Source organism: Dasypus novemcinctus, unplaced genomic scaffold, assembly GCF_030445035.2.
Source record: "Dasypus novemcinctus isolate mDasNov1 unplaced genomic scaffold, mDasNov1.1.hap2 scaffold_119, whole genome shotgun sequence".
NCBI classification, from domain to species: Eukaryota; Metazoa; Chordata; class Mammalia; order Cingulata; family Dasypodidae; genus Dasypus; species Dasypus novemcinctus.
In genome coordinates, this window is record NW_026688148.1 from 807,909 (window position 1) to 877,537 (window position 69,629).

Below are 69,629 nucleotides of genomic sequence, written 5' to 3' on the forward strand. Positions count from 1 at the left end.
AAGGAGGCGAGGATGGACAACCACCATACCAAGGAAACAAGAGTCTACAACTGCAAGCAAGAGAGTCCCATCCATCAGCCATATAGGACTGAAGCCTCCTCTCAATTAGAGGTGGAGTACGTATCCCCATCCCAGAATCCTTAGGATTGGGGAATAAAATATGGATGAGAGTGGACTTACTGCTATTCTACCATAGACTTATTGGTATTCCAGCAATGGAAGAAATTATATCATTGATGTGGAGACAGTGGCTGCTGGAGGTGCTGAAGGCAGAGAAAGGGAAAAAGAGGTATAATATGGGGGCATTTTTGGAACATGGAACTGTCTTTAATGACACTGCAAAAACAGATACAGGCCACTATATATCCTAAAGAATTGAGTGAAAGTGAGTATAAAGAATATAAACTATAATCCATGCTTCATGGCAATGCTCCAAATGTTCAATTGCAATGAATGTACCACATTAATGAAAGAAGTTGTTAATGTGGGGAAGGGTGGGAGGTGTTTGGAATGGGGCATTTAGAAATCCTTTCTATTTTTTGTGTAACATTTTCTGTAATCTAAGTACATTTGAAAAAATAAAAACTGTCTTACATAAAATTTCATTCACTATAGACTCTAAAAGAATAAAATAATAAAATACCTGATAATGAATTTAAATAAAGAGATGAATGGCTCATACACTGAAAACTCCAAAGCACTTAATTAAATCTGACCTAATTAATTTTAATTAATGATGACCTAAATAAATGACAAGATATATGTCCTTTTTTTCAGATTTAATATTGTTACAATATTAGTACTATCTGAAGTAATCTACAGATTAAATACAATACCTATCAAAATCTCCACAACCTTTTTTTAGGAATGGAAAAAGATCCTCAAATTCATATGGAATAGCAAGGCACCAACTAGTCAAAACAACCTTTCAGAAGTCTCTAAATATATAATAAGCACACACAACCAAGATATCATCCCAAATTATACAACATAATGTAGACCAACTAGTCAAAACAATCTTTCAGAAGTCTCTAACTATATAATAAGCACACACAACCAAGATATCATCCCAAATTATACAACATAATGTAGAAAGAACAAGAAAAATCTCATCTATTCTCCAGGGGAAAAAACAATCAGCCAATACAGTCCCAAATGAACCAGAGAAGGAATTATCTGACAAAGCAGTCTGCTCAATGAGAAAGGTAAATCCTCCTGGAATGAAAGAAAAGATAGTTCTCAACAAAGAAACATAAATAACAAAAATGTAAAAGGAAACTTTAGACCTATATATAAAATATCCAAAATTCAAGGAAAACTAACAAGATGGTGGCAGAGTAAGGAGTTCCTAGAGTCAGTTCCTGCTACAGGGCAGTTAGTAATCACACAACACTATCTAAAGCACCTGTTTGGGGACTCCAGGAAGCCAGAAGAGTATCCTGCAGCATCCTTGAAAGAATGGAAGGAAGGAGACTGCCCATCTGCAGAAAAGATTCAAAAGTAGAGCACACCATGCCCTGGAGGCCAGTGCCCATCCTCCACTGGAGGCACAAGCCACCTCAGGAGGTATTCCGCAGCTGGAATTGGAAGCTCCATTTCCCAAAAATGGGCAGGAAGATAAGACTGGACACCAGCTTCAGCTATTGATTAGTAATTTCAGCAGGTGAAAGTATAATCCTTAGAATGGCTAAAATTTGAACCTATCCAAGTCAGAAGATTTTGGTATCCACCATGTTAACTCCACCCCAGGCACAAGGGAGGCAGATGGACTGAACATCCCAGTGCTGGTAGGGACCAACTTCTTTCCATCCAGATCAGATTGCATCTCTAGCCCAAGCCCCAGCCCTGCCTCCAGCATGGAGAAAGTTGGAGGGAACTTTGCCAGCCTCTCTGGAAAAATACAGGCCACACAATTGATGCCAGTTATCTCCTACACTGGTGGTGCAAGCCATCTAAGGAGCTCTTCTGTGGCTGGAATTGGAAACTCTATTTCCCCAAAACAGGGAAGGAAGAGATGCTTGGTCACCAATTTCATCTACTAATTAGTAAATTCAGCAGGCTGAAGTACAACCCTAAAAACAGCTAAAGTTTTCACCTATCCAAGTCAGAAAGAGGACAGTAGATATCATTTGACTTTGCCCTGAGCATGAGATGAAGCTGGGCTACCTGAAAATCAAAGTGCTGTTAGAGACCAGCTTTTTTCACCCAGATTAGCCTGCAGGCCTAGCCCAGGCTTCAGCCCCACCTCTAGCAGAGAGCAAGCAGATGGAGCCTGCACCACCCTCTCCAGGTAACTGCAGGTACATTCAGTGAGGAGACTGAATAGTGGGAACTCTACTGGGGCAACTACAGTCATGTTGGACATGCATGGCATAGATTATTGCCTACACCTGCAGTTACATCTCCCCTAGGCAGGGGAGAAAAGGACTTGAAGCTTAATCAGTCACTCTGGGTGACCACAATTGAGGCCTGCAAAACTTGGATTATTACACACAGCTGTGGATCTGTCCCAACACCTGGCAAAGGAGAAAGTTGGGAGAAGCTTCATCAGTCCCTGGGGAAATGAGGGCAGCCTGAGCCTCCACAGCTCACAGCACCAACTATATCCTTGGCTCCTACTGCACAATCAACAAGGGAGAAATGGCAGGAAGCCCTAAACTAAAGAGAAAGAATGCATCCAGAATAAATACTTCTAACAAGTCAGATGTGGAAACACCAACAAAAAAACTACAATCCACACCAAGGAACAGAAAGACACAGCCCAGTTGAAGGAACAAAATAGGCCTCCAGATGACATAAAGGAGTTGAGACAACTAATCATAGATGTTCAAACAAATCTTAACAAATTCAATGAGATGGCTAAAAAGATTAAGGATATTAAGAAGACATTGGATGAGCACAAAGAAGAATTTGAAAGAACACATAGAAAAAGAGAAGATCTTATCAGAATGAAAGGAACAATAAATGAATTTAAAAACACACATGAATCATATAATAACAGATTTCAGGAGACAGAAGGATTGGTGAGCTTGAAGAAATGGCCTTTGAAATAAAACAGACAAAAGAACAGATGAAGAAAAGAATGGAAAAAATTGAACAAGGTCTCAAGGAACTAAATGATAGCAAGAGATATGCAAACAGTGACATGGGTGTCCCAGAAGAAGAAGAGAAGAGAAGAGAAAAAAGGCAGAAGGAATATTTGAAGAAATAATGGTAGAAAATTAACCAACCCTATTGAAGGACATGGATATCCACATTCAAGAAGCACAACATACTCCCATATGAATAAATCCAAATAGACCAACTCAGATACATATTAATCAGAATGTCAAATGCCAAAGATGAAGAAAGAATTCTGAGAGCAGCAAGAGAAGAGCAACACAAAATATATAAGGGATACCCAATAAGATTAAATGTCAATTTCTCATCAGAAACCATGGAGGCAAGAAGACAGTGGTATTATATATTTAAGATACTGCAGGAGAAAAACTGCCAGAGAAGAATCTTACACCTGGCAAGATTGTCTTTAAAAATTGAGGGTGAGTTTAAAATATTCACAGATAAAAAGAAAAGGAGAGAACTTATAACCAAGAGACCAGCTTTGCAGTAAAGGTTAGGGGGTGTTATAGCCTGTAAAGAAAAAACAGGAAAGAGAGGTTTGGAAGAGAGTCTAAAAATGAAGATTATATCAGTCAAAGTAACTGAAAATCTAAAAACAGTGGTAAAAATAAAATGACAGATAAAACCCCAACACTTACAAATAAACTTAACCAACATTCTAAAGCACTTGTATTCAGAAAACCACACCTCATTGCTAAAAGAAATTTTAAAAAGACCTATATATTTGGAAGAACATTCCATTCTCATTAATTGGAACACTACATGTCACTAAGATGTCAATTCTACTCAAATTGATATAAAGATTCAGTGCATTCCTGATAAAAATTCCACCAGCATTTTAAAAATAAATGGAAATTTATTTGGAAGGGTAAGGGATCCTGAAAAGCCAGAAACATCTTAAAATAGAAAAGCAAAGTTGGAGGACTCTCACTTCTGGACTTTAAACTATATTACCTAGCTACAGTGGTTAAAAACAGCATGGTATTGGCATAAAGACAGACTCAGAGACCGATAGAACTAAATTGATGGTTTCAGAAACAGATCCTCACATCTAAGGTCAAGAGATTTCTGACTAGCCTGTCAAACCCATTCAGGGCAGGCAGACAGTCCATTCAACAAATGGTGCTGGGAGAACTGGATATCCATAGTTAAATGAAGGAAAAAGTATCCCTACCTGACAACTTATACAAAAATTAACTCAAAATGGAACAAAAACTTAAATATAAATTCAAGAACCATAAGGCTTTTAAAAGAAGATGTAGGAAAATATCTTCAAAACCTGGTCGTTGGTGGTGGATTCTTTTTTTTTAATACTTTTTTAAAATTAAAGTTAATAGAGCACAAAGAACGTTACATTAAAAAACATCAGAGGTTCCCATATAATCCACTCCCCATGCCCCAACACCATCATTTTTGTAAATTGTATTTTTTGAAGATATATACATCACAAAAAATGTTACACTAAAAATTGTACTCCCCACACCCCCTACCCCACTCCTCCCACACCAACAACCTCCCCCATCATTGTGGCACACTCATCACACTGGGTGAACACATTTTGGAGCACGGCTGCAGGTGGTGGATTCTTTTTTTTTTTTTTTTTGTCCTTATAGGTCAATGAATATTTATTGAATAAATCTTAAGATGAAGTGTTTTTCATCCTCCCAAACCACCCTATTACTTTTTTTGTTCATAAACAATACCCATTTATCTAAAATGTACAATCAATGGCATTTGGTATAATCACAGAGTTATGCATTCATCACTTCAATCAATATTAGAGTATTCTCATTACACCAAAAAAAGAAAAACAAAAAACAAACCACTGTCTTACCTATATGTTAGCTCTACTAATTAATCCTGTGATGTACTTTCTTTTTTTTATTGACTTTGTAATAATATCACATTAAAAAAATATATATATATGAGGTCCCATTCAACCCCACCACCCCCACCCCACCTCCCACCCCCCAGCAACACTCATTCCCATCATCATGACACATCCATTGCATTTGGTAAGTACATCTTTGGGCACCTCTGCACCTCATGGTCAATGGTCCACATCATGGCCCATACTCGCCCCCATTCCATCCAGTGGGCCCTGTGAGGATTTACAATGTCCGGTGATTGCCCCTGAAGCACCATCCAGGGCAGCTCCATGTCCCAAAGACGCCTCCACCTCTCATCTCTTCCTGCCTTTCCCCATACCCATCAGCCACCATGTCCACTTTTCCCAATCCAATGCCACCTTTTCTATGTGGACATTGGATTGGTTGTGTCCATTGCACCTCTATGTCAAGAGAAGGCTCAGATTCCACATGGATGCTGGATGCAATCCTCCCACTTTCAGTTGTAATCACTCTAGGCTCCATGGTGTGGTGGTTGTCCTTCTTCAACTCCATCTTAGCTGAGTGTGGTGAGTCCAATAAATCAGATTGTAGGTGCTAGAGTCTGTTGAGGCTCAGGACCTGGCTATCACATTGTCAGTCCAGAGATTCAAATCCCCTAAATATATCTTAAACCCCAACACTAACTGCAACTCCAGGACATTAGCATGAAAGTCTTATGAAGAGAGATCCCATCTAAGTCCTGATTCATCACACATAAACACCAGTTCCAAAGAGGGGCCATCTGACCTGGTAGTTAACCCCATCTGCCATGACCATAACTCCCATGGGTCTCTTTAGCCCTCAAAGGAACCAATACCTGGGGGTTGTATCTGCTTTATCTGTCTCTCAGACTCTGCTCAGTTGTGCATAAGGGCAATCCTTCTGACAGCCTCCAGACTCTTTTTTAGAGACTCATAGCCACATAAACTCATTTCTCCTTTCTATTTCCCCCTTACATTAGGTCAAACAGCATTTTAAAGTCATGTTATTTTATGTAGACAGGGATATTCTGCTGATCCGCTTTGAACCTTCCGTATAAGGTCATTTTCCAGTTGCATCATCAGTTGGTAGTTGATAGTGGTCCCTCGGTGCCAGGGAGGCTCATCCCCGGGTGTCATGTCCCACGCTGGGGGGAAGGCATTGCATTTACATGCTGAGTTTGGCTTCAAGACTGGCCACATTTGAGTAACATGAAGGCTGACAGGAGGAAATTCCCAGGCACAATGCTGCTCCAGGCCTTGTTCTTATTTTGGGCTTATCAGCTCACAAGCATAGTCATTAGCGTCAGGGGCTCACTGTTGAACCCTCACTCCCTCCCGGTCCCCACCACTGCACCTGGGAGACTGTCGCTGCTCCCCCAGGGACCACGACAGAGCACCACTGGCCAGGAACCCAGTAACCCCCCCTGCTGTGGTTTTTAATTGTTGCCACTATGAGTATATCCAAACATTACCATGCACCCTGGACATATGTTCTGTACAGCTCCCCGTCAGCCATATATCACCTGTCAATGGTATCCTATACCAGTATTCCTCTGTTGCCATTGTTGAACCACTCTGTGATCCAGAACTCCCTGAAATTTGAAGCCCAATATAATTTCAGGGTCCCTTACTAGGAAATGGCATATAGTGATGGGTTTAAAGATTAGATATAGAATACGTGTTGACTTGGAAAAAATTCTACATCCTATCTTTTTCTTTTTTTTTTTTCCCCTAATTATTGAACTTCTCTTCACAGGAGCCCTAGACCACAGCAATGCAGATATATAATATACAGCACTCCCATACATCCACCACAAAACCTTTTCCCTTCCACAGCGATACTCTTACACCCTATTCACATCATATATACTTAACGTGATGTACAGAGTCTGAGACAATAGCTTTCAAACAAGGTGACATCTGTGCTTACATTGTGGTGCATACTTTAGGATACACAGTTTTAAAAATTCTTAGTTATTCTATGTTTTACATTATGGTTTACATTATCAGTCTGTCATCTCCTATATGTTATGGTGTAATATTACATGTTTTATATCCATCCTTGTGTACTCTTACGAAACTCCTCTCTTACCCCCCCTTTACCTTGGTTCCACACATTTAACGTCCATTTTCCCTTCCACCTTGGTGCCCACAGTGACAGCCAACCTCCGTTTCCCGAGGAGCCACTTCCAGAGATAGATGGAATAGTGTTCAAGGCCTAACTTGCTCAACTGCCCCAAAGCCCTGGGAGCCACCCTTTCTCTCGAGGGATACAGTGCCCTCTATTTGATGGCATTAGTCCTCCCCAGGATGTGGGTCCACCCCCACTCTCACTACTTGGGTTTCTACCCCATGGTGTCACCCACTCTGGCAGAATGAGCATTTAGACATTCCCCAGGAGCCCGTCCTGCATCAGACCCTCCCCTCCGAGCATTCTAAACAGGTAAGCCACTTTATTATATTTTGATGTGATTTTCTTGGCATTTTACTCTCTATCAACACCTGACACTCTCCTGTGTTCATATGCTACCCCTCCCTCCCCCCACTTTTGGGCAATATTACCCATCTGCCCATCCCGTCACCCTCAAACCCGCAAAGCCCCAACCAAAGGCAACCCCTTGCCCCCATTTTATCTCTTCTTTGTGTTCATACTTACCACCATCTCGTCTTAAATTCCACCCCTGCAGACATCGGCTCACATCCTTCCTCCACCCTCCGATTCTTAAAGGAGCTAAGAGCAGGGCTGAGATGGACTACTGATGTTTAATGTATGTAAAAGTTTTAATTAACCCTACTGTAAAAGGGTGGAAATATAGAGAGTTGATGGTAATATATTATAGTGAGTTACAGTTGGTGTATAAATGGGAATGTGGCTGAAAAGTGTAGTCTAGGGATGTATATGTCAATTCACAGGAAGCTAGAGAATATTCTAGGGAATGAATAACACAGTAAACCCGGAGGTGGATGAAAATTGTGGTTGATGGTACAGATGCAAGAGTGTCCTTTGTGAACTAGAGAAGATACACATCTGCAGATATACATAATGCAGGGTGGTGGGAATGTGGAGAAGCATAAAAAATATACAACTGGAATGACCTACGGACTGTGGTTAACAGTAATAATGTACCATTTATGCATCTATGCCTAGGATGTACTGTTTAGATAATGGGGAAGCATGGAAAAAGTGTGCCAAATGTAAGCTATGGACCTGGTAATAATCTGATGATATCATCACATAATTTGTAACAAATGTGCCACCATAGTGTGGTGTATTGTTATAAGGGAATTCTGCACATGTGTATGATTGTTTTGTAAGCTTACAACTTTGTCATAAAAAAAATGTAAAAAGTAATAATAGGGTATGTTGGAGGAATAACATACCAAATGAAAGATAAGGACTGTAGTTAGTGAGATTTTGACAATATTCTTTCATAATTTGAACAAATGTCTCATAACAATGCAAGGTGTTAGTGTTGGGTTAATGTATGGGACCCCTGTATGATGTTATGCATGTTTGTTTTGTAAGTTCACACTTTTACTATATACATTGTTTATGCCTGTAAATGTATAAATCATATAAAAAATAAAAGAGTGGGTTAGGGGGAAAATATACCAAATGTAAGATACTTTGGTTAGTAGTAATATTTTGATGATGCTCTTTATTCATTAGTTATACATGATTCACAACAATGCTAGGCACTGGTGACAGAGTGAAGTATGAGAGCCCCATATGATGTTATATATGTTTGTTTTGCAAGTTCACAACTATTACTATACACTTATTGTTTATATATTTTGTGTATAAGTGATATACTTCAATAAATTTTTTTAAAAAAAGAATTCCACAAGTCAACCAGCATATCTGTAGGCTTGGTTTCCTACCATCTTCCAACCTTGGGGTCACCATGATGAATACACATCCCTTCCCCCACTACTTCTCTGTGGGCCAACCGCTGGCTCCAGTGCCTTCTTCCCATCTGATCAAGCCCTTCAGAAAACACAAGTGGCAGCACTGCCTCAGCCCCAGGCACCCCCAGCCGACCCACATTTGGGTCCTGCAACCCCACCCCAAAGTGTAAAGACCCCTTTCACCCTAAGTTCCTGGTGGGCAGCCTCATGGAGTCATCAGCACTAACCATTCTTTCCAGTTTGTGAACCTGGCAGCTCCCACCTCAACCTCTCCTCAAGGCCAGACACCCGTGAGTAGCACCAGTTAGCTTTGGGGGGTTGATACCCACAAGTTCCACCTTGGGCACCCATGCCAGGCTCCAGTGGGCCTGTGGGTCCATCCCCCTATATTGTCCTGTGGCACAGCCAATGCCTCTGGCTTTGCAGCTGCCACCAACAGGCCCTGTGCTGTGACAAATTTCAATCCCAACATGAGACAGTGATGCTCAACATTTGGCAGCACCCCCCAGCCAGCTCCAGGTTGGGGGTTTCAGTAGGATGTAAGAGCTCTGGGAGCCAAGTGAAGGTCACAAATATGTGCTAAAGCATTCAAGCACTAAGTGTAAGAGCAGAAATGAGTGGGGCCCCACACCACAAACTGCTATGGGGTAAGCTTGGGCCTGAAGCCCTGGGGCCCTGGAGCCAGAGCACCCCTATAGCCATTGTGGCAGCTGGTGCCCCTGAGAGGAACCCTGTGTTTGGAGGCATTAATGCCCCTACTAGCTGCCAGACACCCAGGGGCCTGCCCCAGCATGGTCCCCTTATTTCTTCTGGTGGAGGCCCAGCACCTCTCGGAGCCATACTGGATTTACATGCACATCCATCCCAACCTTTATTCCTACCAACCCACCAGGAGCAGCCTTGTCTTCAGGGTTCTGTCATCACGAGGCAGGGCTTTGCATGAGACAGAAATGTAGGCCCTCAGCCCATTCACTTCTCTCCAGGTGGGGCTCCACCATCTCAGGGTCTAAAAGGAGAATACTGGTGTGAGGAGTGGAACCTCAAGCAGCCTTAGGAAGCAGATGGGGCTCAAGCAACTGGGCTCCCATCTACCACACAGGAGGTCCAGGGTTTGATGCCCAGGGCCCCCTGGTGAAGGCAAATTGGCTCATGTGGCAAGCTGGCACATGTGGAGTGCTGCCCCACACAGGGGAGCTGCACCATGCAGGAGTGCTGGCCCACATGGAGAGCTGGTGCAGCAAGATGATGTAACAAAAAGAGATATAGAGGAGATACAATAAGAGATAAAGCAAATCCGGGAGCTGAGGTGGCACAAGAAAATGATCAACCCTCTCACACTCTGGAAGGTCCCAGAATTGGTTCCCAGAGCTGCCTAATGAGAATACAAGCAGACACAGAAGGACACACAACAAATGGACACAGAGAGCAAAAATGGAGGGGGGGGGCAGAAATAAATAAAATTAAAAATAAAAAAAAGCCTTGTCCACAGGCTGGATCTGAGGTTGCCAAGTTTAAATGTGTCATACAAATCAACCCCTGCTCTCTTCACTTCTAGAGCCAGCTGGAGCCCCAAAGATAAAGGTTTCCATTTCCTCTGCATTCCCTGCAGGTTTGTTCCTGAAGTTGGGGGTTTGGGTTGTCATCTAGTAGGATCCCAGCAGCCAGATTACTCAGGCAGGAGAGGATGCCTTGGCCTGTCTGCTCCAGACATGGAGCTGGCTGAGCTCACTGCTGCCACAGGTGCCTCCTGCCCTGCCCATCTTCCTTGTCAGGCTTCCAGATGTTTTATAAATAAAACCTAATTCTTTTTCTTTTCCATAATATATCTCTGATCTGTAAATCAACTACAGAGAAGCCATTGACTTGCACAATTGGAGAGGGATGAAGCCAGGCTTAACTCTTTAAAGTTTCTGATGTCCCAGGTAACGGGGTGGGGAAAGCAGCAAAATAAATGAAACCTGAGTATGAAGCCTGACACATAAATATTAAAAATGTGTTTGGACTTTAAGGTCTGGGAGTCCAATATATAGTGGATCCAAGGAAAGGATAGATGGGGTGCCCAGGGTAAAAATGACCTGGGGAAGGGAATGGTAGATGGGGAGCAGAAGGTGAAGAGGCCCCTTCTCCTCCCCTGAAGAGGGGGAGACACAGGTGGAGGCCCAAGACAGTGGGCCCAGGGAAGGGGACTCTGACTATGGAACGGGCTGCATCATCACTTGTACATACAATAAAACACAAGTGATACACCCAGTGTTTTGAAGCTGGTGATTTTTTTGCTTTTAATTAAGGTTTAGACAAATCACAGCTCACCTAGAGAGTGTGGGCCTGGCATCAAGGCACTAGGACCAGAGTGAACAAGAGATGAAAATTCACCTCTGCTCTGTAAACAGTGAAATGCATATGACTAAGATATGAAATATTCTTGGACAATTTGCCTTAAAAAAAAAAAAAAAGCATAGGACCGGACAACCAGCAAGATGGTGGCAGAGTGAGGAGCTCCTAGAGTCAGCTCCTGCTACAGGACAGTTAGTAAACACCCTGAGCTATCTGGAGCTAGCTAAGTACCTGTTTAGGGGCCCCAGGGGACCAGAAAAGCATCCTGCAACATCCTGAAGGAATGGAAGGAGGAGTCTGCCCATGTACAGAGAAGACTTTTAAGTAGAGCACATCATGCCCTGGAGGCCGGTGCCCATCCTCCACTGGTGGCACAATGTACCTCAGGAGCTATTCCATGATTGGAATTGAAAGCTACACTTCCCAAAAATGGGGAGGGAAAAGGTAGTTGGGCATCAACTTCAACTACTGATGAGTAAATTCAGAGGGCTACAGTATATATTCCTAAGGACAGCTAAAGTTTGAACCTGACTAAGTCAGAAAGAGGCTGGGAGCTGCCATCAAGGGGAAGCAGGACAGAATAAAAATCCCAGGGCTAGTAGGGACCAGCACCTTTCCATCCAGATCAGACTGCAGCTCTAGCATAGGACCCAGCCTCATCTCCAGCAGGGAGGAAGTTGGGAGACCTGCATTAGCCTCTTCGGAAATTACCAGCCAAGTTGCAGACACCACTGAATAGCACAAGCCACCCCAAGAGCTATCCTGTGGCTGGAAATGGAAGCTCCATTTTCCCAAAAACAGGGGAGGAAGAGATGGTTGGCCACTGATTTCAGCTACTCATTAGTAAATTCAGCTTGTTAGAGTCTAACCCTAAGAACAGCTTAAGTATGAACCTGTCCAAGTCAGAAAGAGACTGGTGGCCACCATTTTAACTCTGCCCCCAGCAGGGGAAGCCAGCTGACCAAAAATCATGGTGACCATAGGGACCAGTTTCTTTCATCCAGATCAGGCAGCAGTCCTATCCTAGGCTTTAGCCCCACCTCTCGCAGGGAGGAACCTAGTGGGTCCTGCACCAGCCTATACAGGTAACTGGAGGAACTTTTAGCTGACACGGACTGAATAATCAGAAGTCTACCAGGACAACTGTGGTCATCTTGGACCTGCAATGCATAGATTGCTGCCCACGCCTGCAGCTCCATCCCTGACCCAGGCAGGATTGAAAGGGGTGTGAAGCTTCATCAATCTCTCTGGGCAACTATGGTCTAGGTCTGCATGTCTTGAATTATTCCACACAGCTGTGATTCTGTCCCTACCCCTGGCAAAGGAGAAAGTTGAAAGAAGCTTCATCAGTCCCTGAGTAATGAGAGCAGCTTAAGCCTCCACAGCTTAGAGAACCAATGACATCCTTGGCTCCTACTGCACAACCAGCAAAGGAGAAAGGGCAGAAAGCCATAAACTAAAGAGAAAAACTACACCCAGAATAAATACTTTACTACTCCGGATGCCAAGACACCAACAAAAATTATAATCCACACCAAGAAATAGGAAGATATGACCCAGTTAAAGGAACAAGATAACCCACCAGATCACAGAAAGGAGTTGAGACAACTAATTATAGAAGTTCAAACAAATCTCATTAATAAATCCACTGAGATGGCTAAAGAGATTAAGGATATTAAGAAGACATTGAAGGAGAACAAAGAAGAATTTGAAAGCATACATAGCAACTTAGCAGATCTCAGAATGAAAGGTGCAATAAATGAAATTTTAAAACACTGGAATCATATAATAGCAGATTTGAGAAGGCAGAAGAAAGGAAGGATTGGTGAGCTGGAAGAAATGGCCTCGGAAAGTGAACATACAAAAGAACAGATAAAGAATGGGAAAAAATGAACAAGGAATCAGGAAACTAAATGACAGGAAAAGATGTGCAAACATACATGTCATGGGTGACCCAGAAGAGAAGAGAAGGGAAAAGGAATATTTGAAGAAATAATGGTAGAAAATTTCCCAACCCTATTGAAGGACATAGATATCCATGTCCAAGAAGCACAATGTACTCCCATCCAAAAAAATTCTGAATAAATCAACTCTGAGACACATACTAACCAGAATATCAGATGCCAAAGACAAAGAGAATTCTGAAAACAACAAGAGAAAAGCAATGCATAATATCAGGGATACCCAATAAGATTAAGGGCTGATTTCTCTTCAGAAACCAGGAAGGCAATAAGACAGTGGCCTGATATATTTAAGATACTGCAAGAGAAAAACTTCCAGCCAAGGATCTTATATCCAGCAAGACTGTCTTTCAAAACTGAGGGTGAAATTAGAATATTCATAGGCAAAGAGAAACTGAGAGAATTTCTGACTAAGAGGCAAGATTTTCAGGAAATACTAAAGGGTGTGCTAGACCCTGACAAGAAAAGACAGGAGAGAGAGGCCTGGAAGAGAATCTAGAAATGAAGATTATATCAATAAAAGTAAAAGTGGAAAAGAATGGTGAAAATAAAATATGGCAGATAAAACTCAAACAGTCAAGAATAAACTTAACCAATGATGTAAGGTACTTGTATTCATAAAACTGCAACTCAATGTTAAAAAAAAATTTTTTTAAGTTCTAAATAACTGGAAGACTATTCCATGCTCATGCATTGGAAGACTAAATAACATTAAGATGTCAATTCTACTCAAATTGATATACAGATTCAATGCAAGTCTGATGAAAATTCTACCAGAATTTTTTTTAATTGAAAACACAATTATAAAATTTATTTGGAAGGGTAAGGGATCCTGAATAGCCAGAAACATCTTAAAAAGGAAAAGTGAACTCTCACCTCCAGACTTTAAATCATATTTTCTAGGTATAGTGGTTTAAAAAAAACATGGTACTGCCATAAAGACAGACACATAGATCAATGGAATCAATTTGATGGTCCCGAAACAGACCCTCACAGGTATGGTCAAGCCATTTTTGACTAGCCTGTCAAACCTACACAGCTCAGGCACAATAGTCCATTCAACAAATAGTGCTGAAAGAACTGGATATCCATAGCCAAAAGAAGGAAAGAGGACCCCTATCTCACACCTTATCCAAAAATTAACTCAAAATGGGCAAAAACTTAAAAATAAAAGCAAGAACCATAAAACTTCTAAAGAAATTGTAGGAAAGCATCTTCAAGACTTGGTGGTACGTGGTGGATTCTTAAAGAAGATAAGAGGAGGACTGAGATGAACTACTGATGGTTAATATATGTAGAAGTTTTAATTAGTTTTGCTGTAAAAGTGTGGAAATGTATAGAGTAGATGGTAACATATAGTGAGTAAAAGCTAGTTAATAATTGGGGATGTGGCTGAAAATGGTATTCTAGATATGAAATGCCAAGTGACAAAATGCTAAAGAATAATCTAGGAACTTGAATAGCACAGTAAACCAAGAGGTGGATGAGAATTGTGTTTGATGGTATGGATGCAAGAGTGTCTTTGTTAGCTAAAGCAAATGTACATCACTACAGTAAGGTGGTGGGAATGTGGAGAAGCATGGGAAAAATACAACTGGAAGGAGCTATGGACTCTTGTTAGCATTGATGATATAATATTCTTGCTTCTATGCCAAAGATGTACTGTGTTGATAATGGGGCAGTATGGAAAATGTGTGCCAAATGTACACTATGGTCATGGTAACAATCAGATGATATTATCTGGTCTGTAACAAATGTTCAGATAGAGGGGTGTTGTTTGGGAATTCTGTACATGTGCATGATTGTTTTGTAAGTTTACAACTTCTGCCATAAAAATATACTTAAAAAATAATAATAGGGTGGGTTGCAGGAAAAATACACCAAATGTAAGATAAGGACAATAAGATTTTGACAAAAATCTTTCATAATTTGTAAGAAACATCTCACAAAAATGCAAGGTGTTGGTGGTGGTATATGGGACCCCTGCATGATGGTATACATGTTTGCTTTCTAAGTTCAGAATTTTTACCATACTTATTATGAATGATCATATATAAATGATATAAAGATAATAATAGGGTGGGTTGGGGAAAATATTTTGGTTAGTAGTAATATTGTGACAATACTCTTTAATCATTAGTTAAAAATGTTTAACAACAATTCAAGGTATTGGTGGTAGGGTGAGGTATGAGAGTCCTGTATGATGCTATATATGTTTGTTTTATAAATTCACAACTATTATTATACACTTATTGTTTATGTATGTGTATGTATGAGTGGTATACTTTAATAAATTAAAAAAAATTTTTTTTAAATCATGGGACCCACTGAGTCCATCACTCTCCTTTCTGGGTAACAGCACTGGAAGGAGACTATCTGGGGAGTCAGGCAAGCTAAAATTAGATTTCAATTATAAAACAAAGTAAAAATTAGGTATTTTTTTAAATCACCATTTTACAGATGAGGGATAGGTACAAAGATCTCAAAGTACTTCTCCTGAAGTGACCCACCAAGTACATGTCAGGATGTAAGTACAGGGAAGTCTAACTTTAGGCTAAACCACTGTGGAAATGACTTCACAAGAGTCACAATTCCATCCAAATTGGGCTGCCCTCAAAGCCCATGGTTGAGCTTCAACTACATCCAAGGGCTGCAAATATTATGGTCTGAAACCACCTCCCCAGCCAGGAGAGACATCATAGAGATGGTGGAAAGAGCCACTGTCTCCACTTTTTATACTCTATTAAATAAACAGTGAGTGCATGGTGACAGTTTAGGTGACCCTGTGCTAGGCACAGGGCAAGGAGAGATTAATTAAACCTTATGGGAGTGACAGTCCAGGGAACAAGAGATAAAGAATCAGCAAATACAACTTGAAGAAGAGTGGTCAGTGGTAGGATAACAGAGCAGGTAAGAAAGATGCTGTGAGTTGATGAAGTTCAACCTGCTGCCCACATAGGATGTCTAAGGTTTGGTTCCTGGTGCCTCCTAAAAACAAACAAGGAAAGAAATGAATAAACCAACTCAAAGGAGCCTATGTGGCTCAGTGGTTCAGTGCCATCTTCCCACATACAAGGTCCCAGGTTCAATGCCCAGTCCTGGTACCTCAAAAAAAAATGTTACCAAAGTCAGAAAAGACAAGACTGGAGCTGGGGATCAAAAGAGGAGGAGAAAGCAGCCAAGTGGTGAGGGGTTATTTCCACATCAAGGAAATAGTTAGTGACAAGTGGAGAAGGAAGACAGAGCTTGATCACTGCATGACCTCCAAGGGAGGTGGGCATGGCAAATAAGCCCATTAAAATTGGGCAAAGTATTTAAATAGACATTTCTACAAAGAAGATATACAAATGGTAAATAAGCATATGAAAATGTGCTCAAGTCCACTAGCCATTAGGGAAAGGCACATCAAAAGCATGATGAGCTATCCTTCACACCCATTCAAAAGGCTATTATTTTTTTAATTGGAAATAGCAAGTACTGGTAAGGATGCATATAAATAGGAAACCTTGTACACTGTTGGTAGGAATATAAAATAATGCACTGGCTGTGGAAAACAGCTTGGCAGTAACTCAAAATTAACCTAAAATTACCATATGAACTGGCAATCCCACTTCTGCATATATATCCAAAAGGATTGAAAGCAAGGACTCAGACAGGTATTTGTATGCCAATGTTCAGAGCACAATAAAGAAAATGTGGAAGTCAAATAACTACCAGAAGATGAATAAACAAAATGTGGTAAATACATATGATGGAATATTATTCAGCTGTAAGAAAGAATGAAGTCCTGATACATGCATCAACATGGATGAACCATCAGGACATTAAGTTTGGTAAAATAAACCAGACACAAAAGGACAAATATTGTATGACCTCACTGATATGAACTAAGGATAAGAACCAAACTCACAGAATTAGAATCTAGAATATGTTACCAAGGGATAGAATGGGGATAGAGAATGGAGCGCTGATATTTAAATTGTGCAGAATTTCTGTTTAGGTTGATTGTAAATGTTTGGGAATGGATAGTGGTGATGGCAGGACATTACTGTGAATTATATGTTTGTGAATGTGGTTGAGAGAATTTGTTTAAGATCTTGTACATTAGTAGGAGGAAAGCTAGAAGCCTAAAGATGGGATTGTTTAACTAAGTGAAAACTGTTATGGATGATGGACTGAGGTTAATAGTACAAATATAAGATTGTTCTTTCATGAATTACAACAAATGTATGGCACTATTAAACATGGTTAATAATAGGAAGGTAGATGGAAAAAATACACCTAATGTAAATTAAGGATTATAGTTATCAGTAATACATTATATTCATTCATCAATCCTCACAAAGCTGACGCACTAATGCAGAGTCAACAATAGAGGTATACACAGGAACATTATTTTTTTACATGAATTTTCTGTAAACATACAACTTCCCTCATTTAAAAAAATTGCAGTAATTTTAAAAAGCATTAAGCTAAGTGAAAGAAACTAGACACAAAGTACCACATATTCTATGATTTCATTAATATATACGTAAAGATAAGTCTATAGAGATGGAATGAAATTAGTGGTTATGTAGGGCTGGGGAATGGCAGAGGGACTGGGAGGTGACTTCTAAGGAGTATAGGGCTTTCCTTCTAGGAGAGATGAAAATGTCCTAAACTTGATTGTGGTGAGGAATGCACACATCCGTAATTATACTAAAGTACACTTTGGATAGATTATATGGTATGTAACTGTATCTCAATAAAACTGCTTTTAAAATTTGGGGCACACATTGTGGAGGTTCTTGTAGTCCAGTGTAATAGTCTTGCATTTTACTGTAAGCTGGGAATGCATGGGGGTTTCAGTAAAGAAAAACAAGGGCCAAGACTTGCCTGAGGTTTTAACAGGATCATTCTGGCTGCTAGGTAAGAATGGACCACAGTGGCAAGCAGGTCAAAGGCAGACCAGTTAGGGAGCTACCACAGTAGTCCAGGCAAGTGATATGGTGGATTAGACAGAGCAGCAGCAGTTAGGGAAACCAGGTGGTTGGGTTTTACACATATTTGAAGTAGCTGTTGCTAGATTACTGTGGGGTAAGAAAGTGACACAATCCCAACTCCAAAAGACAGAGGAATGAACAAACAGGAGGAATGCAACTATGCATGAAAGTAGACTATTATTATTCTAATAATGTAAGAACTTGTAACATTGATATAAATAAAGGCAGTGGACACAGAGGTTCTGAGGAGAGGGAGAGGGAAGAATAGGTATAATGCGGGGCATTTTTCAAACACTGGAATAATTTTGCATACTGCAATAACAGAGACAAGTCATTATACATTTTCTCAAAACATATAAAAATGTGCTGTGCAAAGCGTGAAACATCATGCAAACTATAGACCATGCTTAACAGCAATGCTTCAATATGTGCTCATCCCATGAAACAAATGGACCACACTAATGAAGGATGATGTTCATGGGGAAAACTGTGTTAGGGGGAGGGAGTAGGGTATATGGGATTCCACTATATTTTTGATGGAATATCTATGGCATCTAAAGCACCTTTAAAAATAAAGAAATCAAAATGCTTTTAAATTTGTGACATTTAAGCAGAGGTATCAATGGAGTTGTGATGTTAGGCAAGAGAAAGACTGGGGTATCATCAAAACTATTTGATATTTGAAAACATGGAAACAGATTCTGAAGAGAGGGTGCACTGAATGAAATCCATAAAAAATAAAAATGATACACGGCTCTTCACCAAAATTTTAAAACTACAGATCTGTAAAAAAGAAACTATAAAGGCAAACTACAGACAGGGACTAATATTTGCAAACTTAACTATGACAAGGAAAGAACACATACCTAGACTATCTGAAACTGATATCTGGATAGGTATCTACAATATTGGGAGCGGCTATGGCTCAAGCAGTTGAGCACTTGCTTCCCACAAGAGAGGTTCTGGGTTCAGATCTAAGTACTTGCTAAAATAAACAAAAACAAAAAACAAGCAAACAAAAAATTTTTAGGGGATCCCATGTGGCTTGGTAGTAGAGCACTGGCTTCCCACTTATAAGGTCATGGGTTCAACCTCTGGGCTTAATACCAAGAAAAAAAAACAAAAAAAACACACAGGTATTCTAGAATAAATTAAAAGAATTTCCAAAATTCTCAAAATTCAACCATGAAAAAACAATCCAGGGTGTCACAGGGTGACAACTGCTACCGGTTTTCACCAGACTGAGGTGTCCCTCAGGCCGGTGGGCTCAAACTAGTTGGCCCCGGGGGAGTGAGGACGGATACCGAGACTATGCACACTCACTCCAGAGACAGGGTTCTGGACCAAGTCTAACTTTATAACATAGAAACAGCTATTTATAGTTCAGGGCAATAGGGAAGGGGGCTAGGTGGTATTAGATTGGTGGTATTAGATTGGTGAATATATGCCCAAACAAGGAGAGGGGTAAGCTATGGGGGATGGTTAGGTTGATCATGTAGTCTGAGCTTTTTCATGCCATACTGCCTGATTGGTGGGTATCAAACAAAGGGAAAAGGGCTCAGAGAGGAGGAAGAAGACATGGTGTAGCTGGACAGGGCCTGGTTGCCATTCTGTCTGACCTTGTGGTCAGTGGTTATTTTGTTTAGCTGTGTGGTTGCCTTAGAGACAGCGTATTGGCAACTGATAAGCTATGCCTTGTCGGCTGTGCACAGGGTGCTCTTGGGCGCTTTTATTTCTCCTACACCAGGGAAGTGGCTGTGGCCCATCTCCAGGGCCTCCTTGTGAAGGCAGGCTCACCCACAGGCTGCCGATCGCTGCCTGGCCCACACATGCTGCAGAGAGCAGATTCAGCAAGGTGACACAACAAAGGAGGGAGACAAGCAAACAAACAAACAAACAAACAAACACCACCTTCCAAGGCCTGCAGCCTGGGCTGAGCATCATGGGAGGAGGGCCAGGGCAGCTTCCTGCACTGCCCATGTGCAGGCCCCACCCAAGGCCTCTGGACTGGGGATGGCCCCACCCACTTCCTGCTTCAGGCACCCAGTGCTCAGCTAGTGGATCATCTGAACCATTCAACTTCTGAGTGTTCTTTAATCTTGAACATTCTCCATTTAATATTTCAGCCCTTTCAGCTTTTCACTTTATCTACTTAAGCATTATCTTGTCACCCTATTTCTTAGAGATTATACTTCAATTTTGAGCTGTATTTCCATTTTTCTTATTTCTTCTCATTCACTTTTTGAGTTTTAAAAATTTATATCTTATCATGTATTTCATTTTCTTAATGCCTGTTATCTACTTTTCAGAAAGCATATTTCAGTACATAATATAGATCATGACAAAGAGCTTTCATTCATTTGTTGTGGATTACTCTGCACTTACTCCTTTTCTCCCTATATTACTTTGATACTTTAAAATAACTGTTTTTTCTCTTGGTTTTCATATGATTAAAAAAATTTTATAGAGAGAATTGAGACTGAAAATAGCTTTCCAACAATACAGATCTGTTTCTCTTTCTACATGTTTTATGAAATGTTTTAAAGTATGGATGCTTTCTTCCTGATATTTTCAAATTCTGTACTTCCACCACTCTTCCAAAAGGGTCTTCACTCAATTCATTACCTCTCCCACACCTTTTTTGGTCTATTTTCTTTCTCCATCTGACCATTGAATGTTCCTTTTACATGTACTCCTCTCTGGAGAAATATTTCCATGTTGCCAAAATCTAGTCATTCTCTATACATGTCTACAGATTTTCAAAATCAATGATCTATGAAAGTCTATATATATTCAAAAGTAATATGTATATGTTATTTCAATACATTATACTATATATCATTTCTGAATTATCTTGTTTTTGTATATTTAATGCATCATATTCCTACAATCCTTAGTTGTAGTTTCTTATACTTTATGACTACAGTTACTAATTTTCTATTTAGTTTTAAATCAACCTATTTTCATACATATTTGGTGTTAGCAATCATGATTCATATTCTGCAAATTTTGAAACATTTTTATTGCTTTAGATTCATAATCCAATAGGTTCAGGGTCATTTCTATCTGGACTACAATATTACAACCATATGGCTTTACACCTATCACCAGGCACACACATGGTCCTCAAGGATTCTGGTTAATACTTGTTCTTACTCTAGTTAAAGAACTGTTTTATAAATAACCTCTAGAAAGAAAAATTCATTTAATAGGGTTTATTGAATTTTTAAAATTTAAGAACACATCAACATATTTCAGGCATAGTCTATCATGATCTTATTATTAAACATTGAACATATGGACATTGGTGAGAATTAAGTTCTTCAAAATCATAAAAATGTAGGTATCCAACAATTAACTCACATTCCAGGATTTCAAAAATGCACTCACAGGATACCTATAATCTGGGGGCTTTCTGCTGCTCACTACGTGGATGGTCATTTGTGGAAGTTATTCTACTCTGTTCACAGCTGCATTTTAAAAATCCACAGCTAACATCACACTCAAGAGTGAAATACTGAAACTCTTTCCCAAGAGTTCATGAACAAGATAAGTTAACTCACTTTCATCACTGCTTTTCAGCATTGTACTATAAGTTCTAGCCAGAGCAATTGGGTAAGAAAAAGAAATAAAGTCATCCATACTGGAATGGAAGAAGGAAAGCTATCCCTATAAATGACATATCCCTTTTAATACATAATTCCAAAGAAGTCACAACAATACTAGTGCAACAATAAAGGCATAAAGCAAACTTGCATAGTATGAGATAAATGCACAAAAGTCAGTTTTGTTTATACAGCACAACAAAAAATAAGTCCACTCAATCAGCCGCTAACAAATAAAATAGCTAAGAATGAATTTAATGAAAGGATAAAACACATGAACACTGGCAAACAAACTGAATGAAACTAAAGAAGACCTAAACATATGGCAAGACATCCATTGTTCAATGATAAGATTATATTATTCTAATATCAATACTTAACATAGGGAGCTACAGATTCAATACAATAGTTACAAAAATCCCAGCACCATTTTTGTTTACAGAAATGGAAAAACCGATTCTCTAATTTAAATGGCTTCAATAAGTGTCTTTAATAGAGAAAACAATCACCTTTCTTCCTTGTGAGACTGGGATAGACTAATTTATATAATATGAGGAGGGCTTTCATTGAGATCTGGTTGACTTGGGTAGGAATATGTGGGATTCTCTGAGGGATACTGGGGTTCACAGAAATTTGAGTCCTAATTCTCCCTGTTAATGGAGGGCAATATTTTTCTGTAAATTTCATAGGGACACAGAGGCCAGGATGTGGAATATCTCTGAGTACAGAGCTATGTCTCCATTGCCATATTTTCATTCAGGCTGGGTGAAGTTTTTGGTTCTCAGAAGGAAGTAGAGGACTCTGAAAACACAATAATTGACCAAGTCCCCTCCTCTTTATACCCTAAATCTCAGGATCTGCAGTGAGTTAAGTATGAGCAAGGGTATGAAAATTCACTCAACATCAGTAGTGACCAGTAAAATTAATAAGAAAATTAGAAGGTCTCACTGCTCTTGGAGTGCACATGATCTGGGAGAGGAAGGACTGAAATAGGAAGGTGCACACTCCAGGATGCTGAGGGAGTTGTTTAGTTCTTTAGTCAGGGAAACACCTGTTGTTGACCACCTCTAGAGTTCGCATATCATTCTACTTTTCAACTCCAGAATTTCTATTTCCACTAAATTTATACTTTCTAGCCCTTTATTGATATTCTCTACTTGGAGAGATATCATTTTCATGTTTTCCTTTCACTCACTGAGCAGATTAAAAATTTGTAGATGCACTAATCCAGAAAATGGGTGTTGATGGAAGTGGGTACTGCTCATCTCTTTTGAAAAAGAATGGTTCAAACCCCGGGCTTCCTTGACCTCTGTGGAGCTGGCCCATGGGCAGTGCTGATGTGCCAAGGAGTGCTGTGCCACACATGGGTGTCCCCTGCTTAGGAGAGCCCCACATGCAAGGAGTGCACCCTGTAAGGAGAGCCACCCAGTATGAAAGGAAGTGCAGCCTGCCCAAGAATGCATTGCATGCATGGACAGCTGACACAAGATGAGGCAACAAAAAGAAACACAGATTCCCATGTCGCTGACAACAACACAAGTGGACAAAAAAGATGCAGCAAAATAGACACAGAGAACAGACAACCAGAGTGGGGGGGGGAAGGGGAGAGAAATAAAAATAAATAAATCTTTAAGGAAAAAAAAGAACAATCATGAACACTTATGCACTGAAGCAGGGCACCTCAAAATACATAGGCAAACAAGGAAAAAAACTAAGTGGGGAAATGCATGCCTCTACAATTACTCTGGGGGACTTTAATACACCAATATCACCATTAGGCAGAACACCTCAATGAGAATCAATAAAGAAGTAAAGACCCTGAATAATACATTAGAGGGTCTGGACCTAATAGACATATACATAACATTACACTCAAATACAGTGGGATATATATTATTCTTGAGTGCACATGGATCATTCTCAAGAATAGACCACATGCTAGGCAACAGAACACCTCTCAATGAATTCAGAAAGACTGAAATTACACGAAGTAATTTATGTGACTAAAATGCACAGAAGCTGGAAATCAGCAAGGGGCTGAGAAGCAGATTAGGCACAAAGATATGGGAGTTAAACAGTACACTCTTAGACAAACAGTGGGTCAAGGAGAAAATTGCAAAGAAATCGGTAACTACCTTAAAATGAATGAAAAAATAACACAGCAACATAGCATAACCTCTGGGATGCAGCAAAAACTGTACTGAGAGGAAAACTCACAGCTATAAATGCTGATATTAAAAAAGAAGAAAGTGCTAAAATCAAAGACTTAACTGCACATCTGGAGGAACCAGAAGAACAACAACTAACCCCAAAGGAAGTAGAAAGAAGGAAATAACAAAGATTAGTGCAGAACTAAATGAAATTTAAAATAAGAAAGGACTAGAAAAAATAAAACCAAAAGCTGGTTCTTAGAGATCAATAAAATTGATAAACCCTTAGCTACACTAACAAGGAAAAAAAAAGAAGATGCAAATACAAAATATAAGGAATGAGGAAAAGGATATCACCACTGACCCCACAGAAATCAAGTTTATCATAAGAGGATACTTAGATAAACTGTATGCCAACAAGAATAATTTAGAATGGGCAAACTCCTAGTAACACACAAGCAGCCTATGTTGATGAAAGAAGAAAGATGAACTCAACAGACCAATCAGAAGTAAGCAGATACAGTCAACAAAAATCTCCGAACGAAGAGCCCAGACCTGCTTCACATGTGAATTCTATGAAACATTCCAGAAAGAACTAACACCAATCCTGCTCAAACTCTTCCAAAAAACTGAAGTAGAAGGAACATTGCCTAACTCATTCTATGATGTGAACATTAACCTAAAACCAAACCCAAACAAAGATGCTACAAGAAAGGAAAATTACAGGCCAATCTAATGAACCTAGATGCGAAAATCCTCAACAAAATACTTGCTAATCATATTCAACAACACATCAAGCAAATTTCACACTATGACTAAGTGAGTTTCATCCTGGGTATGCAAAGAGTGTTAAACATAAGAAAATCAATCAATAAAATACACCTCATAAAGAGATCAAAGGAATAGAAACACATGATAATCTCTACAGATGCAGTAAAAGCATTTGACAAAACACACCCTTTCCTGATTAAAACCCTCCAAAAGACAGGAATAGAAGGAAACTTCCTCAACAGAACATAAGGTATATATGAAAAACCAACAGCTAAATCATATAAAATGGTGAAATCCTAAGAGCTTTTGCTCTAAGACTGGACACAAGACAAGGATGTCCACTGTTACCGCTCCTGTGTAACATTGTGTTCAAAGTGCTTGCATGAGCACTGCAGCCAGAAAAAGATGCAAAAAGCCTCAAAATTGGAAAGGAAGAAGTACAAGTTTATTTACAGACAACATGATCCTATACATAGAATGCCCTCAGAAACAAAGCTTCTAGAACTTATAGTTCAGTAAAGTCACAGGATATAAGAACAATGCAAAAAAAAAAAAATCAGTAGCATTCTTGTATACCAATAATGAGCAATCTGATGAGGAAATCAAGAAAAAAAATACCATTTACAATAGAAACTAAAAAAAACCAAATACCTAGGAACAGTTTAACTGAAGAAGTAAATGACTTATATGCAGAAAACTACAAAGCACTGTTACAGGAAATCAAAGAAGACTTAAATAAATGGAAGAATATTCCCTGCTCATGCATAAGAAGACTAAATATCATTAGATGTCTATCCTACCCAAACTAATCTACAATTTAATGCAATCCCAATAAAAATCAACACAGCATTTTTTAATGACTTGGAAAAACTATGAAACTTATTTGGAAGGGCAAGAGTCCCCAAGTATTCAAAGACATATTGAAAAAGTAAAATGAAATTGAAGCAATCACACTACCTGACTTTAAAGCATACTACAGAGCTAGAGTGGTCAAAACTGCATGGTACTGTCACAAGAATACACATACTAGCCAATGGAACTGAACTGAGAGTTCTGATATAGATCATCACATATACAGTCATTTGATATTCAACAAGGCCACCAAATCCACTCGGCTGGGAAAGAATGGCCTCTTCAATAAATGGTGCTTGGAGACTGGACATAAATAACCAAAGAATTAGAGGAACACCATCTCACACCTTATAGGAAAACTAAAGATGGATCAAAGATCTAATTATAAGAGCCAAAACCATAAAGACCTTGGAAGATAAGTAGGGAAGCTTCTATAGGACCTTGTAATAGCAAATGTCTTCATGAACTTCAATCCCAAAGCATGAGAAGCAAAAGAAAAAAATAGATAAATGGGACCTCCTCAAAATTAAAACCTTTTGCACCTGAAAGGAGTTTGTGAAGAAAGTGAAAAGACAGCCTCAGCAATGGTAGAAAATATTTGGAAACATCAAATATCTGATAGGAGCCTAATGTCCACCATATGTGAAGAAATATCTCAAAATAAAAAGACAAACAATCCATTTAAAAAATGGACAAGTGATTTGAACAGACACTTCTCCAAAGAAGGAAGACAAAAGGCTAAAAAGCATATGAAAACATGCTCAACATCACTAGCTATTAGGGAAATGCACATCAAAACTACAACAAGATACCATCTTACTTCCATTAGACTGGTGGACATTAAAAAATCAGAGAACTAAGGTGTTGGAGAGGATGTGGAGTAATGGACATCTTCATCCACTGCTGGTGGGAATGTAGAACAGCCCAGCCATTGTGGATGACAGTTTGGGGTTTCCTCAAAAAACTAACTATAATTCTGCTATATGACCCATCAATTCCACTGCTGGGTATATACCCAGAACTGACAACAAGGACAAGAACCGATTATACACAACAATGTTCATAGCAGCATTATTCACTATTTCCAAAACTGGAATCAACCCAAATGCCCATTAAGAGATGAATCGATAATCAAAATTCAGTAGATACATACAGTGGAACACTACCAACTGTAAGAAGGAATACAGTACAACACATGGGATAACATGAATGAATCTGAAGGTTCTTATGTTAAATGAAGCAAGCCAGGTATTGAAGGACAAATATTGAATGACTTCTTTGATAAGAATTAAGCTAATTGAGCCAACACAGGGAGCTAGAGTCTGGAAGATAGGTTTACAGGAAATAGAAAGGGAGAAGGTTGTAAGCCAATGCCCACAGGGGTGCAATCTATGATAAAGTATGAGTAGTTGTGCAGTGAAGGGATATGACAGGGGTGTAAGGATACTATTGGGTTGGGTGGTGCAAGCTTGATGGGTCTAGGGTAGGGAGGATGGGTTGGATGGTCCATGGAAATGGGGAAAGAGTTGAGGGGGGAGGTAGCAGGTGAACATTGGCAGGTATGTGGTTGAAACTACAATGCTGAGAAAATTGTTTTGGCAATATGACAAGGAAGGGCTACTGGTTTAGGGTGTTGGATGGAAATACATTTGGGAGAGGGCACACCTGGGGCAGTCTTCTAAAGAAGGTGCAAGTGATGATTTTGTCATAGTGTGTTGGATCAGTGGAGGGGGAACCACATAATGAGTGAAAAGGAGTTAAGCTCCCATACAGGGGAGTCTTGATATGTTCTCAAACACAGGGGAGGGTGTCTCTGGAGAGTATGGGTGGTTCCTAACAGGAGAGGACAGACTACTGTGTCAAGCCAGCAGCACTGTTGCAAATATCTACAAATTTTGTTCTTCAAGGAGTGAAGCCTGGTGGGTCCTGTGGGGGGAGAGAGAAAGAATGGGATCAACAGAAGAGTGAGTATTTAGGGGGCAAAGGAAGAATTCTGCATGATCTTGCAATGATGGATACAGGCCATGTTAAATTTCATCAAAAATTTATAAAAGTGAATGGTGTAAAATGTAAACCATAATAGAAACCACTGACCATAGTTTGAAGCTATGTTTTAATACTTGTACATCAGTTGTAACATATATGCCATCCACATGTAAAAAGATTATTAACAAAGAAAGGGAAAAAGGGGAGGATGTTGGGTATATGAGAGTCCCCTCCATTCTGTATGTGACTTCACTGTGACCTAAAACTTCTTTGTAGACAAAATGAAAAAATAAAGTACTGGTGAAGTAATGGAAGAAAATGCAACTGTACATATAGCACAACATATATTACAGTGATGAAAGGCAAAACTTAAAAAACAATTCTTTTACTATTTTTCATTTTTTAAATACCCCTTTTTAACCTTATTTTAGTTTTAGTTTTCTTAAATTATCATGTATTTTTTCTTATGTTTAAGCCTTTCGTTATTATTTCATTTTCCTATTAAGCAAATTTGAAAATATTCTTAGCTTCATTTTTGAAGAACTTCTAGATTACAGAAGGGTTACAACTATGATAGAGGAGGATCATTGGTGTGGGGGGTACATGATGGGGGATAGATACATGGAAGGAAGTTCATGTGGGGATATATATAAGGTATATAAATATGTTCCAATGTTCATGGGGCATTGCCACAGTGGGTAGAGATTCACACAACAACTGAAAGAATACTGAATTCCTATCCTTGGGAGCTCTGCCACATTCTCTAATGCTATAGCAGCAATCCTCCAAGGAGCAATGACTAGTGAAAAAGGATGGTCCACTGATATACGCTTGAGATAGATGACTATGCTTATGCACTTTTTGCTCTTAAATTTGCAAGTTAGCATAGTGATGTAGGGTACTGAAGAGCTACTTCCTGAGAGCCTCCATGTTATTCAAATATGGCCTCTCCCTAAGTCAAACTCAGCATATAAATGCATTACCTTCCCCCCCAATGTGGGACGTGGCTCCCAGGAATGAGCCTCCCTGACACTGAGGGATTACTACCAAGCACCAGAGGATGATGCAACTGGAAAAAGACACTGAACTAAAGGGGGAAAAGGTAAAGATACATGAGTTTATATGGTTAACAGACTTCAAAGTAAGCCAGGAGGCCATCAGAGAGTTATCCTTATAAAAGTCTCCACAGGATCTCATAGGCTGCCAAAGCAGATACTACCACAAACAAATAGTGGGACATCTGAGGGATCCAGAGACACCCAGCTTATACGGTCAGGGCAGATAGCTCTGGAGATTGAAGCCTGGCCATTGGGCCCTACTTCAGAGTTTGTGCTCCTGAGTGTGACAGAGCTGGACTCAAATGTGACTTCTCTACACATGCCTCTTCTATCTCTTTTATTTGAAACTATAGTTGATGCTGGAATTGGTAGGTGTACATCCAAAAGACTTGAATCTCTGAAATGTTCCTGTGCCAGCTGGGCCCTGAACCTCAGTGGAGTTGTAACACCTACTCTCCAGTTCATTGGACTCACCTAGGTCAACTAACAAGGAGGTGAGGATGGACAACCATCACACCAAGGAACTGAGAAAGTCTACAACTGCAAGCAAGAAAGTCCCATTTATCAGCCAAAGGGGATCAAAGTCCCCTCTCTGGTAGAGTAGGCATCACTATTCCAGAATCCTCAGGAGTGTGGACTTACTGGTATTCCACTATAGACTTATTGTGGTTATATCAATGGAAAATCTATCACCAATGTGGAGACAATGGCCACTGGAGGTGCTGAAGTCATGGAGAGGGAAAAAGAGGTATAATATGGGGGCATTTTCAGGACTTGGAATAGACCTGACATTGCAATGACAGATACAGGCTGTAGCAGTCTGGTATTATTGATGAATTCCAAAAAGAAGTATTGGATTATGTTTGTAAAATGATCTTTTCCTCTGGGCATATGAGATTATATTGGATTTATAGGATTACCTGATTAGGTAATTATGTTAATCACTTGTGCCAGAAGGGCATTGAGTCCCAACCCTTTGGTGGGCAGAAAAAAGGCATGGCAAAGGACAGAGTTAGAGGTTTTTGTTTGTTTGTTTGTTTGTTTTAAAGATTTATTTATTTATTTAATTTCCCCCCCCTCCCCTGGTTGTCTGTTCTTGGTGTCTATTTGCTGCATCTTATTTCTTTGTCCGCTTCTGTTGTCGTCAGCGGCACGGGAAGTGTGGGCGGTGCCATTCCTGGGCAGGCTGCTTCTTTCTTTTCACGCTGGGCGGCTTTCCTCACGGGCGCACTCCTTGCGCGTGGGGCTCTCCCACGCGGGGGACACCCTTGTGTGGCATGGCACTCCTTGCGCGCATCAGCACTGTGCATGGGCTAGCTCCACACGGGTCAAGGAGGCCTGGGGTTTGAACCGCAGACCTCCCATATGGTAGACGGACGCCCTAACCACTGGGCCAAAGTCTGTTTCCCTAGAGGTTCTTAATGTAGGAGTTTTTATGTTGGAATTTGATGCTGAAGCGGGAGTCCTAGGAAGCAAGGAACCCTGAACTCACAGAGAAGCAAGACTGCGGAAGGGAGGAAACCCAGGAAACCTGAACCCTCGCAGATGTAGGCAGCCTCTTACTCCAACATGTGAAAACAGACTTTGGTGAGGGAAGTAACTTATGCTTTATGGTCTGGTATCTGTAAGCTCCTACCCCAAATAAATACCCTTTATTAAAAAAATCGACCAATTTCTGGCATTTTACATCAGTACACCTTTGACTGATTAATACTCAGGCCATTATATATTCTGCCATAACCTACAGAATTGAATGCAAGAGAATGTAAACTACAAGGTAAACTATAATCCATGCTTAGTTGCAATGCTTCAAAATCTGTTCATCAGTTGTAATGAGTGTAGCACACTAATGCTAGAAGTTGTTAATGTTGGGAACAGTGGGAGGTATAGGGAGTGGGGCATATGGGAATGTCTTATATTTTTCAATGTAACAATTTATGTAATCTAAGGATCTTTTAAAATTAAATTTAAAAAAGGATACAAAGGCCTCTAAGCTGACTACAAAGGGGTATCCAGGGATCTACTATCCTGGGAAAGGTGAAAGAGAGGGACACAGCCTAAGGCTGACAGCTTCTGACCCACAATTCTGGTCTGCTGTGCCCCACCAGCTTTTCCAGGCTGACTGGGACCACACTGTTGTCTACCTTGGGCTACTAAACAGAGGTGGAGAAATCCAACATTCTCAATCTCCCTCTCTTATAGCCGGGGTTGATTGTTGAGGATGTACCTTCCCAGGAAACAGGAGAGAGAGGGACACAATCTAAGGCTGACTCATCTTTGGACCCACAAATTTGGTCTGTTGTGTCCCATGGGCCCTTCCAGGTCAGAGAGGCCTTGCCATTGTTTGCCTTAGAGGGCTGCAAGGGAGTAAAGAAATCTGACCCTCTCAATCTCCTCAATGAACAGGGACTGATTGTTGAAGATGCAGAAGGGAGTAGAATTATTTCTTACCCAGGAAATGGGAGGGTGATGCCAGAGAAGGCTAGAGACTTTTTTATAAGAAAGTCCAAATTACAAGGATCTTAGCCTCCAGGCAGGATCTTCTCACATTGATCCAGGCTGTGTTACAGTAAAAACACATTAAACAGGCATCGAACTGAGGGCTGCCAAAGAGTGTCATCTGCTGGCAGAACTTGGTAGTACATATGAGAAAACTAAAAATAAATGAGGCATTTTCTGACCTTTATAGCTTGCCTCCCAAGGCCCTAGGAAGTAGGTCTGCAAAACATTACTGGGTGCAGAGCACACTTTTGAGCAACTAACAAGGACAAGCCTAATGATCCAGGTTGAATCAAGAATCAAAGAGCAACAGTAACACACAGCCTCTTGCCACTAAATCCCAATAAAAGACAAAGAAATTGAGCATCTGAGTAAACTACATACTAATCAGGTGCCTAGACATCAGCAAAAATTTATGAGCCAGAATAAGAAAATGGAAGGCATAGCCCAGGAAAAGGAATATATCAAAGTCCCAGAAGAGATGCAGGATTTGAGAGAGCTAATTAATGAGATGTGTACCAATTTCCAAAATTAAATTCATGAGTTAAAAGACAATATGGTTTAAGAGATGAATGTCATTCAAGAAGATGTTCAGCAAGCACAAAGAGAACTTGAAATGTGGAAGAGAAAAGCAACAGAGCTCATGGGAATGAAAGATGCAATAGGTGAAATCAAAAACAACATTAAAGGTTTACAACAATTTCAAGCAGACTTGAAAGGATAAAAGAAAAAATAAGTGATACCAAAGACAGAAAACAGCTGAAATTGAAGAGAGAAAAGAACAGAGGGAGGGAAAAAATGGAAAAAAAATTGAGCAGAGCCTCAGGGAGATGAATGACAAGAGAAAACACAACAACGTACATGTCATGGGAGTTCCAGAAGGAGAAGAGAAGGGAAAAGGATTAGAAAGAGTATTTAAGGGAATAGTTAAAATTTCCCAATGCTTACAAAAGAAATGACCCTGCATGTCCAAGAAGCCCACCTTATCCTAATCTGAATAAACCCCAATAGATATACTCCAAAGCATATATTATTCAGAATGTCAAATGTCAAAGATAAAGAGAAAATTCTGAGAGCAGTAAGGGAAGCAAATCATCACATACAAGGGATGCCCAGTAATAGTGTGGATTTCTCATCAGAAACCATGGTAGCGAGAAGACAGTGGTATGATGCAATTAGGAGACTGAAAGAGAAAAACTGCCAGCCAAGAATTCTGCACCCAGCAAAACTGTCCTCCAAATATGTAGGTGAGTATAAAATATCCACAAACAAACAGAAACTAGGAGAGTTTGTAAAAAAGAATCCAAATTGCAGGAAATAATAAGGAAGCCATAGAGCCTGAAAGGAAAAAACAGAAGAGAGAGGCCTGGAGCAGAGTAGAGAAAAAAGAATAGCAGAAAGGATAACCAAGAGTAAAAAGATAAGACCAAAATATGATATCAACATGAATACCAAAGAATAAAATGTTGGAAATAATGCATTTACAGTAGTATCATTGATTGTGAATGAAGTAAATGCACCAAACAAAAGATATAGATTGACAGAATGGATAATAAACACAAGAGCCATCCACACACTGCTTACAAGAGACCCACCTTAGACTCATGGATACAAACCAGCTGAAAGTAAAAGGTTGGAAAAAGATACTCCATGTAAATAGAAACCAAAAAAGAGCAGGGATCGCTATACTATTATTGGACAAAACAAACTTTAAGTGAAAAGAAGTTATGAGACAGAGAAGGCCATTATATATTAATAAAAAGGGCAACCCTCCAGGAAGATATATTTATGCATCTAACCAGGGTGCCCCAAAATATGTAAGACAAACTCTGACCAAACCAAAGGGAGAAACAGGCATCTCTACAATAATCACTGGAGACTCTAATACACCACTCACATCATGAGACAGAACTGGACAGAAGATCAACAAGGAAACAGAGACCTTAAAGAATAATAAATGAGTTAGACCTAAAAGACACACAGAATGCTGCATCCAAATGCAGCAGGTTATACATTCTTCACACATGCCGATGCATCCTTCACCAGGATACACCACATGCAGGGCACAATGCATGTCTCAATAAATGTGAAAAGACTGAAATTATACAAAGCACCTTCCTAGATCATAATGGAATAAAACTGGAAATCAATAATAGACAAGAAAAAGGCAACTTCACAACTGTGTGGACTCTAAACAACATACTATTAAATAATCAGTGGATCAAAAAAGAAATTCCAAGTGAAATCAGGAAATATATTGAGAAAAATGAAAATGAGAACACAAATTACCAAAGCTTATGGGATACAGCAAAGCCAGTCTTGAGAGGGAAATTTATGGTGCTAAACACCTATATTAAAAAAGAAGAGCTAAACTCACACTTAACTGAACACCTACAGAAATCAGAAAAAGAACAGCAAACCAATCCTCAAAGCAAGCAGAAGGAAAGAAATAATAAAGATTAGAGCAGAAATAAAATGAAATTGAGAAAAACAACAACAAAGAGAAAATCAAAACCAAAAGCTGGTTCTTTGAGAAGATCAGTAAAATTGACAAATTGCTAGCAAGATTAACAAAGGAGAAAAAGGAGGCAAAAAAAAATCAGAAATGAAAGGAGGGAAGTAATGACTGACCCCACAAAAATAAAAAGAATCAAAAGAAGATATTCTGAGAAATTGTATGCCAACAATCTAGACAACCTAGAAATGGGCAAATCCCTAGAAATGCACCAACAATCTACACTGACACTATAAGAAATTCAAGAACTTAACAAACAAATCACATTTAAAGAGACTGAATCCATCATCAAACACTTCCCAACAAAGAAAAGCTCAGGACCAGATGACTTCAGAGATAAATTCTACCAAGTATTTTGAAAAGAATTAACACCAATCCAGTTTAAATTCTTCCAAAATGATGAAGAGGAGGAGGGAAAATTACCCAACTCTTTTTATGAAGCCAACATCACCCTAATACCAAAGCCAGATAAAGACAGTATAAGGAAAGAAAAGTACAGACCAATCTTTCTAATGAAATAGAGATACAAAAATTCTCAACAAAATGTTGACAAATTGAATCAAGCAACATTATCAAAGACTTACACATCGCGACCAAGTGGGATTTATTCCTGCTAGGCAAGGCTAGCTCAACATAAGAAAATCAGTCAACATAGTACACCACATTAACAAATTGAAGGGGAAAAAAACACATGATCATCACAGAAAAGGCATTTGACAAAATCCAGCATTCTTTCTTGATAAAAAAAAACACTTCAAAAGATATGATTGGAAGGAAAATGCCACAATATGGTAAAAGGATATGTGAAAAACCCACAGCCAACATTGTACTTGGTGGGGAAATGCTGAAAGCTTTCCATCGAAGATCAGGAACAAGACAAGGATGTGCACTATCACCACTGTTATTCAACATTGTACTACAAGTTCTAGCTAGAGTAATTAGAGAAGAAAAAAAAATTAAAGGCATACAAATAAGAAAAGAGGAAGTAAAACTTGCACTATTAGCAGATGACATCATCCTATATTTAGAAAATTCTGAAATGTCTACAATGAAGCTACCTGAGCTAATAAATGAGTTCAGCAAAGTGGCAGAATACAAGAGCCACATGCAGAAATCAGTGTTTTTTGTACACTAGTACTGCACAATCTGAGGAGAAATCAGGGAAAAATTCCATTTACAATAAGCAAGAAAAAGACTCAAATATGTAGGGGTCAACTTAATCAAAGAAGTACAGGACCTATATGCAGAAAACTACAAAACAGTGGTAAAAGAAATTTAAAATGACCTAAACAAATGGAATGACATTCCGTGTTCACGTACTGAAAGATTAAATATCATGAAGATGTCAATCCAACCTAAACTGATTTATAGGCTCAATATAATACCAATCAAAATTCCAACAGCCTACTCTACAGAAATAGAAAAGGCAGGGAAAAGGACTTGGCCCAGTGGTTAGGGCATTCGTCTACCACATGGGAGGTCCATGGTTCAAATCCCGGGCCTCCTTGACCCATGTGGAGCTGGTCCATGCGCAGTGCTCATGCGCACAAGGAGTGCCCTGCCACACAGGGGTGTCCCCCACATAGGGGAGCCCCACGCACAAGGAGTGTGCCCCTAAGGAGAAGCTGCCCAGCATGAAAGAAAGTGCAGCCTGCCCAGGAATGGCGCTGCCCACACTTCTCCTGCGGCTGACGACAACAGAAGCAAAGAAACAAGATGCAGCAAATAGACACAGAGAACAGACAACCAGGGGAGGGGGAGAATTAAATAAATAAATAAATCTGTAAAAAAAAAAAAAGAAAAGAAAGAAAAGGCAATTACCAAATTCATTTGGAAGGGAAAGTGCACCTAAATAATCAAAAGCATCCTAAGAAAGGGCAACATGGTGGGAATTTCACTGCCAGATCTTAAAACATATTACAAAGCTACAGAGATAAAAACAGCATGGTGCTGGCATATAGAAAAACTCATTGATCAGTGTAATAGAATTGAGAATCCAGAAATAAACCCTCACCTTGATGGTCAACTAGCGTTTGACACATCTACCAAGTCCATGTTAATGGGAAAAAAGTCTCTTCAAAAAATGGTGCTGGGAGGCCTAGATATCTATAACCAAAAGAATGGAATAGGACCCCTATCTTACATCCTATACAAGAATCAACTCAAAATGGATCAGAGACCTAAATATAAAAGGAAGGATCATAAAACTACCTGAAAAAAATATAGGGAAACATCTTAAGGACCTTGTGCTACATGGTGGTTTCTTGGACAAAGCACATGAAAACAAAAGAAAAAATAGATAAATGGGACCTCCTCAAAATTAAACACGTGTGCACCTCACAGGACTTTGTCAAAAGGGTAAAAAGGCAGCTGTCTCGGCATAAAGAAATGCTTGGAAATCATATGTCCAATAAGGGTTTAATAGCTATAATATATAAAGAAATGTTACCACTCAATAATAAAAAAACTCAATTAAAAAATGGGCAAAAGACATGAGTAGACATTTGTCCAAGGAAGAAATACAAATGGCAAGAAAACACATGAAAAAATGTCCAACATGAGTAAAAATTAGTGAAATGCGAATCACAACTAAGAAATATCATTTCACATCTATCAGAATGGCCACTATTAAAGTCAGAGAACTACAAATGTTGGAGAGGATGTGGAGAGATAGGAACACTTATTCCCTATTGGTGGGAATGCAGAATGGTACAGCCCCTGTGGAGGACTGCTGGGCAGTTCCTAAAGGTGAATACAGATTTGCCAGTGACCCAGCAATATCACTATTGGGTCTACACCCAGAACTGAAAGATACAAACAGACATCTGCACACCTATGTCCATGGCAGTGCTACTCACAACTGTCAAAAGCTGGAAAGAACCCAGTTGTTCATCAACTGAGGAATGGATAAACAAACAGTGGTATATTCCCATGATGGAATATAATGCAGCTGTAAGAAGAAAGGGAGTCATAAAACATTTGACAATGTGGATGAACCTGGAGGACATTACGTTGAGTGAAGCCAGACACAAAGGACAAATACAGTAAATACAGCATTACTATGAATTAAATATACTGTATAATACACTGTATGATTTCATTTATATAAAATGTAAATATAAATCAATTTATAAAGGGGAAAAAAGTATTTGTGCAAGAATATTCAAAAATGGGAGTTGTGAAGAGTAGGGGAGGCACAGATGGAGAAGTGATGGATTTTCTTATTTATTATTATTGAAATTATGAAAATGCTCTAATAATGATAGAGGTGATGAATGCACAACTATGTGATGCTGCCGAATACCAATGATTGCGCACTTTGGATGAACTGTATGCTTCCTTGATACGTACCAATAAAATGATTTTTTTAAAAAAATTGACAAATAGCACTTAAAAATGGGAAAATATGTAAATAACACTTTCACCAGAGAAGAAACATTCAATTCTTTTCATAACTAGGGAAATACAAATCAAAACCTGCTATGACTTATCATATAGACATAGTAAAATGGCTAAAATCAAGAAAGATAATACCAACTGTTAAAGAAGATATGGAAAACCTAGAGTCCTTATATATTTCTAGTGAGAATGCCAAATGGTGCTGCCACTTTGGGAAACATTTTGTCAGTTTCTTAAAAATATAAACTTACATCATTGTTGCTAGTTCCACTCCGAGATATCTATCCAAGACAAATTGCTGTACCATGATTCCCACAGCAAGTTCATGGCCGCCAAAACTGGGGAAAAAAATACAAATGCCTATCAAACGGGGCTTGGATAAGAGAAGGTGGTACATCGTAAATAGCTCTTCAGCTCTAACGAGGTAATTTCATTCAAATAACTTTCACCGAATAAACAAGTTATCCGCGTCTGGAAAAATGCCAAAGACTGAAGCAGGCCCCAAGCCCCCTGCTGCCGAGGGCCCGGCGAAGGCAGCCCGCAACCTCCCGGTCCCAAACCGCACAGAGAGGGCAGGACCGGCGAGGGTGCCGCGCACAACCGTCAAGTGAGCAGGAGCTTCGGCAGCCGCAAGGCTGGGCGCTCCCACAGCGCAGCGCGGGGATAGCCGCTCGGTCGCTTTTCTGCGCTGCCGGGGGCCCCCGCAGCCCCGCGCCCCGCCGCGCCCACAGGCCCGCGGGCGCTCCCCACCCACCCGCCCCGCCGCCGCCGCCGCCGCCAGGTGGGGTCCGCAAACGTACCGGGCTCCGAGCCGGGCGCAGGCGGGCGTCTGAGGAGGGGCCGCGCGCTCCGCCTGAGGGTTCCGGGCCAGCGCTCGCTGCTCGCCTGCTCGCGGGCCAGACACGCCCCGCACACGCGGAGCCCCGCACCGGGCCTCGGCCCTGCTGGAGCACCAGGTCAGCGCGTCCGACGACCCCGAACACCCGGAGCTTCAAAGGGCCGCCGCCGCGCCGCATGCCGGGTGGGGCCTGAGGGGGTGGGACCTGAGGGGGTGGGGCCCGAGGGGGCGGGGCTGAGTGCCCGGTCACGCCCCTGCCAGGCGGGCCCGCGCGCCCTCGCGCCCCTCGGCTCTCCTGTCCCACCCGCCTTCCGGGCCCCTACCTGTGTTCTCCTGGGCCGAGCGTCTCCCCACCCCCGAGACCTGGCTGAGGCCTGGCAGCCCCTTGGATCCCCCTGGCCAGGAATGGGGCCGCCTCCCAGGAAGAGCTGCCGGCCCCCCTGTTGTGAGATAAACATTCTTCTACATCACAAAAGACTGAAGCTCTGGGTGCAGCGCAATAAAGGGCAGCAGGAGGTGCGCTGGGTGGGGGGGAGCCGGGAGTCTCATTGTAAACAGAAGGTGACTGGCTCCTTTTCAACTAACAGGTCTTGATTCTAGGACCCAAGATGATAAAAATAGTTAAAATGGGCAGAATTGTAGTTTCTCAAGATACACAGGTTTTTAAAGTGGAAAATCTTCAAGGGAAATTAAGACCTATGAAATGCTATGGTTATAAGTGAATCAACACTTGGAATATTTTAGAGCAATACTCGGGGCAAACTGTCAGTAATTCATCTTTTAGGACTTGTGTAATAACTCCAAACAGATTATTCCTGTAATGTCAAAAAACTATCAAGTAAATGGAAACATTTTTTAAAAATTTTATTTAATTGCCCTTTTTTTAAAGCTACATTGATCACAAAAAAAAAGTATGAGGTTCCCATACTCCACCCCCACCATAATATGCAAATACAGAGAGAGACAGAAAGATGATTAATGGCTGGGAGGGGTTGAGGGGAGTGGGGAAGGTAGAGTAACTCCCTTTGGATCTATGAGGGTTCCTTTGGAGTGGATAAAAATGTTCTGAAACTAGATAAATTTGATGCACAACATAGTAAATATACTAAATGCCACAGAATGTACTGTTAAAATTGTTAATTTTATGTTATGTTAATTTCACCTAACAAAAAAAAATACAGATGTGAAGTGGAGGAAAAAGAAACGGTCATAATTATAATGTTCTTTGGTGCTTGAAAGGAACACTTTCTTTCTACTATATCTCTTACCTGCACAGTTCTGAGTTGTCACCTGCTGATGGTAGAGTTCTATGCCATCCAAAAGGACAAGGTGTGCCTACATTGCAAAAGAGCCACAAAAATCCTGACTGGTTCCTGTTCAAGGAATAGGTTCTCTAGTTCTAAAAATGGCTAAAAGCTAGGGTATTAAGTTAAAAAAGTATCATCAACACAGACATATGTTGAAATGTAGTGGAGAAATTCGGGTATGCGTGGTTTTGAAGGCCAGGACATGAGAATACCGAGAAGGAAGTTGGTTTATTTCAACCAGCCGGGCTCGGCGGACTCTTGTCCTAATAAAAACCGAGCCCCGAACAGCCTTTTCCAGACCCTGTTATACAGAGAATATAGGATTAGGAAGACTAACAGTGATGGTAAACAGACCTTTGGTTAGGTTCTTCAGTGTTTGATCTTAGTATCACATAGGTTATTTCCTCTAGGTGAGTTACATATTCTCCACATCCAAGCCAGTTTGGATTAGCATAGCTCCACATTGTCTGGAGGCAGCCCTGAATACACACTCAGTCTCACATCCCTTCTGAACATTCAAAGACTGTAGGGCCTATATTACTTATCTGGCCATCTTGGAGACTAGGTACTCTTGGAAATAATTTTGATTTAATGCACAGGCTATATCAGTAGAATTTGAGAGAGGTTTGATTATTTGTGTATAGAGAGGCCAGCACTCAGGAAGGATTTTGAGAAGGAAAAATGGTTTATTGAAGGCCGGCTGGACTTGGTAACTTCCTGTTGCAAACCCAGGCCCAGAAAACTTTCAAGTTTCTTTTATACTGAGAGGAAAGGTTAAATGGTCCTTTTGTTTCAGTTCTCAATAGGCTTGAATTAGCATATATATCTTCCACAGGTTAGGTAAGCTTTTAGCATAGACTTCAGACATTCTAGATAAGCTTTTAGCATATTTGGTTTGCATTTCCCCTGAATACTTAAAGTTTATAGACCTTGCATTGTTAAAATGTTTCCTGGGACTGGAGTCCTTGCCATGACCAAGGTGACCATGGTCACCAAGGGCAGGACTGCAGACAGGTTAGGTTATCTCTGAAGAGACAAAGAGCCTCCCATCCATAGCCCACATCACATACTCAAGAGTGAATTAGGAAGAAAAAGGAATTTTGCAATTGAGCAAGTCTCTCGCTAGTCTTCATTACTAGAACCAATTAAAGCATTTTTCTTTTCTGCTCTAGTACAGAACCTGGTCAGAGGGTTTTTCTCCTAGCTCACTTAAGCTTCCCCTCTTCTATTAGTGCCTTTGCAGGGTCCTCTCTTGTTGTAGAATTTGAGAGAGGTTTGATCTGGAGCTTTCTGTTTCAATCCCAAGCCCAGAATGAGATTTTTGAGTACTTTTTATACAGAGAGGAAAGGGCCAAATGGTCCTTTTGTTTCAGTTCTCAATAGGCTTGGATTAGCATATATATCTTCCACATCTTAGGTAAGATTTTAGCATGGACCTTAGGTATTCTAGGTAAGCTTTTAGCATATTTTGTTTGCATTTCCCCTGAATAATTAAAGTTTATAGACCTTGCATTGTTAAACTATTTCCTGGGACTAGAGTCCTTGCAATGGGACTGCAGCCTTTTATCATCCCACACCCACAAGTCACAGATAGTTTAGGTTATCTCTGAAGAGACAAAGAGCCTCCCACTCATAGCCCACATCACTCTGACCACAAGAACCTTCCCTGCCATTCTTTATGTCCCATTACCCCCCTCTTCCTTCCAGTTCCTCCCCCTCCCCCTCCTCCTCCTGCCTCTTCTCTCTCTTCTCTCAGGCTTTTCTAAACCACAAGAGGCAGTGGCTTCTTTTCTATTGTCATAGAACCTCAAATCCCAAAGACCTGCAGAATCACTCCTCAAAGTTTGCAAGTTTTTTCTATTACTTGTGTAGAGGACATGATCATTTTTGGTTACTGTTAGCATGGAGTATCTTTTTCAAAGATTTCACTTTCGGGCAGTTTTTATCCTGGATCTAAGGTGAGTCTCTTGTAGGCAGCACATGGATGGCTCATGTTTTTTCATCCATTCTGTCAGCCTGTATCCATTCACATTCAATGATATTACGGTAAATGCATTATTTACTTCTATCACTTTACTCTTTGGTTTTCATATGTCATGTCTTATTTCTGTCTGTATTTTCTCTCTTTTGGTTATCTGTTCTGCTATTCTTTCTTCTATAATCTCTTTCAAGCCCCTGTCTCCTGTCTTTTTCTGTCAGTTGTAAGGCTTCCTTTAATATTTCCTATAAAATGGAATCACTTTTATGAATTCTCTTAATTTCTGTTTTGTTTGTATTTTAAACTCACCTTCATATTTGAAGACCAATTTGCTTGATAAAGAATTCTCAGCTAGCAGTTTTTCTCTTTTAATATCCTAATTGTATCATACCACTGTCTTCTCCAAGTTCTGAGGAGAAATCCATACTAAATCTTTCTGGGCATCCATTGTATGTGATAGTTTGCTTCTCCATTGCTGCTCTCAGAATTTTCTTTGTCTTTGATGTTTGACATTTGGAGTAGTCCTATTAGACCTACTATGAATGTGAATAGACTTATGGGAGTAGGTCTATTCACATTTATTCTGATTGGGGTACACTGTGCTTCCTGGACATGCAAGGTCATTTCTTTCATGAGGGTTGGGAAATTTTCAGCTTTTATTTCCTCAGATACTCTTTCTGCCCCTTTTCCCTTCTCTTCTCCTTCTGGAACTCCCATGATATGCATGTTGTTGTGTTTTCTGTTACCACTTAACTCAATGAACCCTTGCTCCATTTTTTACATTCTTTCTCTTTCTGTTCTTTTCTCACTTCCATTTCTGCCATTCTATCTTCTGGATCACTTCTTGTTTCTTCTATCATTTCAAACTTGCTGCTGTATGCCTCTAATGTTTTTTGTTGTTGTTGTTTTTTGTTTGTTTGTTTCCTCTTTAGGAGGTACTGGCAATTGAACCCAGGACCTTGTGCATTGTAAGCAGATGCCCAACCACTGAGCTACATCTGCTCTGCAGTGAGAGTTCATTTTTTCATTTGTTGTTTTTAGAAGGTGCCAGGGATCAAACCTGGGACCTTGTACATGGGAAGTATGTCTTCAACCACTTGAGCTACAACTGCTCCCCTCTAATTAGTTTTTTTTATCTCACTATTGTGTCTTTCATTCCAATGAGTTCTTTACTTTTCTATTCAGGCTTCCAAATTCTTTTTTGTGCTCACTTGGTGTCTTCTTAATATCTTTTATCTTTTTATCCATATCGTCTTTCAATTCATTAATTTGATTTTGGGAATTTGTGTGCATCTCCTTGGTTAGTTGTCTGAAATCCTGTGTCTCTTCTGGGGACTTTGGTATATTCCTTTTCTTGGGTCATTTCTTCTATTTTCTTAGAATGACTTGTAACTTTTGCTGATGTCTAGGCATCTGATTTGGATGGTGAGTTTACTCAGACGCTCACTTTCCTTTCATAGGGATTTAGTGGCAGAAGGCTCTTACTGGTGTTCTTGATTCTTGATTCAACTTGTTCTGGGTCTTTAGGATTGTCCCTGTTAGTTGTTCAGATCTGGGCCCTGAGCAGAGTAATGTGTTGCAGACCTGCTTCCCAGGGCCTTGGGGAGGGAGACTGTAAAGACCAGAAAATGCCTCTCTCTTTTTTTTTTCCTTCTTTTTATTTTATTTTATTTATTTATTTTTTTAATGTTATTCATTTTGTAAAAATATTACATTAAAAAAATATGAGGTCCCATTCAACCCCACCACCCCCACCCCACCTCTCCCCCCCCCCAGCAACACTCATTCCCATCATCATGACACATCCATTGCATTTGGTAAGTACATCTCTGGGCATCTCTGCACCTCATGGTCAATGGTCCACAACATAGCCCATACTCTCCCACGTTCCATCCAGTGGGCCCTGGGAGGATTAACAATGTCTGGTAATTGTCCCTGAAGCACAACCCAGGACAACTCCAAGTCCCAAAAATGCCTCCACATCTCATCTCTTCCTCCCATTCCCCATACCCATCAGCCACCATGGCCACTTTCCCCACACCAATGCCGCCTTTTCTCTGTGGACCTTGGATTGGTTGTGTCCATTGCACCTCTATGTCAAGAGGAGGCTCAGATTCCACATGGATACTGGATGCAATCCTCCTGCTTTCAGTTGTAGGCACTCTAGGCTCCATGGTGTGGTGGTTGACATTCTTCAACTCCATGTTAGCTGAGTGGGGTAAGTCCAATAAATCAGAGTGTAGGAGTTGAAGTCTGTTGAGGCTCAGGGCCTGGCTATCATATTGTCAGTCCAGAGATTCAAATCCCCTAGATATATCTTAAACCCCAGCACCAACTACACTTCCAGTAAAGTAGCTTACTTATTTATGTCTGTCTTCCCACATGCTTTTCTTTGGTCCACCAGCAGATGGCACTCATTGTCAGGCCTTCAGTTTGATGTCTGCTCAGAGTGTGTTTGCATCCATCAGACCAGATCACTGTGATAGAGAATCCTAAACTTTCTCAAAGGCGTAAAGTTCCTCAGGCTGTGCTGGTAGTCCTCTCCCTCATCCCAGGTAGGCAGTAATTCCATTCCCTTCTCTGTCCTCAACAACCAGTCCTGGTCAGTAGAGAAAGAGAGTGAGATTGTCAGATCTCCTCAGTCCTGGATCTCTTTAGTCTCCTGCTGGCTCCCTGGCAAACAATAGCAGGGCCCCAGGAGGTTAAGCTTTGGTCCAGGTATGTAATATTTTGGTGGTCAGTGGAAACTTGAAGAAGCCAATATATATGACTTATATCAGGGATTCTGAACCTTTCAATTATTGATTTCATTACAGTCTCCCGAGAGAAAGGGTTAATCTTTATTGTACATGAAAATCTTGTAGGGAACATATTTAAAATACTATTTTCTGTAACTTATACCTGGATATTTTTATCCGTGGTTTGGGGTGGAGGACCAGAAATATGCATTTAATTAAAATACATTAGTTTTCTTGATTAGGTACATGAACATAATAAAAAGTATCTGTCTAGAATAATCTCATGATGACTTCTGTCCCTTCAGCCTAGTTTACTCTGCCACTCTTTCAAATTATTATTATTATGAATTTCTTAACTCTATCCAGAAAGTTTTTCCTAAGGAAACAACAATTCATTTTAAACAAGCCCTTTATCCTACTATTATATGTATTGGATGTTTTGAATTGTACCATATTGATTGCCTTCGTTTTCCTATATGGATATATTGTCATTTCTTTTTCCTCTGTTTTCCATGGGGTCAAAATTTAACATCCTAAATATATAAAATCCTATTTCATTTGATATGAACTTAACTTTCATGACATGTACATATACTTTACCTATGCCTCTACAGACAGGGAGATTTTGTAACAATGAAAGGATCAACCTAAGGGAAAGATATGACACCAGTAAATATATGCTCATTTAACACCTAAGATTCCATTTAATACCTAGAGCAAAAAAAAATTGACACCTATCTGAGGGATACCCCTGTCAAGGAGGAGGGGGAAAGCTTGATGTCTACTGATCTCCCAAATTCAGGTCCTTGCACTATGCTCCAAAATTCAGAGCACTCATCCTGATTGTTTTAATCATATATTTATAAAGTTTGGCTCACCAAGAACATGTTGTCCCCCTGAAAGTACAGCATATACTAGTTGATTTCCAATGATTGTCTTGGAATGTATGAGCAAATGAATGCCTGAATGGATGGCTCACCAGGCAGAGGTGAAGATGTAAGAGAGTAGAGCATATTGTTGAAACTTTAGGTTTTCCCAAATGCCTTCAGTAACATACCCCAAACTGAATGCCTTGAGATGTTAATAGCTATTCAATGAAAAACAGGAGTTCAGTACTCAAACTTTATCTTCTCTGTTCCTTATTTGAATATGCCCAATGCCCATTTTAGTGTCTATTTTTTAAAAATACTTTAAAAATTTTTAACAAAGATACTTAGACTACATAAATGTTACAAAAAATATAGAGGGGATTCCCATATGCCCCAATCTCAACTCTCCCATATTTTCCCACATTAGCAACATCCTCCATATATTTGTTACAATTGGTATATTTGTTATAATTCATAGATGTTTGTTACAATTGATGAACATATTTTGGAGCATTGCCACTAAGAGTGTATTATAGTTTACATTGTAGTTTAACTCCCTGCCCATCACGGTGTTTAAGTCCATTTCCCCATGTTCACAAACTTATTAGACCAGAATTTTATTAATATCTGAAAGAAGTGCTCCTTGGAACACTGTTTAGAATATGCTGACCTTTAGTGTAAGATAATTCTGTTGGGCAGTTTGCAGATGAGTCGTAGAGGTGGGTGGTGGCCAGTTTGGAGGTTTCCATTCTAAAATGCTGGATGAACTTGAATTTTATTATGCAAACTATATAAATAATTGAATGGTTTTAGATAAGAAATATTTTGCATTTTTACACATGTGCTAGCCACAATGTAGAAGATAAAGTTGAGGGAGGCTGGACCAGAAGTGGAGAAATTATTTGGAAGCTTGTGACAATAATCCAGGCTATCAGTGATGAAATACTGGACTAAGTCTACAATGAGAAATGGGGAGGCAGGGTGGAATTGAGAAGATATATTTAGGAAGTAGTATTGACACATCTTCAGAGTAATTGTATTTCAGAATGATAGAGTGGGAGATATATAGGAAATTTTCCAGTTTCTGGCTTAGAGAATTGGGCAGGGGTGGTGACATTCATACTGAAAAAGAAAAGGGTGTAGAACTGTGGGGTAACAGCCTTAGTTTGAGGGATCTATGAAAAACAAGTGAGAAGTTCACATCTGGGACTCGGGAGAGAGATCTGGGCTAGATATGAAAAGTTAAGAGCCCTTGGCATCATGCTTGAAACAATAGGTTTGGATGTGGTCACTGAAATAGACTATGGTGAATGAGAAGGAAAGTGAGAAGACTGAACCTTGTGGAACATCAACATGTAAATGGTTAACAGAGGAAGAGGACACTGAGATGTATGAAAGAAAATTAGCAGGGAGCCCCAAGAGGTAAATATGGTGAAGCCAAGATAGCAGAAGGGGAATAACATAATCAAATCTGTTAACACTACAGAAAATCAGGAAGGAAAGTTCAAGAATGATAAAGAAAGTGGCCTTTCATGTGAGAATTTGAATGTAATTGGAATACCCATAGGAGAGTTGTTCCACTGGAGTGGTTGGCTGGGTTCAGCAAGTTGAAAAACACAGAGGGCTGAAATAGAAATGAATAGGTCTGGAGAGGGACTGCATGGGACTGTTTCTAAGGGGCTTATCTCTGAAAGGACAGCCAGAGGAGGCTGTGTTGGGGTCTTCAAGGAAGCTGTCCTGACACTGTCCAGATGTCACCAGGGAAGACTGTTATTGGGCATCATGGGGGAGACCAGCAAGGCTCTATACAACAAGGCTCTCGAGCTTTGCTCTTTGTATAAACAGAAAGTGCTAATTGTTCTGTGCATTAATCAGTCCTTTGGCTGATGTCAGGCAAAGGAGACCAGCCCCTGTGCTCTGGCCTCTCTGTGCCCCACCTGGGCCTACAGCAAGCCCAGAGGATCAAGCAGTGCCCTGACCTCATCCCTGCCCTGCACTGAGCATGTCAGGGCACAATGGTGGGAGTCACACAAATAGAGGACTCCTATACCCACAGCCTGGCAGGCTCATTCTAAGTGTTTTTTTCTGCCCTTGGAAAATGTATTAGCCAGCCAAAGGTGTGCTGATGCAAAATACCAGAAATTGGTTGGTTTTTATAGGGTATTTATTTTGGGTAGAAGCTTACAGATACCAGGACATAAAGCATAAATTACTTCCCTCACCAAAGTCTAATTGGAGCAAGATGGCTGCTGATGTCTGTGAGGGTTCAGGCTTCCTGGGTTCCTACATTCCTGGGGCTTTTCTCTGGGCTCAAGTTTCCTTTCTTCCTGGTGCTGGCTTCTCTTTTCTCTGCATGCTGACTTCCTGGGACTTCAGCTTAAGTCTTCAGCATTAAACTCCAACATCAGAAATTCTCAACTCTGTTCTTTGCCACACCTTTTATCTGTGAGTCCTCAACCACCAAAGTGTGGGGACTCAATGCCCTAATCATAACTCAATCAGGGAAGTGGACTTGGCCCAATGGATAGGGCTTCCACCTACCACATGGGAGGTCCATGGTTCAAACACCAGGCCTCCGTGACCCATGTGGAGCTGGCCCACATGCAGTGCTGATGTGTGCAAGGAGTGCTGTGCCACACAGGGGTGTCCCCCACATAGGGGAGCCCCATGCACAAGGAGTGCACCCCATAAGGAGAGCTGTCCAGCATTTTAACCCCATGGAAAACACAGGAAAAGGAAATGACAATATATCCATATAGGAAAAGGAAGGCAATCAATATGGTACAATTCAAAACATCCAATACATATAATAGTAGGAAAAAAGGGTTGTGTTTAAAATGAATTGTTACCTTAGGACAAACTTTCTGGATAGAGTTAAGAAATTCATAATAATAATAATTTGAAAGAGTGGCAGAGTAAACTAGGCTGATGGGACAGAAGTAATCATGAGATTATTCTAGATAGATATTTTTCATTATGTTCATGTATCTAATCAAGAAAACTAATATATTTTAAATAAAATGCAGATTTCTGGTTCTCCACACCAAATCACAGATAAAAATATCTGAGCATAAGGTATAGAAAATAGTATTTTAAATATGTTTCCTACAAGATTTTCATGTACAATAAAGATTGAACCTTTCTGTTAGGAGACTGTAATGAATTTAATAATTGAAAGGTTCAGAATCCCTGACATAAGTCATATATATTGGCTTCTTCATTTTCCACTGACCACTAAAATATTATATTCCTGGACCACAGTTTAACCTCCTGCCACAATGTCTTTATAGTTTTGTTTTTTATTTACCAAGAAAGGGTCCTTATTTGCTTTAAAAAATTATCTTTTTTATTATTATTCTTTTTTATTCATTGTCTCTAATAACAGTTATATGTTATTTAATTATCCCTGTAAAAGCTATCACTTTCAGCATTCTTGCATCAGGAAAACTTTTTCTTAAGAATGGTATGTTTTCTTCTCTGTGAAAAACATTTATGTAGTTGCTTTTTAGCCTGAGAAACTATTTAACAAAAATGATAAAAGCATGGCTGCCCTGATGGAAGGGGCTGAGGGTCAGAACTGTGTACTCTCAGTTTCCTCCATGACTCTTGCATTAATTTCCTCACTGCTGTAACGGATTCTGTATAATGGGTTGGCTTACCAACAGGGATTTACAGACTCAAGGTTTCAGAGGCCAGAAGGCTTGCTTCCTCCCAGAGTCAGTACTTAGAACTCACCAGCCATGTTGGTGCTCCTTGGCTTTTCTGTCATGTGCTGATGCATATGGCTGCATCTTCTCCTTTCTCTTCTGGGTTCTGTTGACTTCCAGCTTCAGGCTGCTCCCAGAGCTTCCTTTCCACATCCATTTGCTTTGCTTATAAGGACTTCAGCGACACTGGATTTAAGGCCCATATATTCAAAGGTCCTATTTACAAAAGTGTTCCCACCCACAGACCAGGGGTTGGAACCTGAACATACCTTTTGTGGGGGACATTATGCAATCCCCAACACCAAAGATACCCTCTGACAACTCACCTTTCCAATGGGACCCAGAAAGCAATCAAAAAATCATTAAGTGAAAAATCACTTTGGAAATCAGTATTTCAAATGTCCACAATTCTCACTTTGCTCTGAACACTAATTTAGTCAAATTTGATGCAATTTGTATTAACTCTCTTTGTGAGAATGTTTACTTTTGCCTTTTTTATAGCTTTAACTTCTTTGGGGCTTTAGTTTCAAGAGAATTTCATAATTATTTCTATAAATATATATTTGTGCATATACTAAAAAACCATTATGGAAAGATGGGGTACAAATAGTCTGAATACATTATTATTATCTTTATTGAAATCTTGTTAACTCAAATGGCTTCCATTACTTTACAATGACTCTTCTGGGAATATGGCAGATTAGCAAGACAGAGGATTCTCTTCTCTTCCAGAAAAATAGCTAGAGGACAGGCAGAAATGGCCTGGAAAGAAACTTCTAGGGGTCAGGACCCCAGGAGAAGGCTGGACACCACCAAGCAGAGAGAGGGGCAATGGAAAAAACCATGGTGACAAAACTCTGAGTACATGCTGCAGCTGCCAGTATCCACCCCCACCATATAGACACTTTGAATTCTCAGGCCTCAGGGCCACTGGCTACAAACCAGGACCCACCTCTCAGAAGTAGGAGAGAGCAACACAGCCTAAGGCTGGCTGCTTTTGGCCGACTGTGCCCTTGAGCTCCAGCATGCTGGGTGGGGCCCTGCTATTGTTTGGAAGCTAGCAGGGGACTAATTGCCCTCTCTATAGACCAGGACTGAAGGTTTGAATTAGGGGGCTCTTAGCCTCCAGGCAGGATCCTCTATCACAGTGATCTGGTATGGTGGATGCAAACACACTCTGACCAGGCTTTGAATTGAGAAGGCTGACAAAGAGTGCCATCTGCTGGACCAAGGAAAAGCATATAAGGAACACAAATAAACAAGAGAGGCATTTTCTGGTCTTTACAGTCTCCCTCCCCAAGGGCCTAGGAAGCAGGTCTGCAACACATTACTCTGCTCAGGGCCCAGATCTGAGCAACTAACAGGGACAATCCTAAGACCCAGAACAAGTTGAACCAAGAATCAAGAGCACCAGTAATGCACAGTCTCCTGCCACTAAATCCCTATGAAAGGAAAGTGAGCATCTGAGTAAACTCACCATTCAAATCAGATGCTTAGACATCAGGAAAAAGTTACAAGTCATTCTGAGAAAAGAAAAGAAATGACCCAAAAAAAGGAATCTATCAAAGTTCCCAGAAGAGACACAGGATTTCAGACAACTAACCAAAGAGATGCACACAAACTTCCAAAATCAAATTAATGAATTGAAAGATGATATGGATAAAAAGATAAAAGATATCAAGAAGACAAGTGAGCACAAAGAAGAATTTGGAAGCCTGAATAGAAAAGTAACAGAACTCATGGTAATGAAAGACACCATAGTGGGATAAAAAACAAATTAGAGGGGAACAGTTGTAGCTCACGTGGTTGAGGATCTACTTTTCATGTACAAGGTCCCAGGTTTGATCCCTGGCACCTTCTAAAAACAACAAATGAAAAAATGAACTCTCACTGCAGAGCAGATGTAGCTCAGTGGTTGGGCATCCGCTTACAAAGCACAAGGTCCTGGGTTCAATTGTCAGTACCTCCTAAAGAGGAAACAAACAAAACAAAAAAAAAAAACATTAGAGGCATACAACAGCAAGTTTGAAATGACAGAAGAAACAATAAGTGATGCAGAAGACAGAACAGCAGAAATGGAAGAGAGAAAATAACAGAAAGAGAAAAGAATGTGAAAAATTGAGCAGGGAGTTGAGTGATAATAGAAAACACAACCACATGCATGTCATGTCAGTTCCAGAAGGGGAAGAGAAAGGAAAGGGGCAGAAAGAGTATCTGGGGTAATAAGAGCTGAAAATTTCCCAACCCTTATGAAAGTAATGACCTTGCATGTCCAGGAAGCACAGTGTACCCCAATCAGAATAAATGTGAATAGACCTACTCCAATAGGTCTATTCAGATTCATAGTAGGTCTAACAGGACTACTCCAATTGCCAAATGCCAAAGATAAAGAGAAAATTCTAACAACAGCAATGGAGAAGCAAACTATCACATACAATGGATGCCCAGAAAGATTTTTTGTGGATTTCTCATCAGAACTTGGAGAAGAGAAGACAATGGCATGATGTAATTAGGATACTAAAAGAGAAAAACTGCCAGCTGAGAAATCTTTATCCACCAAAATTGGCCTTCAAATATGAAGGTGCATTTAAAATACAAAGAAAACAGAAATTAAGAGAATTCATGAAAATGATTCCATTTTGTAGGAAATATTAAAGGAGGCCTTACCACCTGACAGGAAAAGACAGGATACAGAGGTTTGGAAGAGATTATAGGAGAAAGAATAGCAGAAAGGATAATCAAGAGAGTGAAAATACAGACAGAAATAAGACATGACATATGAAAACCAAAGAATAAAATGATAGAAATAAATAACGCATTTACCGTAATAACATTGAATGTGAATGGATTAAACTCCCCAATCAAAAGATATAGGCTGGGAAGCAGACCACATGGAGGGCCCAGGGTTCAATCCCCAGGGCCTCCTGTCCTGTGCAGTAAGCTGGCCTATGTGCAGTGTTGCTGCACTCAAGGAGTGCCCTGCCATGCAGGGGTGCCCCTGCATAGCAGTGCCTTATGTGTAAGGAGTGTGCCCCACAAGGAGAGCTGCCCCATGTGAAAAAAAGTGCAGCTCGCCCAGGAGTGGCACTTCACATGGAGAGCTGAACAGCAAGATGATGGAACAACAAAAAAAAAGAGACAGTTTCCCAGTGCTGCCAGATAATGCAAGCAGACACAGAAGAACACACAGCAAATGGACACAGAGAGCAGACAATGGAGGGGGAAGGGGATAGGAATAAATAAAATAAATCTTAAAAAAAATGATACTGGAAACGGACTTTGGCCCAGTGGTTAGGGCGTCCGTCTACCACATGGGAGGTCTGCGGTTCAAACCCCGGGCCTCCTTGACCCGTGTGGAGCTGGCCATGCGCAGCGCTGATGCGCGCAAGGAGTGCCGTGCCACTCAAGGGTGTCCCCCGCGTGGGGGAGCCCCACGCGCAAGGAGTGCGCCCGTGAGGAGAGCCGCCCAGCGTGAAAAGAAAGTGCAGCCTGCCCAGGAATGGCGCCGCCCACACTTCCCGTCCGACAAAGAAACAAGACGCAGCAAATGGACACCAAGAACAGACAACCAGGGGAGGGGGGGAAATTAAATAAATAAATAAATCTTTAAAAAAAAAATGATACAGGCTGACAGAATGGATGGAAAAACATGAGCCATCCATGTGCTGCCTACAAGAGACTCACCTTAGATCCAGGATAAAAACTGCCTGAAAATGAAATCTTTGAAAAAGATACTCCATGCTAACAGTAACCAAAAATGATCATGTCCTCTACACAAGTAAAAGAAAAAACTTGCAAACTTTGATGAGTGATTCTGCAGTTCTTTGGGATTTGAGGGTTCTATGACAATGGAAATGAGGCCACTGCCTCTTGTGGTTTAGAAAAGCCTGAGAGAAGAGAGAGAAGAGGCAGGAGGAGGAGGGGGAGGAGGGGGGAGGAGGAACTGGAGGGAGGAGGGGAGAAATGGGACATAAAGAATGCCAGGGAAGGTTCATGTGGTCAGAGAGGACCCTGCAAAGGCACTAATAGAAGAGGGGAAGCTTAAGTGAGCTAGGAGAAAAACCCTCTGACCAGGTTCTGTACTAGAGCAGAAAAGAAAAATGCTTCAATTGGTTCTAGTAATGAAGTCTAGCAAGAGACTTGCTCAATTGCAAAATTCCTTTTTCCTCCTAATTCATCTTGAGTATGTCTGTGTTGATAACACTTGTTTAACTTAATACCCTAGCTTTTAGCCATTTTTAGAACTAGAGAAACCTATTCCTTGTACAGGAACCAGTCAGGATTTTTGTGGCTCCTTTGCAGTGTAGGCACACCTTGTCCTTTTGGATGGCATGGAACTCTACCATCAGCAGGTGACAACTCAGAACTGTGCAGGTGAGAGATATAGTAAGAAAGTGTTTCTTTCAAGCACGATAAGAGCATTATAATTATGAGAGTTTCTTTTTCCTCCACTTCACATTATCTGTATATTTTTGGTTAGGTGAAAGCGACATAACATAAAATTAACAATTTTAACAGTACATTCTGTGGCATTTAGTATATTCACTAAGTTGCGCATCAAACTTATCTAATTTCAGAACATTTTTATCCATTCTGAAGGAAATCTCATAGACCCAAAAGGAGTTACTCCACCTTTCCCACTCCCCTCAACCCCTGCCAGCCATTAATCCTCGTTTTGTCTCTCTTTATTTGCATAGTATAGTGGGGGGTAGGGGGGTGGGAACCTCATATTTTTAATGTAACATTTGTGCTCAAGGTAGCTTAAAAAAAGGCAATTAAATAAAAAATTTTTTAAAGTTTGCATTTATATGATAGTTTTTTGACATTACAGGAATAATCTATTTGGAGAGATTACACAAGTCCCAAAAGATGAATTACTGGTAGTTTGTGCCAAGTATTGCTCCAAAATATTCCAAGTGTTGATTCACTTATAACCATAGCATTTCATAGGTCTTAATTTCCCTTGAAGATTTTCCACTTTAAAATCCTGTGTATCTTGGGAAACTACAATAATTCTGTTCATTTTAACTATTTTTATAATCTTGGGTTCTAGAATCATGACCTGTTAGTTGAAAAGGGGCCAGTAACCATCTGTTTACAATGAGACTCCCCGCTCCCCCCGACCCAGTGCACCTCCTGCTGCCCTTTATTGCGCTGCACCCTGAGCTTCAGTCTTCTGTGACAAAGAAGAATATTTATCTCACAAGGGGGGTTGGGGCTGACAGCTCCTCCCGGGAGGCGTCCCCATACCTGGCTAGGAGGATCTGTGTGGCTGCCAGGCGCTGGCCGGATGTCAGGGGTGGGGAGACCCTCCTCCCGGAGGACGCAGGTAGGGGCCCCGAAGTCTAGTGGGACCTGAGCGCGCAGGAGCCCTAAGTGCGCGGGCCAGCCTGGGGCCGCGGCAGGGGTGGGGCTTCTGTCAAGGGCGTGGCCCCGCCGCTGGCCGCGCAGCCGCTTTCCCCCACCGCTCAGCCCCGCCCCTGGCTGTTCAGCCCCGCCCCTGAGGCCCCGCCCAGCACGCGGCGGAGCGGCTGCAGCTTTCAGACCCTCGAGGGTTCCAGTCCCGGGGGTTCCAGTCCCGGCGGTGTCCTAGTTCTTGGGCCTGGCGGAGGCTCCGCGCCGGGCAGCGAGCACCGGCCCGGAACCCTCAGGCGGAGTGCACGGTCCCTTCTCAGATGCCGGCCTGCTCCTGGCCGGGAGCCCGGTACGTGTGCGGACCCCACCAGGGGGCGCGGGGCTGCGGGGGCCGCCGGCAGCGCGGAAAAGCGGGCGAGCTGCCATCCCCGCGCTGCGCTGAGGACGCGCCCGGCTGCAGGGCCGCCAAAGCTCCCGCTGTGTGGTTGGGGGCTGCCTTCGCGGGGGCCCGTGGGCGGCGGGGGACCCGGGCTTGCTTCAGTCTTTGGCATTTTTCCATACACGGATAACTTGTTTATTCTGTGAAAGTTAGTTGAATGAAATTACCTCATTAGAACTGCAGAGCTATTTACGATGTACCACCTTCTCTTATCCAAGCCCCGGTTGATAGGCATTTGTATTTTTTTCCCGAGTTTTGGCAGCCATGAACTTGCTGTGGGAATCATGGTACAGCAATTTGTCTTGGATAGATATCTCAGAGTGGAACTAGCAACAATGATGTAAGTTTATATTTTTAAGAAACTGACAAAATGTTTTCCAAAGTGGCAGCACCATTTGGCATTCTCACTAGAAATGTATGAGGGCTCCAGGTTTTCCATATCTTCTTTAACAGTTGGTATTATCTGTCTTGATTTTAGCCATTTTACTATGTCTATATGATAAGTCATAGCAGGTTTTAGTTTGTATTTCCCTAGTGATGAAAAGAATTGAATGTTTCTTCTGGTGAAAGTGTTGTTTACATAGTTTCCCACTTTTAAGTGCTGTTTGTTTTTTTTTTTAACAAATCATTTTTATCAATACTTATCAACAAAGCATACAGTTCACTGCACAATCGGTGTTTGGCAGCATCACATAGTTGTGCATTCATCACCTCCATCATTACTAGAGTATTTTCCTAATTTGAATAATAATTTAAAAAGTAAATCCATCACTTCTTCTGTGCTTCCCCTACTGTTCACAGCTCCAGTTTTTGGCTATTCTTGCACAGATACTTTTATTTCCCCTCTATAAATTGATTTATATTTATGTTTTATGTAAATGGAATCATACAATATGTTATACAATATATTTAGTTCATAGTGATCCTCTGTTTATTGTATTTGTCCTTTTGTGTCTGGTTTGCTTCACTCAACATAATGTCCTCCAGGTTCATTGATGTTGTCAAATGTTTTAGGACTTCTTTTCTTTTTTTTTAAGATTTATTTTTTATTTATTATTCTTCCCTTCCCCACCCCACCCCCAGTTGTCTGCTCTCTGTGTCCATTTGCTGTGTGTTCTTCTTGTGTCCACTGGTACTCTTGTCAGCGACACCCAGAATCTGTGCCTCATTTTGTTGCATCATCTTGTTCTGTCAGCTCTCCGTGTGTGTGGCACCACTCCTGGGCAGGCTGCACTTTCTTTTGTGCTGGGTGGCTCTCCATACGGGGTGCACTCCTTGCACGTGGGGCTCCCCTATGCAGGGGACACCCCTGCGTGCCACAGCACTCCTTGGGAAAATCAGCACTATGTATGGGCCAGCTCATCACATGGATCAGGAGGCCCTGGGTTTGAACCTTGGACCTCCTATGTGGTAGGCAGATACCCTGTCTGGCCAAATCTGCTTGCCCATTTCTTCTTAAGTACTGCATAATATTCCATTGTGGGAATATACCACTGTTTGTTTATCCATTTGTCAGTTGATGGGCACCTGGGTTCTTTCCAGCTTTTGACATTGTGACTAGCACTGCTATGAACACGAGTGTGCAGATGTGTATTTGTATCACTGCTTTCAATTCTGGGTGTAGACCCAATAGTGATAGTGCTGGGTCACTGGCAAATCTATATTCAACTTCTTTTTTTTTTTAAAGACTTATTTATTTATTTATTTCTCTCCCCTCATCCCCACCCTGCCCCAGTTGTCTGCTCTCTGTGTCTATTTGCTGCATCTTCTTCTTTGTCCGCTTCTGTTGTTGTCAGTGGCACGGGAATCTGTGTTTCTTTTTGTTGCATCATCTTGTGTCAGCTCTCCATGTGTGAAGCACCATTCTTAGGCAGGCTGCACTTTCTTTTGCACTGTGCAGCTCTTCTTCCAGGGCACACTCCTTGCATGTGGGGCTCCCCTATGTGGGGGACACCCCTGTGTGGCAGGGCACTCCTTGTGCACATCAGCACTGCACATGGGCCAGCTCCATACGGGTCGAAGAGGCCTGGGGTTTGAACCACAGACCTCCCATGTGGTAGACAGATGCCCTAACCACTGGGCCAAGTCCGCTGCCCTATATTCAACTTCTTTAGGAACTGCCCGACAGTCCTCCACAGTGGCTGTACCATTCTGCATTCCCACCAATTGTGAGTAAGAGTTCCTATCTCTCCACATCCTCTCCAACATTTGTAGTTCTCTGACTTTTTAATTGTGGCCATTCTGATAGGTGTGAAAAGATATCTCTTAGTTATGATTTGTATTTCCCTAATCATTACTCATATTGAACATTTTTTCACGTGTTTTCTCACCATTTGTATTTCTTCTTTGGACAAATGTCTATTCATGTCTTTTGCCCATTTTTTAATTGAGTCTTTTTTTATTTTTGAGTTGTAACATCTCTTTACATATCATGGATCTTAATCCCTTATTGGACATGTGATTTCCAAGTATTTCCTTCTGCTGAGGCAGCTGCCTTTTCACCCTTTTGACAAAGTCCTGTGAGGTGTACATGTGTTTAATTTTGAGGAGGTCCCATTTATCCATTTTTTCTTTTGTTTTGTGTGCTTTGGATGTAAGGTCCAAGAAACCACCATGTAGCACAAGGTCTTTAAGATGTTTCCCTACATTTTCTTCAAGCAGTTTTATGGTCCTTTTATATCTAGATCTCTGATCCATTTTGAGTTGATTCTTGTATGGGATGTAAGATAGGGGTTCCATTCCATTCTTTTGGTTATAGATATCCAGGTCTCCCAGCACCATTTATTAAAGGGACTTTCCTCCCATTAACATGGACTTGGTAGGTGTCTGAAAAACTAGTTGACCATGGAGGTGGGAGTTTATTTCTGGACTCTAAATTCTATTATACTGATCAACGAGTCTCTCTTTATGCCAGTGCCATGCTCTTTTGGCCACTGTAGCATTGTAATATGTTTCAAGGTCTGGCATTGAAGTTCCTCCCATGTTGCTCTTCTTTTTTAGAATGTTTTTGGTTACTTGGGTGCATTTCCCTTCCAATTGAATTTGGTAATTGCCTTTTCTATTTCTGTCAAGTAGGCTGTTGGAATTTTTATCGGTATTACATTGAGTCTATAAGTCAGTTTAGGTTGGATTGACATCTTCATGATATTTAGTCTTAGAGTACATGAACACGGAGTGTCATTCCATTTGTTTAGGCATTTTAAATTTCTTTTACCACTCTTTTGTAGTTTTCTGCATCTAGGTCCTGTACTTCTTTGACTAAGTTGATGCCTACATATTGAGTCTTTTTGTTGCTATTGTAAATGGAATTTTCCCCTGATTTCTCCTCAGATTGTGCAGTACTACTGTACAAGAACACTGATTTCTGCATGTGGATCCTGTATTCTGCCACTTTGCTGAACTCATTTCTTATGTCAGGTAGCTTTGTTGTAGACATTTCAGAATTTTCTAAATATAGGATCATGTCATCTGCTGATAGTGCAAATTTTATGTCCCCTTTTCCTATTTGGATGCCTTTAATTTTTTTTTCTTCTCTAATTACTCTAACTAGAACTTGTAGTACAATGTTGAATAGCAATGGTGATAGTAGGCATCCTTGTCTTGTTCCTGATCTTAGATGGAAAGCTTTCCACCTTTCCCCACTGAGTACAATGTTGGCTGTGGGTTTTTCATATATGCCTTTTATCATATTGTGGCATTTTCCTTCTATTCATACCTTTTGAAGTGTTTTTTACCAAGGAAGAATGCTGGATTCTGTCAAATGCCTTTTCTTTGTCTATTGTGATCACCATGTGTTTTTTTTTTTTTTAAGATTTATTTCTTTATTTAATTTCCCCCCCCCCCCCCCCGGTTGTCTGTTCTTGGTGTCTATTTGCTGCGTCTTGTTTCTTTGTTCGCTTCTGTTGTCGTCAGCGGCATGGGAAGTGTGGGCGGCGCCATTCCTGGGCAGGCTGCTCTTTCTTTTCACGCTAGGCGGCTCTCCTCACGGGCGCACTCCTTGCGCGTGGGGCTCCCCCACGCGGGGGACACCCTTGCGTGGCACGGCACTCCTTGCGCGCATCAGCACTGCGCATGGCCAGCTCCACACGGGTCAAGGAGGCCCGGGGTTTGAACCGAGGACCTCCCATATGGTAGACAGACGCCCTAACCACTGGGCCAAAGTCTGTTTCCCACCATGTGTTTTTTCCCTTCAATTTTTTTTAATGTGTTGTATTATGTTGATGGTTTTTTTTTATGTTGAGCTAACCTTGTAACCAGGAACAAATCCACCTTGGTCATGATGTGTAAGTCTTCAATAATGCTGCTGGATTCAATTTGTCAATATTTTGTTGAGAATTTTTGCATCTCTGTGTTCATTGAAGAGATTGGTCTGTACTTTTCTTTCCATGTAGTGTCTTTATCTGGCTTTGGTGTTAGGGAGATGTTGGCTTCATAAAAAGAGTGGGGTAATTTTCCCTCCTCATTATCATGTTGGAAGAGTTTAAACAGGATTGTTGTTAATTCTTTTTGAAATGTTTGGTTGAATTTATCTCTGAAGTCATCTGGTCCTGAGCTTTTCCTTGTTGGGAGGTGTTTGATGATGGATTCAGTCTCTTTAAATGTGGTTGGTTTGTTAATTCTTGTATTTCTTGTAGTGTCAGTGTAGGTTGGTTGTGCCTTTCTAGGAATTTTCCCATTTCTAGGTTGTCATTGTTGGCATACAGTTTCTCATATCATCTTTTGATACTTTTTATTTCTGTGGGGTCAGTCATTATTTCCCTCCTTTCATTTCTGATTGTATTTATTTGCCTATTTTTCTCCTTTGTTAATCTTGCTAGCGATTTGTCAATTTTACTGATCTTCTCAAAGGACCAGCTTTTGGTTTTGATTTTATATTTTTTTTTTCTTGTTGTTGTTGTTCTCAATTTCATTTATTTCTGCTCTAATCTTTATTATTTCTTTCCTTCTGTTTGCTTTGAGGATTGGTTTGCTGTTCTTTTTCCAATTTCTCTAGGTGTTCAGTTAAGTCTTTGAGTTTAGTGCTTTCTTCTTTTTTAATATAGGTGTTTAGGGCTATAAATTTCCCTCTCCAGACTTTGCTGTATCCCTTAAGTTTTGGTAATTTGTGTTCTCATTTTCATTTGTCTATATATTTACTAATTTCACTTGCAATTTCTTCTTTGATCTACTGATCATTTAACAGTGTGTTGTTCAGACTCCACACAGTTGCAAAGTTATCTTTTTCCTGTCTATTCTTGATTTCCAATTTTGTTCCATTATGATCTAAGAAGGTGCTTTGTATAATTTCAGTCTTTTCATATGTATTGAGACCTGCAGTGTGCCCTACATGTGGTGTATCCTGGTGAAGGATCCATGGGCACGTGGGAAGAAGATATAACCTGCTGTGTTTGGATTCAGCATTCTGTGTGTCTGTTAGGTCTAACTCATTTATTGTTCTTTAAGTTCTCTGTTTTCCTTGTTGATCTTCTGTCCAGTTGTTCTGTCTCATAATGTGAGTAGTGTATTAGAGTCTCCAGTGATTATTGTACAGATACCTGTTTCTCCCTTCAGTTTTGACAGAGTTTGTCTTATGTATTTTGGGAAACCCTGGTTAGGTGCATAAATATATCTTTCTGGTGGGTCATCCTTTTAATTAATATATAATGGCCTTCTCTGACTCATAACTTTTTTTCACTTCAAGTCTGTTTTGTCCAATAATAGTATAGCTGTCCCTGCTCTTTTTTGGTTACTATTTGCATGAAGTATCTTTTTCCAACTTTTTACTTATAGCTGGTTTGTATCCATGAGTCAAAGGTGGGTCTCTTGTGAGCAGCATATGGATGGCTCATGTGTTTATTATCCATGCTGTCAATCTATATCTTTTGTTTGGTGCATTTAATCCATTAACAATCAATGATAGGACTGTAAATGCATTGTTTACTTCCTACATTTTATTCTTTTGTTTTCATGTGTCATATATTTTGGTCTGTCTTTTTTCTCTTGATTATCCTTTCTGCTCTTCTTTTTCCTCTACTCTCCTCCAGGCCTTTCTCTTCTTTTTCTTTCAGGCTCTATGGCTTCCTTATTATTTCCTGCAATTTGGATTCTTTTTTACAAACTCTCTTAGTTTCTGTTTGTGGATATTTTATACTCACCTTCATATTTGGAGGACAGTTTTGCTGGGTGCAGAATTCTTGGCTGGCAGTTTTTCTCTTTCAGTCTCCTAATTGCATCATACCACTGTCTTCTCACCTCCATGGTTTCTGATGAGAAATCCACACTATTACTGGGCATCCCTTGTATGTGATGATTTGCTTCCCTTACTGCTCTCAGAATTTTCTCTTTATCTTTGACATTTGACATTCTGAATAATATATCTTTTGGAGTATGTCTATTTGGATTTATTCCAATTAGGATAAGGTGGGCTTCTTAGACATGCAGAGTCATTCCTTTTGTGAGCATTGGGAAATTTTAACTATTTCCTTAAATATTCTTTCTAACCCTTTTCCCTTCTCTTCTCTTTCTGGAACTCCCATGACATGTATGTTGTTGTGTTTTCTCTTGTCATTCATCTCCCTGAGGCTCTGCTCAATTTTTTTTCCCATTTTTTTCCTCCCTCTGTTCTTTTCTCTCTTCAATTTCAGCTGTTCTGTCTTTGGTATCACTTCTACTTTCTTCTGTCCTTTCAAGTCTGCCTGAAATTGTTGTAGACCTTTAATGTGCTTTTGATGTCGCCTATTGTGTCTTTCATTCCCATGAGCTCTGTTGCTTTTCTGTTCCACATTTCAAATTCTGTTTTTTGCTTGCTCAACGTCTTCTTGATGTCATTTATCCCTTTAGCTGTATTGTCTTTCAACTCATGAATTTAATTTTGGAAATTGGTACACATCTCATTAATTAGTTCTCTCCAATCCTGCATCTCTTCTGGGACTTTGATATATTCCTTTTCCTGGGCTATGCCTTCCATTTTCTTATTCTGGCTCATAAATTTTTACTGATGTCTAGGCACCTGATTAGTATGTAGTTTACTCAGATGCTCAATTTCTTTGTCTTTTATTGGGATTTAGTGGCAGGAAGCTGTGTGTTACTGTTGCTCTTTGATTCTTGATGCAACCTGAATCATTAGGGTTGTCCCTGTTAGTTGCTCAAAGGTGTGCTCTGCACCCAGTAATGGGTTGCAGACCTACTTCCTAGGGCCTTGGGAGGAAAGCTATGAAAGTCAGAAAATGCCTCATTTATTTTTTATTTTCTCATATGTACTTCCTAGTTCTGCCAACAGATGGCACTCTTTGACAGTCCTCTCAGTTCAATGCATGTTTAGAGTGTTTTTGCTGTAACACAGCCTGGATCAATCTGAAAGGGTCCTACCTGGAGCCTAAGAGCCTTGTAATTTGAACTTTCTTAAAAAAGTCCCTAGCCTTCTCTGGCAGCCCCCTCCCATTTTCTGGGTAAGAAATAATTCCACTCCCTTCTGCATCTTCAACAATCAGTCCCCCTTCATAGAGGAAATTGAGAGGGTCAGGTTTCTTTACTCCCTTGCAGCCTCCTAAGGCAAACAATAGCAAGGCCTCCCTGGCCTGGAAGGGCCTATGGGACACAACAGACCAAATTTGTGGGTAAAAACCTGAGTCAGCCTTAGATCTTGTCCCTCTCTTCCCTGTTTTCTGGGAAGGTGCATCCTCAACAGTCAGTGCCAGCTATAAGAGAGGGAGATTGAGAATGTTGGATTTCTCCAGTCCTGTTTAGTGTCCTAAGGTAGACAACAGTGTGGTCGCACTCAGCCTAGAAGGGCTGGTAGGACACAGTAGACCAGAACTGTGGGTCAGAAGCTATCAGCCTTAAGCAGTGTCCCTCTCTCTCCCCTTTCTGGGGATTGTAGATCCCTGGATACCCCTTTGTAGTCAGCTCAGAGGCCTTTGTGTCCTTTTAAAATTTATTTTTAAAAGATCCTTAGATTACATAAAATGTTACATTAAAAAATATGAGAGATTCCCATATGCCCTACTCCGTACACCTCCCACTGTTCCCAACATTACCAACTTCTTGCACTAGTGTGCTACATTCATTACAATTGATGAACAGATTTTGAAGCATTGCAGCTAAGCATGGGTTATAGTTTACATTGTAGTTTACACTCTCTCACACTCAATTCTGTAGGTTATGGCAGAATATATAATGGCCTGTGTATTAATCAGGCAAAGGGGTACTGATGTATAATACCAGAAATTGTTTTTTTAACAAAGGGTATTTATTTGGGGTAGGAGCTTATAGATAGCAGACCATAAAGCATAAATTACTTCCCTCACCAAAGTCTATTTTCACATGTTGGAGCATGATGGCTGCTGACATCTGCAAGGGTTCAGGCTTCCTGTGTTTCTTCCCTTCCAGGATATTGCTTCTCTCTGGGTTCAGGGTTCCTTGCTTCCCAGGACTCCAGCTTCAGCATCAAACTCCAACATCAAAACTCCAACATTAAGACCCTTAACTCTGTCCTTTGCCTTGCCTTTTATCTGTGTGTCCCTGCTCATCAAAGGGTGGGGACTCAATGCCCTTCTGTCACAAGTGATTAACATAATTACCTAATCAAGTAAACCTATGAATCCAACATAATTTAATATGCCTGCCCCAAAAAAGATCAGTTTACATACATAATCCAATATTTCTTTTTGGAATTCATCCATAATATCAAAACGCTACAGCCTGTATCTGTCATTGCAATGTCATTCAGGTCTATTCCAAGCCCTGAAAATGCCCCTATATTATATCTCTTTTTCCCTCTCCCTGACTTCAGCACCACCAGTGACCATTGTCTCCACATTGATGAATAGTTTTTCCATTGATAGAACCACAGTAAGTCTATAGTAGAACACCAGTAAGTCCACACTAATCTGTATTTTATTTCCCAATCCTGAGGATTCTGGAATGGTGATGCCTACTCTACCTGAGAGGTGACTTTGAACTAATTTGGCTAATAGATGAGACTTTCTTGCTTGCAGTTGTTGACTTCCTCAGTTCCTTGGTATGGTGGTTGTCCATCCTCACCTCCTTGTTAGTTGTCCTGGGTGAGGCCAATGAACTGGAGAGTAGGTGTTATACCTCCACTGAGACTCAGGGCCCAGCTGACACATGAACCATCCAGAAATTCAAGTCTTTTGGATGTATACCTACCAATTCCAGCATCAACTATAGGTTCAAATAAAAGAGATAGAAGAGGCATGTGTAGAGAAGTCACATTTTGAGTCCCAACTCTGTCACACTCGGGAGCACAAACTCCAAAGGAGGACCCAGTGGCCAGGCATCTGATTTCTGGAGCTATCTGCCCTGAACATATTGAGGCTGGGTATCTCTGGATCCCTCAAGTGTCCCACTATTTGTGTTAGCATCTGCTTTGGCAGTCTATGACATCCTGCAGAGACATTTTAGTGTAAATCTCTGATGGCCTCCTGGCTTACTTTGAAGTCTCTTAGCCATAACAAGTCATCATATCTTTACCTTTCCCTTCTTTAGTTCAGTGTCCAGTCTCATTCCTGGGAGTCATGTCCACATTGGGGGAGAAAGTAATGCATTTATATGCTGAGTTTGGCTTAGGGAGAGGCCACATTTGAGTAACATGGAGGCTCTCAAGAAATAACTCTTAGGTATCCTACATCACTAGGCTAAGTTACAAATTTAAGAGCAAAAAGTACATAAGCATAGTCATCAATCACAAGGGTATATCAATGGGCCATCCTTTTTCACTAGCCCTTGCTCCTTGGGGGATTGTTGCTGTAGCATTAGAGAATGTGGCAGAGCTCCCGAATATAGGACTTCAATATTCTTTCCAGTTATTGTGTAATCTCTACCCCACTGTGGCAATGCCCCATGAACATTTGAACATATTTATATACCTTGTTTATATCCCCACATGAACTTCCTCCCATGTCTCCCCCATCACAGACACCCCACACCAATGGTCCTCTCCTAACCCTTTTGTAACCCTTTTGTGATCTAAAACTTCTTAAAAAATGAAGCCAAGATATTTTCAAATTCGCTATAGGAAAATGAAATAATAACGAAAGGTTTTAAAACATCATAAATAAATACATAATAATTTAAGAAACAAAAACTAAAATAGGATTAAAAAGGGGTATTTAAAAAAATGAAAAGTAGTTAAAAAATTAAGTTTTACCTTTCATCACTGTAATATATGTTGTCCTGTATGTACAGTTACATTTTCTTCCATTACTTCCCCAGTATTTTACCTTTTTTCATTTTGTCTTCAAGAAGTTTTAGGTCACAGTAAAGTCATACAGAATATAGGGGACTCCCATATACCAACATTCCCCCTTTTCACCTTTCCTTTTTAAGAACCTTTTTTTTTTTTAAAGATTTATTTATTTAATTTCCCCCTCTCCCCTGGTTGTCTGTTCTTGGTGTCTATTTGCTGCGTCTTGTTTCTTTGTCCGCTTCTGTTGTCATCAGCGGCACGGGAGTGTGGGTGGCGCCATTCCTGGGCAGGCTGCACTTTCTTTTCACGCTGGGTGGCTTTCCTCACGGGCGCACTCCTTGCACATGGGGCTCCCCCACGCGGGGGACACCCTTGCGTGGCACGGCACTCCTTGCGTGCATCAGCACTGCGCATGGCCAGCTCCACATGGGTCAAGGAGGCCCGGGGTTTGAACCGCGGACCTCCCATGTGGTAGACGGATGCCCTAACCACTGGGCCAAAGTCCGTTTCCCTTAAGAATCTTTTTTACATATGGATGGTACATTTGTTGCAACTGATGTACAAATATTAAAACATAGCTGCAAACTATGGTCAGTGGTTTCTATTATGGTTTACATTTTAGACCATATACCTTTATGCATTTTTGATGAAATTTAACTTGACCTATATCCATCATTGCAAGATCATACAGAACACTTCCTTTGCCCCCTAAATACCTACCCTTCCATTGATCCCTTTCTTCCCTCTCCCTCCCCTTAGGACCCACTGTGCCCACAAGGCTTCACTCCTTGAAGGACAAGATTTGTAATTCTTGCAACAATGCTGATGGCTTGACACAGTCGTCTGTCCTCCCCTATTGGGAACCACCCATACTCTCCAGAGACACCCTCCCCTGTGTTTGAGAACATATCAAGACTCCCCGGTATGGGAGTTTAACTCCTTTCCACTCATTATGTGGGTCTCCCTCCACTGATCCAACACACTATGACAAAAGCATCACTTGCACCTTCTCTAGAAGACTACTCAGGTGTGCCCTGTCCCAAATGTACCTCCATCCAGCACCCAAAACCAGTAGCCCTTCCTTTTCATATTGCCAAAACAATTTTCTCAGCATTGTAGTTTCAACCACATACCTGCCAATCCCCAGTGTTCACCTGCTACCTTCCCCAACCCTTCCCCCATTTTCATGGACCATCCAACCCATCCTCCCTACCCTAGCTCCCTGTTAAGCTTGTACCACCCAACCCAATAGTATCCCTACACCCTTGTCATATCCCTTTACTGCACAACTACTCACACCTTATCATAGATTTCACCCCTGTGGGCATTGGGTCACAATCTTCTTCTCCCTTTCTATTTCCTGTAAACCTATCTTCCAGACTCTAGCTCCCTGAGTTGGCTCACTTAACTTAATTCTTATCAAAGAGGTGATGTAATATTTGTCCTTCAATGCCTGGCTTGCTTCATTCAACATAAGGCCCTTCAGATTCATTCGTGTTATCCCATGTGTTGTACTGCATTCCTTCTTACAGTTGAATAATATTCCATTGTATGTATAGACTACATTTTGATTATCCATTCATCTCTTAATGGGCATTTGGGTTAATTTTCCAGTTTTGGCAATAGTGAATAATGCTGCTATGAACATTGTTGTGCATATTCCATTCTTGTCTTTTGTTTTCAGTTCTTCTGGATATATACCCAGCAGTGGAATTGATGGGTCTTATAACAGAACTACAGTTAGTTTTTTGAGGAAATCCCAAACTGTCATCCAAAATGGCTGGGCCATTCTGTATTCCCACCAGCAGTAGATGAGGGCATCCATTACTCTGCATCCTCTCCAACACCTTAGTCCTCTGATTCTCTAATGTCCACCAGTCTGATGGAAGTAAGATGGTGTCTCGTTGTAGTTTTGATTTGCATTTCCTTAATAGCTAGTGATGTTGAGCATCTTTTCATATGCTTTTTAGCCTTTTGTATTGCTTCTTTGGAGAAGTGTCTGTTCAAATCACTTGTACCTTTTTTTTCAAGATTTATTTATTTATTTATTTAATTCCCCTCCCCTACCCCGGTTGTCTGTTTTCTGTGTCTTTTTGCTGCATCTTGTTTCTTTGTCTGCTTCTGTTGTCATCAGCGGCACGGGAAGTGTGGGCGGTGCCATTCCTCGGCAGGCTGCTCCCTTCGCGCTGGGCGGCTCTCCTTATGAGTGCACTCCTTGCGCGTGGGGCTCCCCTACGCGGGGGACACCCCTGTGTAGCACGGCACTCCTTGCGCGCATCAGCACTGTGCTTGGGCCAGCTCCACACGGGTCAAGGAGGCCCAGGGCTTGAACCGCGGACCTCCTATGTGGTAGACGGACACCCTAACCACTGGGCCAAAGTCCGTATCCCACTTGTACATTTTTAAAATGGGTTTTTGGTCTTTTTACTTTTGAGAAATAGGATTTCTTTACATATGCTGGATATTAGGCTCCTATCAGATATTTGGTTACCAAATACTTTCTACCATTGTTGAGGTTGTCTTTTCACTTTCATCACAAACTCCTTTCTGGTACAAATTGTTTTAATTTTGAGGAGGTCCCATTTATCTATTTTTTTCTTTTGCTTCTCATGCTTTGGGTTTGAAGTTCATGAAGACATTTCCTATTACAAGGTCTTATAGACACTTCCCTACTTACCTTCCAAGGTCTTTATGGCCTTGGCTCTTATAATTAGATCTTTGATTCATCTTTAGTTAGTTTTTGTATAAGGTGTGAGATGGATATTCTTTTGGATATTCATATCCAGTGTCCAAGCACCATTTGTTGAAGAGGCCATTCTCTTCTAGTTGAATGGTCTTGGTGGCTTTTATAATTAGATCTTTGATCCATCTTTAGTTAGTTTTTGTATAAGGTGTGAGATGGATATTCTTTTGGATATTCATATCCAGTGTCCAAGCACCATTTGTTGAAGAGGCCATTCTCTCCCAGTTGAGTGGGCTTGGTGGCTTTGCTGAGGATCCAGTGACTGTATATGCCATGATCTATATCAGAACTCTCAGTTCAGTTCCATTAGTTATTGTCTGTTCTTGTGCCAGTACCATGCAGTTTTGACCAATGTAGCTTTGTAGTATGCTTTAAAGTCAGGTAGTGTGATTCCTCCAATTTCATTTTACTTTGTCAATATGTCTTTTAATATTCAGGGACTCTTGCCCTTCCAAATAAATTTCATAGTAAGTCTTTCCAATTCATTAAAAAACACTGTGTTGATTTTTATTGGGATTGCATTAAATCTGTAGATTAGTTTGCGTAGGACAGACATCTCAATGATATTTAGTCTTATCCATGAGCAGGGAATATTCTTCCTTTTATTTAAGTCTTCTTTGATTTTCTTTAACAGTTCTTTATAGTTGTCTACGTATAAGTCATTTACTTCTTTAGTTAAATTATTTCTAGATATTTGATTTTTTTAAGTTTCTATTGTAAATGGTATTTTTTTTCTTGATTTCCTCATCAGATTGCTCATTATTGGTGTAGAGGACTGCTACTTATTTTTTTGCATTATTCTTTTAACCTTTGACTTTACTGAACTCATTTATCAGTTCTAGAAGCTTTGTTTCTGAGGGCTTTCTATGTATAGGATCATGTTGTCTGTACATAGTGAAACGTTTTTTTTTTTCATAGTGAAACTTTTACTTTAAATATATATATATTTATTTATTTCTCTCCCCTTCCCCCCCAACCCCGTTGTCTGTTCTCTGTGTCTATTTGCTGCATCATCTTCTTTGTCTGCTTCTGTTGTTGTCAGTGGCATGGGAATCTGTGTTTCTTTTTGTTGTGTCATCTTGTGTCAGCTCTCCATGTGTGTGGCACCATTCCTGGGCAGGCTGCACTTTCTTTCATGCTGGGTGGCTCTCCTTGTGGGGCATACTCCTTGCACGTGGGGCTTCCCTACACCGGGACACCCCTCCGTGGCACGGCACTTCTTGCGCGCATCAGCACTGTGCATGGGCCAGCTCCACATGGGTCAAGGAGGCCCGGGGTTTGAACCTCGGACCTCCTATGTGGTAGATGGATGCCCTAACCACTGGGCCAAGTCTGCTGCCCCTTTTTACTTCTTCCTTTCCAATTTTGATGCCTTTTAAATCTTGTTCTGGCCTCAGTGCTCATGCAAGTACTTGTAACACAATGTTAAATAAGAGCAGTGACAGTGGACATCCTTCTCTTGTATCCAATCTTAGATGGAAACCTTTTAGGAGTTCATGATTGTCTATGATGTAGCTGTGGGTTTTTCATAAATACCTTATATTATGTTGAGGAAGTTTCCTTCTATTCCTATCTTTTGGAGTGTTTTAATCAGGAAAGGGTGTGTTTTGTCAAATGCTTTTCCTGCATCTGTAGAGATGATTATTTGATCATGTGTTTTTTTTCCTTTGATCTCTTTAGGTGGTATATTTTATTGATTGATTTTCATATGTTTAATGCTCATTGCATACCCAGGATGAAACCCATTTAGTCATGGTGTGTAATTTGCTTGATGTGTTGTTCAATATGATTAGCAAGTATTTTGTTAAGGATTTTAGCATCTGGTCCATTAAAGATTGGTCTGTAATTTTCCTTTCTTGTATCATCTTTAGGTTTGGTATTAGGGTAATGTTGGCATCCTAGACTGAGGTAGGCGATGTTCCTTCTACTTCTGTTTTTTGGAAGAGTTTAAGCAGGATTGGTGTTCTTTCTGGAATATTTGGTAGAATTCACATGTGAAACTGCTCCTGGGCTCTTCTTAGTTGAGAGGTTTTTGATGACTGATTCTATTTCTTTACCTGTGATTGGTCTATTGCATTCAATTTTCTTCTTTCACCAGTGTAGGCTACTTGTGTGTTTCTAGGAATTTGCTCATTTCCTCTAAATTATTCTTTTTGGCATATAATTTTTCAAAGTATTCTCTTATGATACACTTTATTTCTGTGGGGTCAGTGGTGATTTCCCTTTCCTCATTTCTTATTTTATGTATTTGCATCTTCCTTTTTTTTTCTTTATTAGTGTAGCTAAGAGTTTGTCAATTTTATTGATCTCTAAGAACCAGCTTTTGGTTTTATTTTTTCTAGTCCTTTCTAATTTTCAATTTCATTTAGTTCTGCACTAATCTTTGCTATTTCCTCCATTGTACTTCCTTTGGGGTTAGCTTGTTGTTCTTTTTCTAGTTCCTCCAGGTGTGCAGTTA

At 40.6% G+C, this 69,629-nt stretch overlaps 1 long non-coding RNA gene across 1 annotated transcript; it reads right to left on the reverse strand.

The window, feature by feature from the left end:
• Window positions 1–9,745: 9,745 nt before the first annotated feature.
• LOC131277500 (uncharacterized) lies at window positions 9,746–37,890 on the reverse strand. The gene is made up of 3 exons (XR_009184662.2): window positions 37,812–37,890; window positions 37,263–37,349; window positions 9,746–9,905 (listed from the first exon to the last, which is right to left on the reverse strand). It is a non-coding gene; the product is annotated as an uncharacterized lncRNA (long non-coding RNA).
• Window positions 37,891–69,629: the final 31,739 nt, after the last annotated feature.